Source organism: Antrostomus carolinensis, unplaced genomic scaffold, assembly GCF_000700745.2.
Source record: "Antrostomus carolinensis isolate BGI_N321 unplaced genomic scaffold, ASM70074v2 scaffold3485, whole genome shotgun sequence".
Classification (NCBI taxonomy): domain Eukaryota; kingdom Metazoa; phylum Chordata; class Aves; order Caprimulgiformes; family Caprimulgidae; genus Antrostomus; species Antrostomus carolinensis.
Window position 1 is genome coordinate 13,956 of NW_010315530.1, and position 67,840 is coordinate 81,795.

General features: G+C 38.9%; 1 protein-coding gene across 3 annotated transcripts; it reads right to left on the reverse strand.

Moving 5' to 3' along the window:
• Window positions 1–2,179: 2,179 nt before the first annotated feature.
• Window positions 2,180–59,999, reverse strand: VMP1 (vacuole membrane protein 1). Of its 3 annotated transcripts, XM_010167970.2 has the most exons (11): window positions 59,897–59,999; window positions 57,438–57,573; window positions 55,262–55,352; window positions 52,928–53,038; window positions 39,928–40,095; window positions 35,079–35,210; window positions 21,310–21,390; window positions 17,408–17,524; window positions 14,919–14,980; window positions 3,603–3,705; window positions 2,180–2,323 (listed from the first exon to the last, which is right to left on the reverse strand). In XM_010167970.2, the coding sequence occupies exons 1-11, from the start codon at window positions 59,970–59,972 to the stop codon at window positions 2,180–2,182; spliced, it is 1,221 nt and encodes a 406-aa protein (XP_010166272.1). In that variant the 5' UTR covers window positions 59,973–59,999. The 3 variants fall into 3 exon arrangements, with proteins under 3 accessions (XP_010166272.1, XP_028940789.1, XP_028940788.1); XM_029084956.1 differs by lacking the exon at window positions 39,928–40,095; XM_029084955.1 differs by lacking the exon at window positions 52,928–53,038 and having other exon boundaries at window positions 59,897–59,972.
• Window positions 60,000–67,840: the final 7,841 nt, after the last annotated feature.

The following is a 67,840-nucleotide window of genomic DNA, read 5'->3' on the forward strand; positions in this document are numbered from 1 at the left end:
GATCTCTTACAGAGTGCAAAATTAAAGTTTTAGTAGGCTGAAAAAAGTCAAGTACCAGAGTTATGATTTTTTTGGATGTGCACTGTATGAGAACAGGTTCTTTGCTACATTATTTTCAAAGGCAGTATTTAGGCTAAAAAGTGAAAAAGCCACTAAGGCCAAGATTTAACAAATACTGTTCATCTTCTAAAAATCCACAGGGGCAAATGAATGGCCTTTGTGCTTTTAACTATCTGGTACTGCCTCTCAGCACTCAGACTTTTAGATATTTAAATTTAATCTAGTCAGCAGCATTATTGAGAGACGTCTCTATTAAACCCCCTCCCCATTCCTTCAGTAGCATCATTTAAAGTTCTATATGAAGCACACAAGAGAAACTTCACAAACCTCACACACAACTGAGATGAAACTTTCAAAGATGTTTCTCACATAGGTTGCTGTGCTGCCTGACTTGTGAACTCGTTTCCAGCTCAACCTGAACACATTTATATGCTATTGATGTTCAATGAAAACAGTTGGAGATGGATGAGCGAACGGTCAGATGAAAGATACCAAAATGTCAGACAGCCTACCGACTGTTGTTGCCATGAGATCCAACAGTCAACATCAGTCTGATAAGCTATCCGACAGGATGGTACAGCCATGGAGATGTCACGACGGTTGGCAACACAAGAGGACATTCAGGCAGGATTGAACAGAATACGTATTCTCACACCTCGCTCTGTGTGAGATCTGCCCTAACCTGACACGGGGATAAATCAAACCTAAGCAAGAGCAAGGTCTGACCTACTTTGTGCTCACCTGCCACCTTTCGATAACGCTAACTGAAAGGCAAATTAATTCTTGTTATTTATACCTAGGATAAAAATAAAAAACAATAGTTCAGAAATTACCAAGAGTAGTAACACCTACACAGCAGCAGTGGAACAGGTATCTGCTTACTGAAGAGGGGAAAGAGCCACGTTAATATCGGTTATGTTCATGTACATTGGAACTGGAACACACACTGATTCATGACATTGCTCATAAAGTACCTGACTAAAAGCCTAAGGTTAAATAAAGTTCTCTAAGGTTCTCTGCGTCACTGCTGGGTTTTGACATCAAATCTGTTTTCAGCTGGAATCTTTACTCTTCCCCCCCTCTCTTCTCCTTCTTTGCCCACGGTGCTGTGATCAGTGGCAAAGATCCAAGAAGAATTTCTGATAACAAATATCACTTGCTATTTAACTTGCCTGTTTTAACCAGTGAGCCATGCTTCAGGCAAACGATAGGCTTTGTACTGCCTTCTGCTAAGTAAGAAGTTCTTCAGAAAAAAAGAAGAAAAAAAAATAAAAAGAACAAAGGGCTTCAGCACCATTTGTGCAGGAAGGATGAATAAAGCATGCGATCCATGGGATTAAGGCTTCATAAAGAAACTGAGCATACAAAAGTGGAGAGGAAAAGAAACAGCTTAAAAAGACTGACACAAGAAATTCTGGAATGATCAAAGATGACTTTATAAAGTTTTATCTTAACTTCATTCTAAATATACAGAATAAAAAAAAAAAAAATGTCAGCTTCAGCATTTTTACATCAATTATCTCTGCTAACATCATGAAGTTTAAGAGGGGCGGCTTTTCCAACCGAGAGCACGTGCAATGCGATGGGACACTGGAGAATTCAGATGGAATAGCCTTACCATGAGGGACATGCAACAGTTTGTATCCAATCTGTATTCATCTATATACATTTTGGTGGTCTTGAAAGTTATGGAAAAAGCAAACCAGCCACCCTTCAAAATAAAAAATTACCCTTAGGTCAGTCTGAAGTTAAATCAGGAAATGGAGGGTATTAAATCATCAGTTTTGGAAGTAATTTGGGTGGACAACATTTGTGTTAAACTCCATTTAACATCCCATTGTCCATCCCGTATAATACAACTCGGACACGTAAAGCATGGATACCTTACCTTAACATTTATAAGTTTGTCAGTGAAACATCTGCTCTAATATCCAAATTACTTTCAAAATTAAATAAAAAAATTTTTATAGTTGAAAATTGATGTTAAAAAGTTTTCCCCCATTTTGAATAATGTTGATTTTTAAACATATGGAAAGATGTGTCACTTTTCCCATCTGCCAAAACCCCTTCCAAGGGGTTTTTTGGTTGTTGGTTGTTTGTTTTTTTTTTCTTTCCAAGCTCATTTGGTTTTTTCTTCAGAGTACATCTTCTGTTGCAGTCGTTTGGCATAGCTTTGGGCCATGGAGTTGATTATAGATAAGATAAAATAACAAACCATGACAATCACCAATTTTTCAAACATCCAGGATAGCCAGTTTTCCCCCTGAAGAGATAAAACAGAAGAAGGAGGAAAATGAAGATTAGTGGACAATGGACAGTTCTCCATTTTCTGGGTGAAAGGGAAAAGCCTAACTTTTTTTTTTTTTTAAATTATTATTATGTAATTTATCAAATTAAAAACAGGAACCAAGTGCAAGCTGACAGGATTCCTGCAGGTCCCTCTGCAAAGCTGACTTTAGTCCCTTGAAAGACAATGCAGGAGGGTTTGCCAAACACACCGCGGGGCAGATGCTGAATCCCTGATCACTAGCGCGCTCCTGAAGTGATTTATTATTCCTCCTATTGTTTCGTCCTTGCTAACAATTCATAGAGTTCAGAATTAGAACCCGACTGTCATTCCCTGTCACGTTCATTGCAAAGAAAACAATAAGGTCGTTGGTTAATGATGGGTTTTTTTCCCTAAACTGCATATACTGCGTTATCTTCCAATTACCATCCGATTCTTCTGGTGGCACTAGAAGTGAATGCCACCACCTCGGCCGTCCCACTTCCAGCCTTTTTCCACAGTTACTCTTAACTTGTATTTTTTGTCAAAGGAGGGCAGCAATGCACTGCTCAAAAATGACCTCAATGCGCAGAAAAGGAATCTGCATATTTAGTTATTCCAGCCCGAGCCTCCCTCGTTTAGTCTCTTTTTTGGTAAGAAACAGGCAAAGAAACCTTTAGAAGAGCTACAAGTATTAAATGAAAAGTGTGAGTTAGGTGAATGGATTTTATCTAAAAATGCCCCAGTATCCTCAGGAATTGAATACCAAAGTTGCTCTGTCTCCACTGAACATTCAGGGTACTTTTTTTAAACACTTTGTATGAAAGGACACTCCTGCCCCTTGGTACCGGTGCCAAACACCGTATTTTTCTTTTCCTTTCGAACAGTAAAAGCTTGAGGATTTTGTTTCTTTTATTGGCCAAGAAGCCACAGATCCGACTGGCTTCTGCCGTACTGATGCTGCAGTTTGTTACCATTTCACATGCAAACACAACTTTCTTCTGCTGCAATTTCTCTTTCAAAATAAGCAGCTAATGCAGAGGCAGGTCGTGCCATTGGCCTTTATTGTTTTTCTTTATTCTCCAAGTCAATTACAGTATTATTTTTAACTCCCAGCTTGCTTTTAAAATGAGATTTTTTTTTTTTTAATCTGTTTCCCGGGCCACTGCAAATCTTTGAAAAACAGAATCAAGAGTTGAACTGATAAACCTGACAAGTCAAAAGACAGCCAGAGAAGGGAAAAATTAAGCAGGGAGGGAGGCAGAGAGGTTCTTACCTGTGGCACGCCACTGTCAGATTTGTGGTGAAGTTTTATCCTCTGAGCTTCCAAATATTCTTGAAATGGCTTCTGAAGAGAAGGACCTATACTTGGAATAGCACTGATCCCAGAGAACAAGACAAAATAGGGGAGAAAAAAAAAAACAAAAACAAAAAATAGTTTTTTTTAAACTTACCACTTTGACCCAAACAGAACAAAGTTCAGCCTGAGCTAGAGCTCAGAGGGCACTGCTACTTGAGAAAGCAGATAACCACGAAATAGTCTATTTCATCTTTTGATCTGCTATTTCTGAAAGGGACATATTTCCCCAGATCCTCAAAAAAGTGCTTAAAAAGAAAAATATTTCAGAGGAAACCAGTGACAATACACTGCTGGTCCCACAGAACGAAGCTGTGAGCTGGAGCATTTCCTTAAAGCCAGGGAGAAGCCAGCTGAGGCTGTGCACTGGTGCAGTGCTGAGAATCAAATGAATGACTTCTCAGAAGTCCCACATTTATCACCAGCAGTTCCTGTAAGAACTGGTTTGAACCGATTAATAAGGAAATGACTTGTGCTTGTGTCATCCCTCAGTTAAAAAAGAAACTGCTCGCCCTATGACTTGCCCCTATCTTCTCAAAGAAGACGGCCCCTTTCTCAAACTAAGTCCTTATTAGGACAATCTGTGCGTCATCCTTACCCAAAAAGAATGCATTAGCAAATTCTGCAGGCGCCTCCCACAAGTCAGTGATTAACAAAGGAACAAAGAAGGAACTATGAACCCTGTTCTGAATCATGCCATGGTTTATGGCAGATGACTTGCACAAAAGCTACAACCCATTACTGACCACCTCGCTCTGACATTAACCGTGTAAAGATCACGGGTACGTTTGGGAACAGAGAACCCTCTCCCAGCACAAAGGTGTTAACGCTGGAGGGACTCACAGCAGCCCCCAACTTCCATCCTGCAAATGCCACAGCCAGACTTTAATCCAGAACAACCTAGGTCATTTGTTTTTCAATCTACACACCATGCTGTTTAGCAGGGGGCACAAGGAGCTTTAGTAATTGTCAGGACACTTAAAAAAAAAACTCCTTAAATACTAGGCAGAAGAAATTATCACTAGCAACACCACCAGCTGAGGGTCCCAAGTTTCATCCACATCCATACGCCGGTACTCCTGACTCCAGCCATGGCAGAGCTCCCATTCATTACTGACAAATGCCATTTTAATTTCAAAGAGAACAGAGATTTTTTTTTTAATTTTTAAAAAAATTTTAAATAAACGGAGATGGTATTCTACATTTTAAAAAGTCACCTAAATTTCAACCTGAATGGGTTTTGGTTCTTTACCACTTCAGGGAGGATTTAGTAAAACACACTTCAGACACCAAGATACACACAGACACCTCCACAAACTGATCATCTCCTCTCTGAATGACTGCAATTGCTACGGGAGGGCTTGGTCTCTCAAATTATTTTCCTCAGTCTCCTGATTTGATGTGATATTCCCTTTTCCAGGTTAAAGCCCAATTAAAAAATACCAGCTTTCTCATCTTAGGAATTTATGAAAACGCACTGACCAAAGAAACAATTTCGCTCACTCTCCTCCACTAAATCTATTTCCTTCAGTAGCCAGGGGCAAGTCATTTTTTTGAACATATTTACAAGGAAAAAACTGCTTCCCTCCTGATTCACCATCACGATGATACAAACGGGTGAAAGGCAAATTCTGTGCCTGGACTGGTAAAATTTCAGAAAGGAAAAAAACCAAAACCAAACAAAAGGAGAGACCAGAGCTCGTCTATTACACATTTTACACAAGAGCACGTCAACTTTGACAAACCCTTTCCAGTTTTTCAGAACTTCCAAAGCTGATTTTATTCCTGGTAAAAACCCTCCGAATGACTCGCTGATCAGTACGAGTCACAGGTTTTAAAATGAGTTAGACTTCGAGGTTTCTTTTATTTTTCAAATGACTCTCGGAAGCCCGGAAAAGCTACTGAAAGGTAATAGTTTACTTTTAAACTTCTGCATGATTATGAAATGAGGAATATTTAAATGATGAGAGATGAATGATTAACAGAATGGTTGTTTAAATATTTCCATTTTTTTTCTGAAAACTGAACCAAGTCAGTGCCCAATTAGCATTAAACAACAGAACAAAGACATGAAACCCAGTTTCAGACGGCTTGAAGAGATCCTGGTGCATCAACACAATATTTAAAAATTATTTTCACTAAAAGTAAACTTTTTTTTTTTAATTTTGTGAGCATAACTAAGAATTAAGTGCACAACATTCATTTTATAAAAGCTATTTGGAAGAACTGTAAGATCCTGACTGCAAGGACCTTGCTTTGTAAAAGTTCACAATGTTTTGCACATTTGAAGAGACTTTAATACTGGAAAAAAAGGTGCATAAATTTAAATAAGGAGAAGAATGAAGCAGAGTGACATCTGCAAACTCACGAATCCACAGTGCTAGGAATAAAATTCTTGAAATCCCATTTCAGTGGGACAATATCAGTTACTTGTACTCTTTTGACAAAATTCAGTCATTTAATCAACCAGTTAATAAATATGTCACCTAACACCCAAAGCACAGACATCCTCTTAGAAAATCAGGTTTTCTTTTATTTAATTTCAAACAAATGAGTGGTACCTGCCCCTGCAAACCTAGTGAAGTTCAACTCACTGACCCTGTTCTTACTAAAGGGGGAGAGGGAAGACTTTAGTGTAAATGTTCCAGGATTACACTCCAACCAGAGCAGGTACACACGCCACAGAACAGATCTGCATCATAATTCTGTGCCACTTGGCAATGATTTTAAGACAGACCTTCAAAAGGCTGCTGCACTTTCAGGAGTCTAGATGCAAACCACAGCCCTATTTACACTTCCGACTTACCAAGGGAAGATGCTGAAAGATAAACCCGTTTGTAGAATCATCTAAAACCAATTCCTTGCATTTTCCTTTGAGAATCAAGCCTACTGTCTTTCAAATAAAGAATATGAAAGGGTAAGAAAATAAAAGGACTTTAGTGCTCAACAGAGCTCAGCTCCTCAGCACTTTGTAGTCTCTATCTGCCAAAACAAAACACATACAAAAAGCCCAAACACACAACCTGCTAAAGGCTTAAAATGCAGGTCCTGGTGAGCTGCTTAAGGGCTTCCATTCAAAAAACAACAAAAAGTCATTCACTAGAAGTTGTCTGTCAATTAAATACATTTCACTAGTTGCTGTCATTGTTATTAATGAATTTTGCAGTTAATAGCAACAAGGATGCACCTAGGAAGACAAGTATTGTTGGTGTCTGTTCTGTCCTTTCAACATTTATTTGAAAAACAGACTAGCTACAAAAAACCAAAACAAAACAAAAAAAACCCAACCCAAACCCCTGAAGAAATTTTGATTCAGTAGAAATTTCAGAAGCAGTTAACATTAAACATCGATTTTTGTTTTAACTCATTCTGATTCCCTGCTAAAATTGAATTTTTTGCAAGGAACTGAAATTGAAAACAGACTTCCAAAAAACTGTACTAGCCTTTGGTACAGCTAAATTCATTAAAATAATAACATTTTAGTAAAAAAAAATTACTTGCATTCTGATACCACAACATAAAGACACGTTAAGAATTTTGCTTCACTGAATAAAACACTGTTGAAGCTTGTTTTCAGGAGTATTATCTGGTATTTGTAATTAAACAGATGTTTGTTTTTTTTTTAATTAAGAGCCATGATTTCTATCCAAATAAAAAATTATATAGCTTTCTTCTCAACAAATAAAACTTCACTTCTATTTGAAGCATCACACTACAGAGATTCAGCAAAGTTGTTCTAGGATTAGTTTAAAAATTACACCAACTATGTACAGACACCAACAGTTACAGCAAAACTGTGTTTGTTAAAATACATTGTACAATTTATTCCTTTGCTTTTCAAAGAATGACTGTCAATATTTGAATGCACGTCACTAGTCATGAAGCAGTAGGGAAGGTTTTTGGGAAATTTATCTTTTTTAAATAATCTTTGGAACTACAGGTAGGAGTTATCACAAATACACGTGATGGAGCACCCAAATATGAGGAAAAAAGAAAAAAAAAAGTATTTTCCCTGTGCCAGCTTAACAAACTGTAGGAAATTATTCAGTACTTCAGTCAACTGCACTTTTACTAATATTAAAAACACTTCTTTAAAACTATTTAATCATGATATTTGCACTTTTGAAAGGTATATTTTTAATCTTACAAGCTCTTTAAGAGTACAGGATACTCTCAAGTTATTGAAATGTCATAATTTATGCTTCTAGAGCTTTTGAACACTTAGATAATTACAAGCTGTGCTAAATGCTGAAGTACAGCTCTCTATCAAATGCTGCATCTTAGTATCATTGCACTAACATGTCACAAAAAAATCCATCAGTCCATGATTTAGGATATAAAGTTCCCATCTTATAAACCCACATGTGTATATTCACCTACTTTTCCAGAGAGAAATATTGGAATTTTCAACAAACACCGACACTGCCACTGCAGACTCACGTTTTAGGAAGATGAATATGGTGGGTTTTTTACTGCTAATTAAAGTTTCTCGTTTGTAAGAGGCCTCTAAGAGCAAGTGATGATGAAGCAGCTGCTTAACTCTAAGCAGTTCTTAAACTTCACTTATTCTGATGGCAATTAAAAATGTAAATAAGAACTTCAGCGGCATTCAGCTCTGAATTTTATACCCTATTCAGCAGCTCAGCTGGTAGGAACTATTGGAGTCAGTCCCCCTGTTGCAGTGATGAAGGAACATGAAGCACTCCAGGTTTAAAAGCACATATTACTATTTTATCGTGGAAATAACAATCTGAAGGGAAATTAGAACCACAGTAATTGAAGAGATGGTGCAAAAAACAAGGCTCCCAGGGAACACACGGAAGCCCTGCTTGGAAAGGTGATGCAATATTGAGTCACAACCCCACTCTATGGATGATCTCTCTAATATCCACAGCTGTTAACTGGGGGGAAAAAAAAAACATGTAACAGTTAAGACAGGGACTGATTCAGTCAGAGTCTCTGGCACGCACACTCTGTCCTCGCCCGGACCCTCTCAGGGTCTGGGGACAAACAGCGTTATAGACATTTTTCTCAGATTCAGCTATTTTGGTTAGTCCAGCTATAGGAAAACATCCTTTTAGGAAATGCCAGCACTACAATTCAAAATGAAGACAACAACGAAAGAAATTTTGAAACAACAGAAAACCAAACTAAGGAAGAAAAAAATATCACTGTGGGTTTTGTCAGCACAAACCCTGCTCACATTATCTCACCCTGGAGCAAGCATGGCCCAAGGCCAGGGATTATCTCCTTCTACAAAAAAGGGAGTTAAGTGGCACTGAAGAATGTGACAAAGGAAGGAGGGAGTGTGCTGGGATGGAATCTTCCCCCCCAAGGACCTCCAACTCTTTAAAAAATAATTTATTTAAATCAGAGGAGCTATTGACAGCTAGGCCAGAGGGCCAAAGCAAAGGCTTTCACCTTCCAAACAATTATGCAAAACATCGTTAAATCATCACACCCAACACCCATTCCTCCCACACAGAGTTTCTCTGTACGAGATTCACATTTCTACATTCCCCTGAACCAACACAAGAAAAATCCATCCTGAAGCTCCAAAGCAGCGAGGCATTCAGTGAGGGCCACCATATTTGGGTATTTTAGCCATCTCTCCCTCAAATGAAACTGGAAGTTTTCCTCCAGCACGGTATCAACTTCTTTGAAAGTTTGACATTTTATAAACCATCGATAAATAGATGCCAATGGAAATATTTTTCTGTCACTGGACAATTAGCAAAGGCGATTAATTTGCGTACCGTGTTCACTGTCTACACAGAGCACCTTTCTTCAGTTATCTGAACCTTCAATGGTTAATTTTTTTCCAGACAGTGATCTAAACAGGCTTAACGGTTAGTATTTTAATGAGCTGTCATTTCCTGTGCTGATAAAGATTCTCACAGTATTTAAACCATCCATTTCCCCGAGGCTCCACCAGTACCAGGACCGGGCCCAGTGACTCAGAGGGGACCTCAGACCCTCCCCTGACTCAGCCCTGACAGATGATGCTGCAGCAAACCTGGGCCCTGGCTCAGGGAGAGGATCCGCAGCCAAACCTGGGCTCCCAAAGCTGGGAGGGTTTCACCAACCACAGCCTCCAGCTTCTATCACCACCACTTCGGCCTCACAACGTTCGGTGAAACCTCGATGTTATCAGTGTTTGAAAACTGCAGAAAATAAATCTGGTTTATGGGCAGGATCAACAGAAACATGCTGGGGGTTAAAAGGCTACTTGGCAGATTCACTTGCTTTACCAGATGAAGAAAGAAACTCTCTTATTTGAAGATTCCCAAGCTAAAACTGTTCCACATTTGACATCATTTATACCTGGAGCTACACTCCCAATTCCCACCTTAACCAAGTGCCTGCAAAACACTTTTCCTTTTCTTTTCTTTGGGACATTCTGTGATGTTAAAATCAATGCTTTCAAAAATAGGCATTGCAACATCTCTGAACTGCTAGTTCTTAACTCTGCTCTTTGTAAGAAAATTTCTATTTGTATTTTAAAGATATATCTTGTACACAATTTAGAAAAAAAAAAAAAAGCTTGCTTGTTCAGAGTTAAATCCTACAAGCCTTTTGCAAATAAACTTTTATAGTTCTGTTGTGATCCACTGGAAGGTTTTCAACACCAAAACTACTCAAATTTCATCCACATCTGTGTCCCTTTCAAGACACTAAAGCCTTTTTTGTGCAGAGCTGATCTATTGTGTACAGGGTGTATTATGAGGGCACAGTCCCACAGGTTTCTGATGTACTTGTGGGAGCAGAGCCATTGATTTATTGTACCAAGAAACGTCAGGTGTATTGGTATAACCTTCCAGAAGCATTTATCAGGAGATTTTGAAGTCACTGCTCAGTTATCCACGTTTTCAGCCACTTCAGGTTAATTTTGGTTGAATTTTACTACACAGGTTTTATTTTCAATATTGATCAGAACCTAATTTTCAAAATATCCTTTAATGAAGACGTCAGTTCAACAGGATATGGACTTTCTGGTGTACAGGCAAAACAAAGGTCCACCAAGTCAGAAGGTGTGGTTGGCAGATCGGGGCTGGCTCCTTTGAGGCTGGTCTGCCCAGAGCAGAGCGATAAGATACCGAGCAGCTGAGATGAGCTGGCAGAGGCCACGCTGCAGAGTCAGACCCTGCTGAATGCCCACAAAAACCCAGACAGTCACACGGCACAATGTGAATCAAAAAAAAGGTTCTTCCCACCCCAGAACAACTGATTTCTGGTGCAGCCCTTTCTATCACTATAGCTTCCTAAATTCTAAAGAAATAACCTAAACCTATACTTTAAATTATTATTTTTTAAAAGATATACAATCTTTAAGCAAATTCTCCAGTTACATCAGTCACCACAATCTCATTTGTACTTTTTTTTTTTTTGGTGAAAGGAACATCACGCTCCTTGCAAGAATCAACTGAGATTAAGTTGTGAAGCAAAGAATTATGGCACAATAAATAGCAGCAAACTGGTTTGTCAAGGCAACGGTTCGAGTAGCTGTTACCAAAAACTGTTTTTCCTTTAAGGAGTGCAGTCATTCAGACTGGCCAAGAGATCTGGTAACCCTAAAAATTTGTTCCACAGAAACCACCAGGTGAAGAAGCCCTTCAGAAGCACTGATATTATGGGGTAGATTTTCAGGTCTGAGTTTGTTGAATTACACTTCACACCTCTCACCTACAAAACACGGCACTAACAAATTAACTTCTAAAAAAAAATCTGTGGAAGTATGCATTTTTTTTTGCAAAACACAGCACTAACAAATTAACTTCTAAAAAAATCTGTGGAAGTATGCATTTTTTTTTTCTTTAACATTCATTTTACTGTCTTCTATTTAAACTTTAAATTTGTCCAAAAGGGATGTGGCCACCACTTGCTACTGAAGTTCAGATGCTTTTGAGGTGAAGGCTACCACAAGCTGTCTAATGCTATATAAAACATGTTCAGGAATTTTTTAGATGTCTATTGAAATTCTAAAGTTGTTAGCTCATTTTCACCAAAATATGAACGTAGCACGCTGAATTAAAACAAACCCATTTTTTCTTTCTGAACATTTATCCAAAATTTATGGCAGACAGTTTTGTGGATGGTGGGTGCTTTGAGAACTATTTATTTAGTAGTTTTCTGGGAATTCTTAATGCACATTTGAAACTGCCACTTCAAAGAAAATACGGTCATGCTTAAAAGCAGTGTGCTTAGTGTGACTGCATAAACAATCCCGCAGCTGTAGGTTAAAAAAAAATAAACGGAAAGATTTAAGAGCCAAAAGAAAACCCACAACACACATGATAATTGAATATTTTAAATGGGCTAGGTTTGGCCTAAAACCAGCATCAAAGTATTAAACATGGATGATCAGTAAATTAAACTCTTCTTTAAGTGACAGAATCCAAGACAAAACTCTTGCACGCCATCCTTCCTCACAAAAGCTGATGAATGTAATACAACCTGAGAGAAAACATTATCCTCTTCTAGCATTTTAGACAGCAACAATACAACTTCAAACTATTAACTGGTAGAACAGGTTGATAATTACCAGCCCCATTTGAGCTACCAGTATCTTTGTAATCCTCTTCAGCTTTGATTTCAAGACTCATGCCTGCTTCAGTTCCCTAAACCCATCCCTGTCCCATGGCTTGCTGCATTGCCTTCCTGCGCCACCACCATCCTTCCTACCTCTTTATTTTTGTACAGCAGTTACCACCAATGTTTTCAAAAAATTTTATTGTAAACAGCTTCTTAATTTCCTGCCACGTTTTCTTTCTCTATTTAATTAATATAAGGAGTATTTTATGATCCTTTTGTAATGGAGACCTAGACAAAATTGTAAAATCCAATTAGCCTAAATTATATTAAACCAGGCTGGTTATGGCAGGCTTAGCATGCAACGCCAGCAGCATCCAGTAACAGACATCAACAACTCCAGCTATGGGCAAGGTCTGCAGGTGAATCATTTTTGCTTTTTGACTAAGACACATGTAGCTATCGAGAAATTCTCTGTGGCTTATAAAATCAAATATTCTCAGACTTTATCTCATAATCTTCTGTCTCGATTTTAGTTATCCTGTATATTAGTATGTTCATTATTTTAAAGTATTGTGCTTAGACATTTCCTATTGTGTAAGAGCAATATCCCAGACAAAAAAAAAAAAGTCTTAAGTCATTGTGTCAGATAGAATTTGGTTAAAATAAAGTTACTGACTATTAAACAGAACTATATTTTAATTTAATAATAAGGAATTTAATGCAAGCTATTGTTTAACATGTTTTATACTCCACTCTAAAAGAAATTGATGAGGTAATGCTAGCAGACAGCTTGAGAAAAGTCAAGGATACCGGGACATTCCAAAAATCTTACTGTCTCCCAAGAACATTTTTTAACTCTGACATCAACCATCTAATAAAATGTGAATCCAGCAGAGGTCTTGTGAATACATTCAAAGTAATTCGATGCAAAATTATCTCTAAGACAGATGAAGTAGGAAAAAACTACTAGTTTTGGCTCAAAGATTTGCAGGAGAGTAAATCCTTGGAAAAATACCTGACCTAGCAGCAGTGCAGATCAAAAGTTAGTAGAATATTGTCTAGTGTGATTGATACTAAGAAGACCAACCTAATGATGGTTTAAAGTAGCCACTTTTTTTTTTTTAAATAATGTTCAAAGCAAGAAATTAATTTTGAAGTTTGTTACAAACCAGACAGCCTATCAGAAGATCACAAAGTAATAAAGTCAGGATTTGTTTCATTAGTGAAATGCCCTAGAATGTTTCTTCTGACACTCCTTTTTCTTTGTATAACATTACTACTTTGAGTTTACATATTTTAAAAGGAATTATTTCCAGATATTCCTCCCCTGAAACTGTTCTTGAGGAGTGTGGCTTTTTGGATTTTATGTGAAAATAGTTATTACAGTTTGGATAGCAAAATGTCTATCAATTTGTCCTGTATAACAAAGTGAAAAACCTTTGAAAAGTAGAAACACCTTAGAATTTATTTTATGGATCCATATTAGGTATCTAGCTTAAAAAAAACCCAAACACACCAACCAAAAAAAACCCCAAACCCCACAACATTAAGGCTTTCTACTTAAATGTTAGAGACTCACATTTAAAACTTCAAACCCACATCCCTGACATTAACCTCATCAGTGCACTGAAGCAGCCTTCCCCCCCCAAGAACAATTATTCTTTTGAACAATTAAGCATGAATTTTTGATGAAATGAATATGATTTGATTTAGTTGTCTACATTTCAGTGAATTAAGTTGCACACTTTGTTTGCATTCAAGTAATTTATGAAACTTCTGCATGGTTAGAGAGGCACTGTTGCGATGTTATTTGCTGGATTACCAGGCAGGAAACGTTAACATCAACAATGGATTTTAAAATTACCCAGAATTTCATGACTGAACAGGTAGATATGAGGCAAAAATTTAACACTTCATCATCAGTGTCCAATCTTTATTCAAACCCACTGAGGCAACATGTAAGTATGTTGTTTTAATTGTCTTTTTTTTTTTCTTCTAACTGTTGTTAGCTGGGTTTGTGCTTAGTTTTCTTGTTTTAAACCAAGATTTTCACATTAAAAATAAAATGGTAATGAATTGCTAAAGAACTCTGTCTAAAAGAAGAAACAAACAACAAAAAAAAGACAAAACTTTCTCAAAACCATAACAGTTTATCCATGAAAACTCATTTCTCCTATGAAAAACTAAGTTTAACAGAACTGAGATATAACTCTACACACCAAATTTCTCATTCTGATACTTCATGAGAAATTTAATTTAATAATTTAAATATATAAGGTAGTTCAAATTATGGAAGATGTTTATTGTCATCTTGGGACACTACATAAATCACAACAGTTCTTTCCTTTTTTTGTCATAGGATTACACTGCAACATTGAAGAAAGTCCATAAAAAACACCCAACAGTCTATTTGAGCTAAAAGTGTAGCAATCTATAATTGGAAGAGCTGTATCATATTTCTGGGTGAAAGTTAACTGTCAGGACTATGTATTCAGGCCATCTGACCTTCAGTGCTATTATGTTTCTTGAAGTACTTGAAGCCCTTGAGGTGAGGAATGAAGTTGCAAATAAGACCTAAATTATGTGTTGGCCAAAGTTTTGCACGTTGAAGCAAAGCACAATTTTCAGCACATCTAATTTGACTCCTCCAGTATTTTTCCACTTAATGAGTTGAAGGTATTACTGTGTTAAAGAATTACTCACCCGATTAGGGACACCATCTGCTCCACTATATGTTTGCTGAATGTTATAATAACGAAAAGTTTCTGTAGGAAGGAAAACATGAGTTAGAGAAACATTTGATCAAAAGGGAAGCAGAGACAATGGGGTACGACAATTTATGTTCCTTTCCAACCAGGCAGCTTCTCCAGCACTCTCACATAGTTTTCGCTTCTCTTTTCTTTAAAGATCTTAATTTTTCAACACTCTCTTCAAAAAGAGGCAGGAGAGAGAAAAGCTGTTTCCTTTATTATTTTGTTTCCTCATAGATTTCATTTTTTGCAATGTTTCTGTAGCCTGTGTTAACTAACCATTCGCATCCTCCCCAAACTTTAATTCCCAGAAGCTCAAGGTCATTTTACTCTGTCAACAATGTTTTAATAGAAAACCAGTCATCACTGCGCAGAAAAATTCACATCCCCTTCCACAAACACATGTACTTAAAGATCACAGAAGTGAAAAAATAATGTCTCTTTTAGTCCCCTAGTTCATGTGCTTCAGAGAGCAACGTAACAAAAAATACTTAGTGAAGAACAAAGAGCCATTGGGTGTCTATCTGTTAAAAAAAAAACCCAAAAAAACAATTTAACACTGTCACTGTTTCTAATGCAACAGACTATCTGGAACAGAGTAATTTCAATAAAAGAAACTTCTGTAACTCATAGCTTATTTTGCAGAAAATCCCAATGTCCCTACTTTTACCACTCCCTCCTTTTCTAACACAAGTTCAAATTTTGTTAAAACACACGTCGCTAGTTCCACTTCTGTCACATTTGACAGCTTGTTCATTTGCAAGACTGTGTGTAGACACATATACACACACAAACAGTTCCCACAGTCTCCTTAAATCAATTTAAACACAATCTAACAAGAACTGCATTCCCTAGTCTGGAAATAAAGGATGTGACTAGAACTACACAAAATATTTTGTGGTCCGGAAGAAAAGGCCAGTTAAAAGCAGCTCCAGGATGGCCACTGCACCAGAGTCACTTGCTTCCTGTCTAAAGAGAGATTTCATTAAAAGCCTTTTTTCATGATCTTACATTTTCTAAATTCCAAATTGCAGCAAGATCACTACAAAAATCAAGGCTGTTGCACAAGAAAATGTTTGAAATCGAGCACTGCAGTAAAGAGACTTCTAATAGCTAAATGTATTACAAAATAAGATGATTTACCAAGTGTACAAGACACTGGGAAATATTTTTTCACTTACATTTGATCTGAGTGTGGAGCACTATAAATTACATAGCAAACACTCTGCTAAAGAAGGCAAATAAAATAATCAAAGGAGTATTACACAAATACTATTTCCCTTTTCTATGTTGCCAGAACAAATTCTAACAGTACACAGAGTTAAAAGCAGAAAGATACATGTAATACAAAAATAAGTGTGGAGAAAAAGTTGTTCTAGCACAGTAAATGAAAGCATTTTCTGTTTAATATTTTCTGTTTAAGGACTGTGCAAAGTAAAACAACCATTTACAAAAAGATGAGGAAAAAAAGGGGGGTTGAAGATTGAAATCTTCTGGTCAGGGCAAAAGATTTTTAAGCAGCTTGATGAGGGTACTAGACAAGTAATTTTATACTACTAATAGCTTCTGCTATTCTACTGTAGTGACAAAAGATTTCCAAGCCAGACAGCTATAGGCACTGCACCAGTCTTATGGAGATGCTTAAAAAAAACGAAGCCCCAGCTGCAAACACTGGTTCTAATAATTACAAATAGAGTGATGTAACCACTCTGCCACCAGTAAAGAATCGCCAGGGAATCAGTCCTTCCTCTTTCATTGGCCCAAACGGTGATGCATTTTAAAAGCCAGACTCCAAATTTTTGAAAGTAACTGGAGATTCTGATTGCCAAATTCAGAACATGGGGTAAGGCTCCGAGTTCTCAGGAAAAGCTGGACACACTCTGAAACCAGACTCTTTCCAAATAAGACTGAGGACACCAAAAATGTTTAAAACCATGCTTGAAAGCTCCGGATGATACGCCCAGAGACATACCCTCAGATGTTTTCTGCAGGGCCTGAAAGGAGTGGGGTTTACTCTACATACTCAACTAAGATAAAAAGGAGCATTTAAAAGTGCCGCTTAACCGGTAAAGGCCAGTTGCAGTGCTCTTTGAAATGAGCATTTGTTACCAAAAAGGCAAGTTCATTATGAGTACGAAGTCCTTTCAGTCTGGTAAAAACCGTAGGTAAATAACTTGGCTAACCACCAATTTCCTGAGTGGTGTAGGCAGCGAGCTCATTAGTTTGTAGCTATAAATTATTCAGTTGCCCAACTATTGAGCCCTAGCAGATCCTTTATTGTAAATCCTTTGCACCAAATTAATTTCCATTACTTCAGGTCAGGAAGGGAGACTCCAGAATTCATTATGAAGCAACACAGCATATCATTCAGTTAAAAATAAATAAAATCAAGTCTTCAAGTCTTCACCCCAGAGCCCTAAGGGAAGTGTAGCATCTACTTGCCTGGATGTGCATTTTAATTACTGCTTTCCCAATCAAGGTTGCACCAAAGAAGGTCCAGAAGGGAACCAGAAAGTGTCCACATGTTATCCCAGCCAGGTCAAACAGAGGGTTTGGGATCTATGAAGTGCAAGGGAAAGAAGTTCATGAATTGCAGCACTTAGATGAAGAGTAACACGACAGACTTTGAAACTTTGAAAAATGAACATTTTCCTCCTATTCAACTTGATCCAAAACTCTTGTGTCTTAATACTTACAGAAATGTTAATGTTGCACCACATAACTTAAAGTCTCTGGGATTCAGCTAGACAATGTCCCAGACAATTCCATTCTCATGGTCCCTCCTTACCCCTGGATTTTTAAAAAAAGCTAACAAAAAGTTTTCCATGTGAAATGCACAGAAACCACAGCAAAGCCGTTTTGAGTGATTTATCAAATTTTCTCACTGACAACCACATCACTCTTGGAAGCCAGTGTTCAAAATGATCCCCAGTGATTTCCATCTGAGAAAGTACATTAAAACCTGGCATTTATAGTCATATGTATCCAGTTTAAAAGCACTGATTAGATTTTATTAAGCATATGCATTTCATTTAAAATTAAATATTTTTTTTTTATTGTTAAAACTGTTGGCTTGACATTTGGTATTGTGATACTATCTGTAAAATATTTTTGAAATTAAACCAAGAAAGTATCCAAATTCTGACCTTTCACACTTAGCAGGCAGGACAAGGGCAGACTGTCTGAGTGAACGCACGGGGTATGTGTCATTCACAGTAGCAGCATTTCTGGGCTAATATCCCGCAGTATTTGTCTTTTTTTTTTGTTGTTGTTACACAAACAAATAAATAAAGAGATTGTTAAAGACCATAAACAGATAGTAAGTTTGCAACTGACTGAATGGAAATCTGTGAGAAAGCTTATGAGGGTTATACTTAGCTGCTATAGACTAGCAATTCAAATTTATGAGCACCCACAACACCACCTGCATAGGAAGAAATCTGAAACGGTCTCTAATCACGCCCCGAAACGGTCTCTAAACACGCTCCGCTTCAGCTACAATGATTCTTACCTCTGACAGCTGTCTCAGGCATAGGAGGCTAGTAAATTATTTACTTACACCACAGCCAGATAACTTTGCTCTTCTGAGCCAAGTCTGCTCTAGGTCTCAAGTATGTTCTTTGTTAGTTGGTTGGGGGTTTTCTCTAAGTTCACAGTGTTTAATTACTGTGTTACTATCACCATAGAGGGAGCAACACGCTGCAGGTATGGGTACCTGTGATATCACCAGCACATCACACACATCACAGCAAAAAGTTACTTAAGTCCACATCAGGTTATATTATTAGCAGGGCAGTGAGGTTTTCTCTTTGTTTTTGAAAAAACACACAGAGGCAGTACTGAGAGTTGCCAAAAAAGCCCACAAAGACAGGAGGGCAAATTCTCACAAGTCACAGCAAGGATCTTCCAGGGCTAATTCTTGTTCTGTTCCTTCCCCAGAGCTGCCTTTACATAGGAATTAAGCTGCAGACAATAATATGGCTTTCTTACTGCCACTAAACAACATTGCATTCAGTTGACTTCACTGGATAAACTTGCAAAGTTTGAAAATTAATTTGACTGTGGTTTTATTATGTAGCATTTAGAGACCACTGCTTGACAGACAACAACCTGCAGCTAGGCCAGTCATTACCACTTCACAAGGAAGTTCTCTAATCATAAAAAATACACCCAACTAAAATACTTTTTAAAATCCCAAAGTAATAATGCAATTATAAGGGGGGCAAGTCAAGGAGATGCCTTCTAGCACATGGAGAAGCCCTGAAGCTGATGGGGGAGCACACGTGGGGGGTTGTCTTCCTCACCTACAGATGCAATAAAAACGTATGGCTTTGAATCCCTGTGCTTTTTTCAATGCCTCTGCCACACTTAAGCTCACCCTGTTTAATGCCACTCTGCAGTTATTCTGTAAACACATTTACAAATCCTCCATGTACTGTGGTGGATTCATGATTCCTCATCCCTCCCCCAACCCAGGGCAGCCTATATAAGCAAAAGGAAGTCGGAGCACAGAGCACGTTGGAGAACAGCTCAGCAAGTAGGTAAGAAGTTAAGCAAATGTTTAAGTATTACTAAGCAGGAACTACAAAGAGTTTACACATCATCTCTCCTGTTTACCAACTCCTTCCTCATGTTCTCCATTTATCCACATTTCACCTTGTGCAGCCACTCCAGTAACTCATCCCTGCCCTCTCCAAGCTGCTGTTCTGATTACACAGGACAGACAGAACAGCCCAGGCAGGGATGTCTCACAAGACGGTGACTCGAGAGTAGTGAGTCAGAGGCAGTGCAGGAGCAGTTGAAGAGCTTACTGGATGGAAAGACTTAAAGAACAGCCTGTAACCTACATCTCCACTCTAAACATTAAGAGAGTTCAAAAGATCAGTAAACAAACGTGTATGCCAGCAACTAGAAGATTCATTCTTTCCAGCTAACACAGGTTACCTATACTTGAGCAAATAGTTAGCATTGTCATCTCTACAGTTTAGGAAATTAAGAGAGATGCTAGATAAGTGTGGAATTAATACCTCATCAGCTAAGCAGCTGGCTAATGGCTGTGGCTGTTCCGGAAGAATGGGATCATAAGGGACCTACACTTCCCCTCTTCACTGTAATCACATTTCTGTGTATCACATCCCACTTTTTGTGTGTGGGATGGAAGAAGAAGGCACACCATTCCTACCAGTTTTCATTAAGCTTCCAGAGAGAGATTTAAACTTCAAATGGTTCAAGATTTTTCTACTCCAAAAGAACTGTATTATCCTACTTAAAACACTAAAGCAGCATCAGTGGAGAAGCTCGTTTCACCTCGTGCTTAGAGAGAAAATAAAGCTACTAGCTGTTTGTAGTTCATACAGCTGTGACTCTGAAACTGTCTTCTGATTCCCAGTGTCTTAAGGATATCTCCAGAGCAGACTTAGGAGAATTACTATGGATGTATATCCTAATCAGGATTTATACAGGTAGTTTTCCATTCTTCATTCTGTGTGTAACTTTGGATTTGAAGATGTCAAGCACTGTAAACTATAGGATATAAACACCTAAAAAATATATATAATATGGTTCCAACAGAATCTATAGGTAATAATACAGCTCTTGCTGTATCTTGCCAGCTCATAATCCAGGCTAGGAAAGTCCCAACAGGATAACTGTCATGATTGGGTGCATGACCTGATCTGCCAAATATCTGCTAACCCAGAGCAGTGAGCAGCAGTGAGCACATGTCTCCGTTAGAGAAGACATGGCCTCAAAACCAAATGCAGGGAACATCCCTGGACTGAAACAGAAACTTCTTGAATTTAAAGAATGTCTTAGTTCAGTCTCTTGTAAGTCTTCCTACTGCGACAAGCCTTTTGCATCTTCAGTGAACTGACCTGTTGTTATCAGGCTTCACCACACCATGCTGAACTATACAGTGAATTACTTTATTTTTTGGAAAAAAAAAATAAAATCCCTTGCCACACCATTCTTTTCTGATGGATTAAAAAGGAAATAGAACAATTCCATCATCTTCCAAACTCATTATCTTCCAAGGAAAACTAGTGTCAAGAAGCCCAATGGTGAAGTTGAAGGAAGGGCTCACAACAGTTAGCTGTGCTTTTCTGCAGAATTCACTGTGTTTGGTACTAATCTAGGACTGGAGTTTCTCCATGCTATTGTACTTGCCAGTACCACAACCATCCCATTTCTCCAAGCACCACAGAGAACACAGAGACAGCAAAGAAGGAATGAGGATCCACATGGCCTCAAATAAAACCAAGGGACAGTTCACATCATTAATTTCATTGCAATACATTAAATCTGCAATTTGTGATTATAAAACTCTGTTATTGAAATGAACTTACTGAAGCACAGGCCAAAATGCCAAAGAACCCAACCTTCTGCACCAGGTTCTGGACAGCCAGCTTAGCCCGGGAAGCAAAATCCTGCAAACAAGAAAAGAAAGTATTAATGAGGCAAAACCCAAAACCAACATACCTCGAAACGTATGGATTGCAATATCCCCCAGGCTTTGGGAGAATTTTTAAAACAAAAAGGCCCATTTGAAACTCTGGGATGAGAGAGAAGAGGGAGAAATTCACAATGCCCGGTGTGAAAATCTAAAATCTGACCACCCACATGTATTGAGTTTTGTTTTTCAGAACTCTGCAAGTGGCACCAAGTTCACACTACCATGGAAACAGGTTTTCTAGTATTTATCTCCCCGTATCTTTGAATTGCCAACACTGCTTATACTTTATTCCTTAAACAAGGAAAGGGAAATAATTCTTTCCATACCACTTAAATGTTAAAAAGGTACTTTCTCAAAACACAAAGACAGAATAAAATAATCCCATGATATCCTTAGATCTTTTCTCTCAAACCCATGATCTTAATCAAAATAGCTAATTCCAAGTACTCTCTAAAACACACTTTAAATCCAGAGCTGAATCTAAAATAATTTAAAAGCACCAAAGGTGGCAGACCACGTAACATTTGAGCTGCTCTTTACAAAGCCATGCTAAGAATATGCTTTTACTTTGTGATGGTAACTTTCAAACATACTCATGACAAACTTGTGAGTCTCAAAGTTTACCAAATACACAGTAAACATATTAAAAAGTAAAAATAAAGATTCTCACAAGCAGTTTATTTAAATGTGAGAAGTGAATTTACAGGAGAATAAAATTATTTTGAAGCAAAACTGTCCAAAAAGTTAAAACCAGGGTCAGTATAATCTATTTAGGCTTGGCAACAGTAGTTAGAGAAAGCTCAGTATCTCTGGTAATAGCAACCTTTACAAAGTCATCATTAATTCTCTTTTAAAAACCTACAAATAAGCAATAGAAAGCTGATTTTCCAGCAGCAACACAATATTTAACTATTTACATTTTGTAGAAAACTATCAGATAAATTCTTTAATCATTATTCATTAAAGCAACTACAAGATAATCCAGAAAAATTAATTTTATGCAATTTTAACTTTGTTACAATTCTGTTGAAACCTTCAATACTGTACACCAATGCAGGTAAATTTCAGTTATTTGACAATGTCCTTGCATACTATTTAAATTCTGAACTACAGAACTGACATAACTTTTTATGCCAGATTACAAAATAAAATCTGTGATAAGGCCAGACCATTTGCTCTCTTTTTATACCCTTTTTTCAAGTAGGAACTTTTCTCCATTGCAGTGCTGTAGAAATAGTTAAATTCTCAAATAATAATAAAAAAAATCTTATTGAAATCTGAATAATTCTATTTATTGTACTTCATGTTTGCAAAAAATAACACAAATTAAAACAAATAATTCAATTTAAAGAAAAATACCACATAAATGAGATTTCCTTCATCTTCCAGTGGGACATTTTTAACCACAGGAGAATATAAAAACCCTTTAGAATATTCTATTAGGGCAGAATATGCTAACTTTAACCAGGAGTAACACCTTGGGATCGTGAATGCAAAATGGAATAGATGAAATATTCACTCTTTGTTTAAAACTTGTTTCTGATATTTTTCTATTGAACTTTTAGGATACATACAGTATGGACGAGTGGTTAAAACCTACTCCCAGTGAGGCTGATACCAAATAATTGAATTTATGTTAGCAGGAACAGGTCTAGAATGTGCCTACATGATAAATAAAGTAAATTTTTTGATGTTTTTTCCATGAAGAGAGTGAATTTTGACACAAATTGTTAGAAATAACATAACATGATAATTTACCAGCAAACCAAGTCCAAAAATCTTGCAACACAGGGCAGTTCCTTATCAGACTAAAATTCCCTCATCATTATTTCCAAGTTAGTAAACAAAATGCAAACAAGGTAAAACATGATCACTAATTGGGTCAGCACTAATCTTACATGTTCAGTCCCACTGAGGATTTAGAACACGAACTGAAAAGGATGCAAAACACTTCTGCAGAGTGTGATCCCACAACTAGCACCAAAGGGAATAAAAAGCTGCACACTAAGGAGACAACAGGTATTCTAATTCCTTAACCAAAAGTAGAAATGTGTCTTCAGGATCTCTCTACAAACTACTTCAAAATGAAAAAGGGTGCTAAAGCGTCACTGTAATCTTGTCCTTTCAACACCAAGAGATGTTGTTCTTTGAAAAGGTGAACTGAAAAGCAAAGCCTTAGGTAGGAATTTCATCAGCAGTCTCCCCCTGTACTCTGCAACCAAGCTGGATGTGACCATGATCTTTTCAGTTCCTATTTTGTTCACCATTTCACAATGCTCAGGGGGTTAGAACAATATTTTCACTTTTATAAGCCAATAAAGATTTTTTTTTCACAGCTCCATAAATCTCACTGTAAAGTATCGTTAAAATAAAACACTACAATCTAATTATTCAAATAGGTCCATGATATATTTCAATGGAAAGTGTTTCTATTCTAATTTTAACATATTTACCCATTATCTCAGACTGCATTGCTAAGACACTATTGTATTAATTTTCACAATCTGGAATTAGAAACAAACTCTCCAGCAAGTGACCTATAAACTAATGCCTGCAGCACAGCTCAGTTATTAAAATATATTATTATAATTATATATAGATTGACTGTATTAACTCAGTGTAAGCACAGTACACCATTTTCCAGCAAATTTCTTAAAAATAAACAGCTTCCCTCACCCACATTTTTAGACTGCTGCAAAATCCAAGGCTGCCCTAAAACTACTTTTTTGCCCTTCACTTAAAAACATATTTTTTTTTATAAAACCAACGATGAAAATGTTGCAAAAAGTGTAAGTTTGTCTCTCAAAAAAACCCCCCAAAATTCCAAATAAACCCAAACCAACACTGGGGCAATTTTTCTCACCTTATTAATTAATAACTTTTTTTTTTTTTTTAAAAGTTAATACTCAGATTGTTTCTTCTTTAAGATTTTTTACATTCATTGTCAATTACAAAGTACTCCATGGAAAGCACAGCTATAGTTCTAAAAATTTCAGTCAAGAGCTTCTAATTTGTCTTCTTTTTTCAAACTAAGTAAGTCAAAAAATATAAATTAAGGATTTTTTTTTTCCTATTTTCTATGATCTAATGTAATCATAGCTACAAATAATTTGCACAGTAAGGTTTCAAAAAACCCTATGTATTTGCAGTCCCGACATTTACTTTAATGAAAACAAGTTCAGAAACTTCTCTTTGGTTGCTTCCTTAAATTTCATTTGTCAGATCTTTGCGACATCTACAATAATGATAATAATAAAAAAAAAAAAAAATCTGAAAAGTTTCATTTCTCAGAGAATACAATCATCAGTTTCACAACTTTTACCTATTTCACAATATAATTTTTCTGTTACGAAGCCTGCACAGGGAACAATCTTTTCTCGAGGTTTTTTTTAAGCATTTGAAATAAAAGCAAAACAATTTTCACAGTTTACTGCTTTAAAAAAAAATACAATAAAAAAAAAAAAAGACATAAAAGTTCAGCTACTTACAGGCAAAACATTTTCCCCCAAAATTAAAGTATCTAGAGTGGACTGGACTCTCAGCTAATATGATTCATTCCCTGTAACATTTCAGGATACTTTAGCTCACTATGTCCCTTTCAAAGATGATTTGGTTTTTTGGTTTGGAAATAGATTTCCTGTGAGTGCTACAATACAGGCGAAGGAAGGTTAAATGATTAAACATTACTTCATTGGGTTAATCATCAGATCTCAAGAACTGGAATGGAAATAAGAGGCATAAAAAGGTCAGGACTGAAATACTGATTCACGAGTCTCAGCTGGCGGCTTGAGGAAGTTTGCTTCATATCTGCCTTCAGTAAAATGGCACATTTTATTGATACCAGCGTTTCATTACTACATGTTGCAAAAGCAAAAAACCCCTCCCAATCCTCCAAACCTAAAGGGATAGTAAAGAGAAATTACACGGCTTGCTGCTGAGTAAGATTTAACACAGTGTTCCTCTTTTAAATCTGCTTTCCAGCGCAGCTTCGAGTGTAACTTCACAAGGACCATTTATCCCTATAAAAAAGCCCTTCTTGAAAGGGTGAATGGACAATCTCGCCTGAACTACAAAGCTTCATCCCATCCCTCTGGTTTATTTTTGTCTCCATTTATCATTTAAATCTCTTCTTCTTTCTCCCTTCATTGTAAAGTAAGTTGCACAAGCTCTTTGGTATTTTAAGTAAAGAACATTTCAGTGGATTTAGCTAACAAGCTCAAGAAAAAAAAAATTAAAAATCAATTTTTACTCTTTTCCTTCTCTAGTACTGATTTATTAACAGAAAACAGAATAGTCACAATTTATTGTTCATCTTGAAAGTGTAAAGCCTCTTTTTTTCTTAATCTCCAAGAACAGAGGTTGTTGATGGATCCATAGCAAGCGTCGAGTTGATGGTTTCCAAGAAGCTCTGGATTGAATCCCACAGCCCTTACAGAAACAACCCAGAAGACTTTGACAGAAGATATTTTCTTGAAAGACAGCACAGATGGGCCTCAATGGTTGTGTAATCTAAAAGTTTAGTTTCTAACATGAAGTTGCAATCAGTTTTTAGGAACATCAAGAAAGCTATGGCTCCCTGTCACAAACCAGCTCTTCCTCGCAGGCAGCAGTGATGACAGCTGTCAGTCTGTGAAAGATTCGATCCAGAGTTCAAATGATTTGAGGCCCAGAAAAACCTTTCTTCTATCATAATTTTTTTCTGCTGTAAATACACCATGTGCTTTAGAAATATATCATTAAAATTGGTATATAGGTGGATCTAGCACAAAGAGGAAGGCCAATAAAGAAGGGAAGGAATATATAAATATGAGACTAAATTAAATCAGAAATTCATAGTGCAGGTCTTTACTTGTAAGAAAGGACAGGGTCTTAATGCAGGAACAGGGGCAAGCCAGTGATACCAGTATTAATGTTATTGATCAAGCAGGATATTAATTACCAAGGAGATGGTGGCCTTAAGATGTTCAAAATAGATTTTTGGAAGAGAGGGGTTATGCAGCATTTGTTACTCTAATAAAAAAAACCCAAACAGAATAATGAATAAACATTAAAGACATAATCAGAGATCTGAAGTGAATGAGTTGCATCTTGATGGTCCTCTACAAACAAGGAAGATACCACAGTTTCTGTAGAGACAGGTATTCATCCCAGTGCCAGCGTTCCCCTGATGCTAATGTGTAACTTGCATGTGATGAAGAAGTGGACAATTCTTCAAGATTTGAGTATAATTTATATTATTGTTATAATATCTTCTTACTAGAAACAAAGTTTAATTATAAAAAAAATAATCTACAGAGAACATACTTTTTTTTCCAAAGACTGAAGATGATGTATGAAGCTACTGTCTCAGATTATTAAAATTATAAATTCCTTAACATTTAAAAAGCTGCCTACAAAGACAGTGCTCCTTTTTATGTAAAAATCTGAGTTATGTTAAAAATGAGCTGCACAATATTTTGTTTCTTCTGGCTTTCTATTACAACACAATGGAATCAAACACAACTTATGGGAGAATGACCATTTGTGGTTAGCCAATGAATTCTAGAATTTCAGAGGACTGGGAAGAATTATTAACTCATTGAAATAACATATTAACTGCAGAAGAGCAGTTTTAACAAGTTGGATAGCTACCTACAGGCTGCAAGGTTACAACATACATCCATGCTAAGAAAGCAATAGATCAGCAACGATGTTTAATGATCAACACAGTAACCTGGAGTTAAGATGAGGAGAACAGAGATCAAGATATAGTTGATCGTCATTGTCTATCACTGCAAATAGTTCATTACTCAGTGACCAAAGAAACCATTTCATACTTCTCCTTCAAGACATCAAAGGTAACAGATCTCATCAGTAAGGTTCCAGTAAGTTGCAAACAAGGATATTTTGATAGTGGTTCATGGTGGCATTGACCTCCCACTCCGTCAGCTGCAATGACTCTGAACATCTAAACATCCATGAAAAGGGCTGTAGCTTTGAATCTCTGTTCTAGCTTTCTTAAAAATACTTCCAGTTTAATGCAGATATGGGGCAAATTAAAGGGGTTATGTCCATCTTGATGCCTGTAGAGAAGAAGGTGTGAAAGGGAAGGTTTAAACTGAAATATCACTCAAGACTCTGGGAAAGAAAGGCTCTGTCTTGGAAACTGGGCGGTCAAAAGACAAAGTTAAAGGTTTTCAAGGATTACTGAAAGCAGCTAAGGGAAGGTGGTGGATCTAAGCAAGCACTCAAATTTGATAAGAGAGGGGTGTTTACATATGATAGGCATGGTCATTTAATTTTAACCTGTCTTGGAGTAAAAGTGAAAATTCTGAGTATTGGATCCATGATCTGGTAAATAAGACCTTCCAGGAAGGTGACCAGCTCTGGATTAAACAGACTATTAGCACTAGGAACTTCTAGCTATTTTCTTTATTTATTAACCAACTGTATCACAGTAAGAACATCCTATTTCCCTCACTGCTCCCTCTCCCCAAGACCTTGTGGGAAGAAGCAGGAAATGCTTCTTCATAATAAACTCCATCTCAGGAGCTTTATTTTCAAGATTTTTAGACTGTTAGATTCCAACACCATGCTCAAGTTTGGAAGCAATATACCAAAACGAGCACATATTATAGAGCTCAAGAAGTCAGTAGGCACTCTCAAACTTCATGCCAGCATTTTCCACAACTAGAACTGAAGCTTTCAGACTTCCACATAAAAAGTCTTTTTGCTTCATACTGCAAGAATACAGAAATTTTGTAAAGAATAAGACACAATTAAAGGAAACAGTCTGAAGGAAGAGGAAAGAGCATGGCCTTTCAGTCTTATCAGATCTGTCCTACAGAGCAGTAGCCCTTTTATCCATGTCCCCTGCCACCTCTATGCTCTACCCCTCAATTCAGGTCTCTGCAGTAGCATGAAGAAGTTTATTATTTCTTTGCTTGCTAAAGATCTACTTCCTATTCACATCTTGTAGGAGATCTGGCATTGAGCAGATCCTGCAATCTATTTCATGGAAAAGAGTTGTCAGTTTGGCATGTCAGGGAAGCAGCAAGGCCGTTAGGACAGTCCAGCTCTGGAAGAGATTACCCAGAGAGGTTGTGCAGCCTCCAGTCTTGGAGGGTTTCAAGATCAGACTTGACAATGCCCTATGGCACCTGAGCTGATTTTGTAGATGACACTACTCTTGAGTAAAAAGCTGGACTAGAAACTGCTTCAGGTCCCTTTCAAGATGAATTTTTCTGCGATTCCATAACGAGATACTAGCAGCCACCTACAGAAAGAAGAATGAAGTAAAAGAACATCCTATCACTCTGGTTCCCACACATCAGCCATTGACCTCTGCAGCCTTTGCTTCTACAGTTGAAAGTGTATGCTGGCATTATCTCCACCAACGTGCTGGCTGTCTAAAATACCATTGCAGCTGCACAGTTAGTGCTCATTTATCTCAAAGGTACAACTGCAATTAGTTACTGTGGCCACAGGTCTGCCCATGTAGTGGTGTGACGAGCAATTCCAGAATGCCATTATTTTTTTTTAATCCATTAGAGTTCATCAATTCCTATTTCTGGGGGGTTTAAGATTCGGGTATTGTGAAGAAGGGCACATGATTGCTGGAATGAAGCAAGTTATTGCTTTGCTTTAGCCATCATCATCAAGAAAGGAAGCAATTTTTGATAACCAAATAGATTGGCCTTTTCAATCCCTGACAAAGGATAGCCAAAGTCACCAGCACTGAAAAAAATACACTGTTCCTCCACAGAGAAATAAGAAAACCCACACACAGAAAAAACACTTGTAGAATACAAGTGAGCAATTTCTGACAGAGCTGACAAATCCTTTTGCACACACAAGTCTTCCTACTCAGCTTAGCCAGCAGATGTGCGCAACACTAAGCATACCTCTTGCTTGTTCTCCCTGGGAAGGAGCAGAAGTTCCCAGACAGCTCAGAGAAGTGGTCTGCATACCAGACTCTTGTATAACACAGATATTTAAACAGTGTCTGGAGCAGAGGAAAAAAATAGTAGCCATTTTCTTGATTATGATACAGTAATGAATTGCTATCGCTTATTGAAGGCTCTTCCTGACAAAAATATTTTTGAAGCAGCTTATCTGACCCAAACTTTTGATTATTTACTGGTCTTTCTCAGAATACTGGGGAGTGAAATATCAAATATTTAGGACCAAATTGTTCCCTTGGAAACTTGCATTTGAGCATCCCTGATGCACGCAGAACAGAGCATGCAAATTCAATGGTGGGGTTCAACTAACCGCTTCTCTACAACTACAGCACAAAGGTAGCTGGCAAGATTGCCAGTAAAAAAGGTTCATTTCTTTTGTAAAGTGAGAGATGTTACTGAAAAATATCCTCTGAGCTAGTACCTTAATATTGAATTGAAAATATTGCAAAGTAATCCAGATTTCTTCAGTGACTTGGTAATTTCTTATTTATGTATTTACACACTAAATATTAAAGTGACAGAGGGTCAAGTAAACGAGTTTTAGGGCACAGATATTATCACAAAGAGCTGTTGAAAGAAGAATGTGAAAAAGTCATCTCCAGACTACCATTAGCAAACCTAATGTAATGCACATTGCTGTTTTTTCCTTATCTGTAAGCAGGTGTGCAAATGAATAGAACAATGCAGGCACAAGACTGCCCTATTCTCTTGCCAGTGTCCAAAGAAATCCTGCAAGGAGGTGGCTTACACATTTGTTACTCATAGCTCCTATTGTCTACCCTCTGTCTATATTAACTCTTTGCTAGCTCTTTTCTCAGGAAGTCCTCTATAACTAGTTCCCTTATTTAAAGCTTTCATTGACTCATTCCAAACCTTATTTCAGCTCAGTAATTTTGGAGAACAATTTAAGCTGTTACTCAGTACATTCACTGCTGTGAAACGTAAAATTCACTGAATACTGCCTGTGAAAAAAACCCACCAAAAAACAACCCACCACACTTTACTATTAGTTCACTGTCAGTTTGCCATCACGCACTCAAGCTACAGCATTCAGAGGAAGTTTCTAAAGTGAAGCTTCAAGGTTTGATTGCTTTTAAATTTCCATTTAATGAGGGGCCAAGATAAAAGAGGTAAGATACCTGCCCTACACAGACTAACTTCAGGAATGCAGTGTGTGAAGACAAGCCTCCTGGTGGTGGCCACCCATCAGGCAGCCTAGACCAAACACAAGCAATCTCTTTCTTGTACGGCACAATTAATAAAGAGAGGAAGCTGATGAGGAAAGGGGGTGACTGGAAGACCGAGGACGAGAAATTACAAACAGGATTTGATGTTGAGTTTAAACGAGTTATTTCTGGGAAAGAAAAAAAAAAAAAGTCAAGGTTTTCCACTTATTGTATGTGACTCTACCACTTCCATTTTTTATGATAACTGCTTTATCAAAACCTGCTTGTGGTCTGCTTTAACTTCTTTTTTCTTGCACCAAATACTCTTAAAACCTTTTGATTAAAGAAGCCAGCAGCCAGCGAATCCTTTTCAAGCAGGAACATATCAGATACTAGCTGTTAGCTTAATCACGGGAGAGATCCATTTAATTTGGCCACCTTATTTTACACTGTTAATTAAGTAACATTTCACTTATTAGTTAAACCTAATCATTCCATTTGAATTAAGTCACAGTGTCCTGTCAGAACACAGTGCTGGATTCTCCCAGTAACCATGGCTGGGTGTGGTAGCGTACTTTGTTCTGCTTCTGCAAAGAGAAACCCCACATGAAGCTGTGGAAAAGCAATCCAGCTCAAGGCACCAGACCTTTCAGAAAGGTTGGAAAGATAAGTTCAACATGTGCCTAACTGTCACTATCGCAAAAGTTCATCAGTTTAACTCCTTGCAGACAAGAAACCGGCTCTCCGAGCAGGAAGCTGTTCGCTGGAACTCCTGACGCAATGCAAACCGAAGCAGTTGCAGCTCAGTTTAATACAAACCCTCTTGAGTCCACGTTGACAAATTCTTTAACAAGCCCTGTGGTTACAGGGAAGCTGGTTTCAGTCTGAGTCACTCCTGTTCAAACAGTTTACTGGAAATGGAGGGGAGGGGGAATTTTCAGAGAAGTCATGTGATGGCCAGACAAACCACAACCAGTAAAGGTTCAGTGGAGTCAAAAACAGGTCCCAGCAACAACTGACAGTCAGTGTGCAGATGGCACTCAATCATTTACAAACCAGTCCTGCTGCATCTCAGCATTTCTATGGATTTAACCCTTTTTTCCAAGTCTGTATTCTTTTCAGAGGCAGGACCCAGTTTGGAAAGTAAACAAACAGCAGTGGCTGATAGTAACATAGGCAACTAGAAAATATTTTTACATGGAAATTTGGCTGCAGCAACACTGCACAGAAGCAAAGCCCGATGTGTAAATCATTAGTTCTTAAGAATAGGCCACTTAATGAATCCAAACACTCACAGTCATCAAGGATTAGATATACAGCAAAGATATTGGTACTTTCTCATCTTAGCAAGGAGTACCATGATACAGCAAGGGCTCACACAACATTACATGTTATCACGAAGTACCTCGAGGGACGCTGGCATTAAAAGCTTCATTTTCACCAGAAACCTCCATCAGCTGTAAGTGTTTCAGCATGACAGAGAAAAGATGAGAACACTAAACAATCAGCAACTGTTAAAAGTGGTGAAAGAGAGTCCTTACACATGTGTGTGTAGACACGAAACTACAAAACTATGCTTGCACTGTATTATTACCAATGTGCTGCCCCAGCACTAAGTAGTAGATTCACTTCCCCTAATTGAGAGGTTGGTTTGAACGGCTGCACTCGAGATACTCGCCGTGGCTAAAAGGGGAGCTCTGATAAAAAACTCCTTTGCTCTGGAATTCGACTGGGAGAGAGTTAACAGCAACTGAGATAGTTTCAAACATTCGTAATTTTTAAATACTGCCTTAAGTATTAACAAATCAGAGTTGCTCTGTTCCTATAGCATGCTGGGCTCTGCATTGTGTGGAGCTCTGTGAAAAAAAAAGCCCAGCTTGTAAATCACACTCCTTCTGCAGGGCAAAGCTGCTCCATTTTAACAGGAGCAGCCACCAGGCAAGAGAAGCTCTGATGCTCCCTTTATGTAACTGGGACTAACTGGTGTGCACACACAGGGAGGCACAGAAAGGAGAAGTGAGTGTTCCTTTAAAATGAGGGGCTTTTTCTGAAGTATGCTAATAGAAAGTACAAGGCAGACATCCACATCATCCACAGGCTAATGAGTTTTCTCAAAACCTAGCTCAAGGAGACAGGTCACTTAGATCTGTGAGTTATGACAGAAAATCCATCAATAGACTCTTTAAAGTCAATAGTATTTTACTCTATGTTACTTTGAATGGGGCACTAAACCTTTACACTGTTTAATCCTGTTAGGTTCCTTTTTTTGTTGTTTTTTTTTAAAAGTGCCAAGCTGGCAAGCACGTTCCCCCTCACAGATCCTTCAGGCTGGATGTTATATTCATGGTCTATTCTCACCATAGAAGATCCTCATCTGTTTCTCCAAATTACCATTGTTTTTGAGAAACAGCAGTGACAAGCTCTCTAAACAAAACACACGCAGGCAAACACGTCAAGCCATTTGGCTTTGCCTTGTAGGCATGTAGCAGCTCAGCAGAAGTAGAGGGGGAAGCTATTCTTCAAAATCTCACACACCCATTTGCAAGAAGGCAAGATGAAGCGGGACCTTTACACTGAAAGAAGGCTCCTGTCATTTGAGTCAGATATTTGTAGCAGCCTCCATGGCATAAGACACTTGTCACATCTCCTGTGTTTTCTTAAGCAATAAGGCTTCAGCTTGGGAGAGTGGAAGAAACTGATGCAGGTAATAAAACCTGTTATTGAGCAATTTAAAAATAGACATCATAACTGCTCATGAATAGCAATTACAGAACAAATAGTGATAAGCTATGCTGAAGACTGGTATTTACTCAAGGTCATAGGAAAAGGCAAGCCTGTCTCCCACAGACATCTAGCAAAAACATGATTGAAGCCAAAAGCAAAAAGGAAGTCGTATTAGCAAATGGAAAAAACTGAACTGTCAGTTTTATGAGTGCAATACAATTTAATCGGATTGTCAAAGCCCCATGTTAAAAAGAGTTTTATAGAAACCAAACCACAAGTGGAGTTGAAAAAAAATTTTTTTTTTTTTTTTCCTGGCCATCCATCCACAAAACAACACGCTTCAATCCAAATTCAACTGCCAAGAAAACAAAATCAAAAGTACTGGTAAATAACACCATCATTTCTCTTAATTAATTACACAACAGCATTCATTTACTAAGAGCAGTCAATACAGCTAGCTATATTTTGGCCTGTCCTGACAAAATGCTCTCTAGCAAAAAATTTTCTTCCCAAGAATCTTACTGTGCGTTCTGGAAACCAACTCTGGCTGCTCCCACAACTGTACACGCATATAATTTGCTGGGAGAGTTTCAGTAAACACAGATAGCGTGTCAGCTCTCCAGTCAGTTATTCGACTGGTTTCGGTTTTTTCTTTTTACCACGACTTGATTTTTATACAGTTAGGGATTACTTTGCAAAGCAAAGACTGATGATAAAGAACAAAGCAGATTGAATTTTTCCCCCCCCACTGCATCTTCAAAGAAATAGAAGAATTTACAATTGCAGAAAAACCCTCTGGAACTTTCTAGTGGGGGGGGTTCTCAGGAAACACAGGGGTTACTGTTAGAATTACTAGATTGCACTCAGTATTTCCAGACAAACCACTTACTTTCATGGAAAAGCTTCATCCATTTTTTGAAGAGAAGGAGGAAAAAAAAAAATAAAGTAAAAGTATATATTTATGTCAAGAAAATACCCTGGCAGAACAGATTAAAGACAGCAATGCATGGTGAATAGCATCTGCTGGTTTTTTAATAGCAGTCTCATGACCTGTTTCAACTTAGTGGCAGACAAAGTAGGATAAGAAGGAAAAATACAGAAGAGAAATTGAATGGCAAGTAGTTTGAGGAAAAAAATATATTAATTTATTCTACAAAACTATCGATAACTTGTCAACAGGATGCAAACTCCTGACCTGAATTAAAAATTATCTACAATAATATCTGACTGACGTAGAGCATCAGTTGCTAACTATGCTGTAACACAAGCAGTATTTAATCCATCAAGAAAATTAATCACAAGAGCAACAAAAAGGGATTCAGAGCAGTTTGGTTGCATTTTCACATCAGGAAAAATATGTTTCCTCAGGCTGATGAATGGGTCATGCACTGGCCCCTGAGGGTGTTAGTGGCAAGGCAGTCAAATGTCATCTGAAGGGGATGAGCTGACTGAAAATCATCTCCTGGCCTAGGGAGGCTTTAAATGCAGCTCTAACAACCATGATTATGGAATAGCACCTCCTCTATCACCAGTTTGTTAGCCCACTCTCTCCTTACCTTTATTGTGCTGTTCTTGGAAGTCTAATTAAACGCAGTATTTGTAGCAAATACTTTGGCTGCCCTATTGTATGTGCTTCAACAAGCTGCATTCTTGCCCTCCCATCACCAGAGGTATCTCTACTCAGTGGAGGATCTTTTTCTATCCCTGGGAAGTCCCTTGTGAATTCACATCAACTGATTTTTGGCCCATTCCCATTTCATTGGGATGGTTATTTACTCCATGTAGTTGTTCTGTGTTTTATTAATTCTGTTGTTTCACACTGTTCTTACTTGTGCAGTCTCTGCATGTTCCAGCATCTCCTCAAATTCCTGGTATTCTTCATCATCAGGTTCAGCACCAGAGAGTCGGGCCGCCCTCGCCATAAAATATGGAGGCAGCTCTCCGATGGCTGTGCCAGCACCCTGGGAAAAGAATAATTCTGATTTATTTTTGTGTTTATTCTTAGATAGGAAACATGTGATATGCAGAGTCCCATGGACATTTCAAATTATTCAAACTGATGAGATCAGCTGCTTTGAGAAATCTGCTTTAATGCACCAGGTCAAATTTATCCCCATTTCAAACATAATGCAGGTTCTTTTGAAACCCCACTTTCCCTCTTCCCTAGTTTAGCAAAATTCAGCTTCTCTCAGCGCAGACTATCACGTTGTAAGTCAGTGGCTCACAAGCTGTGGTCTGCAAGGTCAAATCGATGTGCTCTGTGCATCTCTGGGGCCCTGCAGAGTGGAACGTTGCCCAGCTCCGGCTGAGCTCCGCAGCCGGTGGCCAGCTGCGTCTGGTGCAGTGGGGAAGCCGGAGCTTGTCGCTGCGCTGCAGCCGGAGAGCTGGCCAGGCTGGGGGCCCGGCCATCCAACAGGATCCCTGAGTCAGCACAGCGCTGCCATCTCACCCTGCCGCATGATGCCAGACACATTTGTCGGCATGTGACAGTCCTTGCTCCTGAGCGGCCTTCGGAATAATCTGGGAACTCCTCCCCGGTGCCGTCACGTAGTTTACTTGTTCAGTCATGAGACTTTGTGCAAGTGTTTGTTAGAAAACAGGCTTGAGTTTTCCTCCAGCTATGAGCAAGGAAAATAAGGTTAAGCAAAGCTTGATCTCGAGTTTTCTCTCTCTACTTAAGATGGAATGAAAAAAGCCAAGAGAACTTGAGATGAAAGCCTGGTTCCCTTCTCACCACAGGAAAATTATATTTGTTTTCTCAGGACATCAAATGACTCATTTCAGTCTTGTGGGTAAATGCAACTTTAGCTTAACCAAAGAGAGAGAAAAAAAAGAAAAGAGAGGCAGCTAAGATTGAACATATGGATAAACAGAAGAGAATGAAACAGGAACTCGGATCAAACTCAATGGTTTAAATATAGGACAGGTAACAGCACAATAGTTGGGCACTACACTGGAAAAATGCTAAACCTTAGCTACATGCAGATGGCTTTTCTTTCTTAGGGTCAGTTGTAACAAATACTTTTCTATTCCTTTGAAGCAACGTGAAAGCTTTTCAATTTCCTTTGTTCCTGCTCTATATGCAGCTGCAAGCAAGGGAGAATTCCAGCTGCTGTGGATATTCCAAATCAACAGGTTGTGGTTTTAAATACCACTGCTCTCTGCAGTTACCCAAACTGTTAAACTCTCAGTTTCAACATCTAAAGTACACGGCCTCGTATGTTTATGCCCTTGTTTTCCACAGAAGAAAAATTTAAATGAGTGCAACAAGCTGAACTTTATTAATCTGCCTATTTCTGGCAGAAGGGAAGATAAGCCTGAAAACAGTAGCAACAACGTTTCAGAAAAATTAACTTGAGGTTATGTTCTCAGGGTGATGCAAGAACAAAAAGTCACATTGCTGCTCCAGGCTCTGCCAATTTGCTTTGGCTTCATTTTGTTAACTGAGGAAGAGGTTCGCATGCGTGTACTGGACATGAACTTTCTTTAAATTGGATAAGTCACATGCTCATTATTACAAAACATTTCAGAAGTGCAGTAAAAAAAAAAATCATATGATTTCATGTCTGCTGCAGATAGGTTCCTTAAGTGCATTAAAAAATTAAAAAGAAGTAATTAAGGGACCCAAACCAGTAACTATTTAACTGCCTTTTGTAACGTTAGCTGCCCATTTTCACTGTTTAACTTTGAATGCCAGTTTTACATGGAGATTCCTTGGACTAACAACAAATTGGAAAGGCAAATGCTAATCAAAATTCTTTTACACAAATACATTCAGAAAAGGAAACTGGGAAATTACTCCACTAGAAAGAGTCTTTTAAACAGATTTTATCCTGGTCAGGACACAGGCCGCCTGTTCTGCTAATCCTAAACAATTAAACATTTTTATTCTTTCCCCTTATTTCTTGTAAAAAAACAAAAAAAAGCTGTAACACATTAAAAATGTAGGGCACTATTGAATTCCTTGTCCCTGTGGGATGGAAGGCTGTGAAAACTGGCATACACCTAGCAGATTGTTTTTGAGAGTCCTGCTGCTGAGCCAGGTCTGGTGGAGCCAACTTTTATAGTGACTGAAAAAAAAGCATCATTTTAATTTCACCTAATAATTCCTTAGATACAGTGATACTTAATCCTCGTAACACTCATTATCAGCAAAAATGGCTATCACTGACATGTGGGGGACTAGTAATGATTTTCATCTCTGGAAGAAAACTGTACCTGGTTTAAGTTGGCTGAAACAGCCGCTGATGTTTTTGTGATCTGAATCAAATCCCTTGTGCAGATAAATCCCCACATTCAAACCTTGCAGGATACTCAGTCTGAGTAGCTTTATAGTCAGAGGTCTGCAAAGTCCCCACTGGGACCGTCCTGCTTTCAACATTTCACATGAAAACTTATATTGCTACCACCCTCCTGTCTCCCTCCAAACAATCAAGGAGATGGGCCAGATTTCACTTTGTAGCCTTTCAACATAATTTCACTTTACAAGTCTAAAGGAAACAGGCTGTTGGTGCTGTTGTACCTATTCCTCACAGGGCTGCATTAGGAACACATCTGCATACATCTGTTAATTCCCTTTCTTTTGCATTTATTCAGGGTTTATCATGATAAGTTCAGATTTTAGATCCAATTAGAAGTTGATGGTTCCATAAAAAATAAATAAATTTGTGAGCTCAATCGTACTTAGAATTAGGAATTAAACTTCATATTCCTGATTTCAGTTAAAAACCAGAAAATTAATTAAATTCTGGGGGGTTTTTTTTAAACTAAGGTTTTGATTTGCAAAAATCAGACTTCTCACTTTCTGAAAGTCCTGTTAAATTGGACATTTGGTTTAAGAGTGACAGAATTGAAAATAAGTTTCTTCAACAGCTTCCATAAAAAAGTGTACTGGAATTAAGACAAAAGAAACATACTGGAAGAAGCAGCAGCAATTGCCAACTTGATTTGGCTTACAGGAAATTAGCAAGCAATGTTTATGTACTCATGAAACATTCCAAGAAAGCATAACATTACACTAGACACCACTGGTAGACAGAGGATGCTCCCAAGGGAAAAGTTAGTGGAGACAGAGTTCAGTGAAAAGGTAGCTGACAGTGAATATGAAGGCGAGAAGAAAGAAAGGGGGGGGGAGAAAAAGAGTGGGATATAAATGTTCTGGCTTGGTCCTATTCCCAAGAAACGCGGCTCAAAAGAGAGACTGAAGGTACCATTTGTTCTCCCGCACGGCTGCTCAGAAGGACACAAGCTTTCAATGCTCACAGTTCCATTAACTCATTTCTAAACTGCTTAATTCTCATCATAGTTCAGTTATTTTGCATGCCGAAGATTAAGCAATGGATGTTTACCCCCAGCTACATTTTTATTTTGCAACCCTAGAAACGTAATTGCAAATGCCATTTTTATTACTCTAGTCTCCATTAAACAAACTTGAGCAGAAGGAGACGAGGAGGAAAATAAAGAGAAATCTTATATTTATGGTCTTATAAGTACTTGTATGTTTAGTTATTTGTCAAGCATTCAGGCAATTCTCTCCTCTCATTAGAAAGGGTGAAATTTAAGATGTATTTTGCTTCTTGAGAGGGCTGTAAGTCCACTTTCTCTATTATTATTTTGACTTGGGACTCCTACACATTACTTTAGTCTGTAATGTGTACAACCTAAATGGAATTTTTTTAAGTAACACAGCTGCTGATCATTTTAAAAGTTCCAGTGACCAAACTTGCCTTAATAATTATCTTTTCATATCATTAGAAGGAATACAAGGGCAGATATCAGATAATATGTATTTTCAGAATTTCCTCTCTCTACATTTGAATCGGACAACCAAGAATTTAATAACTAAATCATCAGCTAGAACAGGAAGTCAGAAATAAAATAAAGTTAATTTGGCATGCAGTTCGCAGCAGATGCATCTGTGTAAACTGCAATTCAGAATAATCCACACGTAATGCAAAAAAACAACTTAGCTGACCAAAATTCTCCAAAAATCAAATGTCTATAAAAAGCTGCAAAAGGAGGGGAGGAAAAAAAAAAAAGGAAAACAGAAAGGAAGTTCCAATGACAGCATTTCCCAAGACCCTGATTCACTTAAAAGCTAACTGGCTTTTTCTGTTTTAAGTGAAAAGTTTGCCATGATGGAAACAGGCAGAGAAATAGGAATAAAATACATTAAAATGTGCAATATAACACGCTCTATTTAATCCAATCTATTGATGCTACTCAGAAAAACATTTTAGCCATGATAATAGGGCCCAGGTCCTTCGGATGAGTAACTGCAACTTCAAGCTCACTTTACAGGCTGAAAATTTTTTGAATTCTATATGGTGTAACTGCATGCAATGTAAGACCTGACAGCTACAAGATCAATTGGGATGCAGATACCCTTTCTGAAACTTACCTTTTACATCAACAGCTTGGAAGTACAGGAGTGTTTTCTGTTAGCATTTAGAAAAGTAGTCAACACTGCACTTGATTAAAGCCCAGTAATATCCTATCACTTCTCTTTAAAGGATGTTAAAATTACCCCAGCTGATCAGGAAGGCATCTGTTCACACTGCAGATACACACGTTACTGTTGGCAGTGTGAGCCGTCATTGTTTTGCTAATTCAGGAATTTTTATGTGTATTGCTGAACGCAGAAATGAAATTGTTTAAGTTTTATAAACCAAACCTTACCCACATGCAGGCCTCCAGCCTGACTTTTGAGATGATAGCCCATAAAGAGATGGATCCTTCAGTTGTCTCCTCATCGGGGCAGATAATCTGATCCGGGTAAGGAGGCTCAGGAAAATTAACTGAATTACATTCATATGCAGCAAGAGTAACTGATGCTATGTGTGGACCCTGGAAAAAAAAAACCACAAGTAATTTCAAATGCATTTTATGTTAGTTACAATCAAAGATAAAATTAAACCCCCACATTTCTCCCTGATGCAAGGAGCCTAGGCTAAAAATATAGTGTTTCTCACTTTGGCCATTAATAAAGTTGTATATCTATAAAATGCTGGAGGTTTTTTAGAGGGTTTTTTTGAAGTGCAATGTTGAGTTATTAATGCTCTTATAGGAAAAAACAAAATCCACACAATCCTTTCAGCTTTTGCTGTGCCATTGTACAGTAGTATGAGGCTGCCAAGGAGAAATAAGAATCCTTACTTCTTAAAAATCAGGAAAATTTTCAAAACTTTATAATGTTCTCCTTCAGGTATTTATGGCCCACAGCTTTGTTACAGCAGGTGTTTTCCCTACTGTTGCTTTTAGAGGATGGAGACATTTAAATCTATGTTAATTTTTTTTAAATCACTGGGACTTCACATCTTACAGTGGACCTTCTTAACTTGGATCTTTCTTCAAAACTCATTCACTTAATTTGTGCTCGTTTTTCTCTGTATACAAGAAAGTGACCTTACTGCTGTTTGCTAAAAATGGTTTGAAATGTAATTTAAAACTTAAATGTAATTTAAATGCCATATAGTTGAATTACTTCTAGTCTCCATCTTACATTAAAAGATTTTTTTTTTTTGGACAGGCCTCAAAATTAGCATAAAAATCTGTTCAAGAATTTAACTGCTACATACTTAAAAAACCTGAAAGAATTGCCATTATTTTCATACTAAAGAAGTGAGAAGCAATTCAAACAGTCTATGGCCTGAACACTAGAGGTTGTAGCTAAAAAAGAAATCATTTAGCAAGAGGTCAGGGAAACTTTGGCTGGGGAAGATAGGAAAAAAAAAAAGTTAAACTAAGGTCTTTTCATAAAATCACAGATTTATATACATTTTAAAGTTTTCTTACACAAACCTTAACTTCTGCTATTAATTATTTGATGGGTTTTGACATCATGTTGTGAAACATTGTCAACCATTTTCTTCTACATTTTTTCCTTTAAATGAGTCATGTTTTATTAGACCAATAAGGGAGCCTGATACCCCCCACCCAAATCAAAGCTAAATTTCTCACAGAATAATGAGGGAAAGTGTGATAGACCTCAGCACTGCCCTTCCCCAGCACAAGGCTTCCACAGCTCACTTTGAAATGCCCGAGCCAGAGATATATTCAAAGGATCCTGCAGACTTAATTTGCACATTAAAGGATGAAATTCCACAGCAGGTCTCACATAAAAGGTGAAGCTCCATTGCTTCTCCTAGACTTGCAGGAAAGAAGATTTTAGTTGGGTTCACTCAGGTCAACATTTCAGGTCCCACTGAAGAGACCAGAGCACTGGACTTACACAATTCCATTGACACTGTAATTTTTTGATGGCAGTGAAATAAGAATATTGAAAAAATCAGTGATATTTTTCAGCATTACAGCTGTGACTACTGTTGTCATATGTAAACAACTCAAAATAAACCCATTCTTCTGCCATGCAACTGGTAAAAGACAAGCTGCTCTGATACCAAGGAAATTCTTTTATTTATTCCTTTTACTTTTACAGGAGACTAATTCAAAGTGCTTTGGCATACTTTGGATTATATAAATAGATATATACAGCCTCCTGAGATGATCAATGAGGCACAGACTCTCTCTCTCAAAAAAAAAAAAAGGAGAGAGAAAAGGTTCACTGAAGTAAAACTGAAACAGAGGAGATCCAGAAGCTGACACACAAGAGTGATTTTGATATGGCAGAGAGAACAAAGAACGGATGAATGAACAAATGACTAAGAACACATACTATCAACATTTCTATAGGCCCTAAAGGCAATGGACAACTTTTTGGTACTTGGAGCAAGATCAGCCCTGTCCCCAGCAGCTTCCTATCTAAATAAATAACATATCTCCATTTTACTCATCGAGAACTGATGCAAAGAGAGAGCTGAAACTTTCCTAAAGTTGTAGAGTACATTTACAGCAAACCTGGGAATCTCTTTCTCCACTGTACTCTGAAATTTAGGGAACTTAATCCCATCCCCTGCCTGCCCCTTCCCAGTCTGACAGCTACCTTGAGACAAAACTGGTCTCAAGCCATCTTCCTTAAATTAATGCTTTTCACCTGCAGAAATTTGCAATAAAATTCTCTTGACTAGCAAATTTGCATGGAAGAAATCCCCACGTACTTGAGTTGTAAATGACCATTTCCTGCATTCCCTTGAGAGGAAGGGGAAGGTTGTTGCCAAGGCAGTGAGATATGGTGCGTGAATCAAGAAGTATGATTTTTCAGTTCCACAAAATTTGGAAGACGTGCCACACTACAGTGTAACTACAGCCAGCTGTGGATGGGAGACTGTTAGTTTCAGTTTTAGAATAGTAAAAGACAAATTTAATCGCTAGTATAGTGAGGCCCCCAACCCCCTGCAAGGTTTCAGTGATAGCATTAGCAGCATTTCTTCTCAAACTGTGTAAATGTGTGTAAAGGAGACTGTACGATCTCAGGAGAGCAAGCAGTGACACAGTGCCAAGAGGAGGCTGCTGCAGGAGCTTCTTGCCATGAGCAGCTTCTCTCAACAGCATTGCCATCCTTGAAATGGCTTCATGGTCTCAAAACATTGTCTCCTGTTCAGAGAGCTCTCCCAGTCTCAACAAATGTCTGCAAAAAGGAAACATTCTACAAGAAGTAGCCAATGGAAAAAAAAAAAAGGCATTTTACAAAGCTGCTGTAAATGGCCAACGAGCCACCTGAAGACTACGCCGATTGAACATAATTCTTCCACTGTAATGTAAACAATTCTATAATGGAAAAAAGTTGGAGTTATGGAACCCACAGAAGCCACATTTTAACTGGAATGAGAAATAAAGCATAAACGGTTCATTTAGAGTGATGAAGTGTGGAGTATTGGAACTCAGAGAGAGCCAAAGGGAAGCAGCACAATCCCGTGTCCTCCCCTGGCAGAGGAGCCCAGCTGTCCTGCTGGTCAAACGGACAACATCTCACGGCTTGGCAGGCTGCGAGCAACATCTCCGACATCTGCTTTTGTTCTAGCTCAGCTCTGAAAGCTTGCACAGAGCATTAGACTTCTGACAAAGACGTGGTTACCAAGCACCTCAAAACAACAGTTGGCTACACAGGACCATGGTTGCAATGAGGGTGGAGGGGAGGAAGAGTGGGAGGGTCGCTGGATGTTTCATAAGAGAGGTGCCATTTTGGTTTATATTTAGCAACAGTGATAGTTCAACTCTGAACGGAACAGGGAACCAACTTCAAATGAGCTTTAGGTGCCACGTTTGGAAAATCCCACTCAATATACACTCAGATGTTTTATTTCTAACTCCTCCCTGTGCCAGAAGGATTAATTCTCATACAATTTTTTAATCCTCTTTGCAAATAATACCTCCTCCACCCTCTCCTCCTCCTTCTCCGCGTGGGGCCGCAGTAAACACTCCAGAGTGTTTTGCCTCTCTGCAATAGCTCAGTTTATTTCACCATTTTAGGAAAACCTCTAAGATACCTCCTCTTTGACTCTAACTGCAGCTCTACCTTTGAACAGGGCATTTGCAAAACTACTTCAAACCTTGTCACACCAGACAACAAATACTAAAAGCAGGAGATTTAGTAGACATGCTGCTTGCCAAACCAGGAAGAGTCGATGAAATTCAAGGCATGTAAGATCCTGAACACCAACTGTCTTTCCCTCACCCTCTTCCAGTGACTTTTTTTTTCTTTTAAATTGCAGGAGGCACTAAAAAGGGCTAACAGAGAAGAAATTGAGAAAGATTCTGCTGACTCGGGTGAGAAACATTTGCTTGCCCCTACTAACGACCAGAAGGAGCCTGTGGTTAGGCTGGAATGCGATTTTGTTAGAAATATCTGTACAATTTACAAATCAAACGAGACAAGATCTGGTCATCAAGATCAACTCAACATAAATCTATTTTTTTAGCAATAGGGAGTTTGGAAATCCCTATCTACACAACCCTGATGTCTCATAGAAGGTAACCTCGAACTCTTGAACTCACAGGCCTTCAGAGAAGTTTTAATTCAGTGATTGAAGGCACCCAAGCTAGAATAGACACTGCTAATCCTTAAAAGTTACTTCAAATGCTGTATTATGAAGTTTCTAGAAAGCATGATCTTTTTATCTATAAATTATGCTTGGAAATACATCAGTGCAAGTAGAAAAAGATGGCAGGCACATGTAAAAAAAATCAAGAAGTTAAAATCCTTAAAAACATGCTGATATGTATAATAGTTACAACAGAAAAGCCTTTACCATAAGGAAAAAGGACTGAATATCCAATTAAAAATGAATCATATTTTCACATTATTAATCATTCTGTGCACCTACACTGTGAACATGATTCAAGCTATAAACAAACTCCATATCGAGCGCTGGTTTCTCACATGCCCCTTCACAGAACAGCCACTCAGCTGAAGTGACATGAACACAAGAACAACTACATCTAATTTTAACCTTTAATATTTGGGGAAGATATAATTTTAGACTGTCTCTAAATTAGAAACATTTCACAAAGAAAAGTGATATGTCTGCCAGCAAGAGAAATATTACACTGAACTCATTGCTGAACTTAATGCACTAAAAATCTGTTTTCTTCCATGGATACGTTGCTTTTCACGCTGGGTTCAAGACTCAGCCCTTCCACAGGGGGGAAACATGTCATGCTATATTTGATTAAGATAAATTGGAAAAACAAAAGCTTGCTTCTCATGGGAAAAATCCTGCGAGCATTGCCCCAGGCTGCGACTCATCTCATACTTATCTATTAAGTCATTACACCTCTCAAGAAAGTAACACCAAGTTACAGCATCCTTTTTATCTTCAAGAGCAGTGGACAACTACCCACAAAGAAAACGACTCTGTGATTAAGAGGAAAAAGCTTGATCTGGAGGTGGCTAGTAAATATGTCAATCTAGTCTGCCTGTCTGTGTTACAAGATTAAAACGTCTCGTGATTTTATATAATGTCTGGTATGCAGGGCTGGCTGTAAAACAGGGCTCAGAATGAAGAAGGATCCTGTACCTAGAGCATCCTCAAGTGACACAAACATCCATCAAGTGGTCAAGGCTAGTTTTAGCAGACTGCCACAGCATTTCAAGCGACGTATTAATTTTACAATCATGTGTCTGTTAGCAAGTTTCTATTCCCACTTCAGTCAAGCTTTTGCCCCACAGCGCAGAGCTGATGGAAATTCCAAACGATGAGCCACAAGCTCTGAATATGACTGAACAAGAACCACCGAGGGAGCAGACACGTGGTACCACCACACGCATAACGGGGCCACGTTGCTACTTTGGGGAGTAACATGAAAAGCAGACGTTTTGTAAGGCTGCGCCCACGCTGCTTTCTATAGGAGCAAACAGACTCGTGTCAGGGAAAGGCACAATTGGAAGAATCCAAGTTTATACTCTGGTGCTGACAGAAAACAAAAATAATCTGTCAGCATTCTCTCCTTGCTCTTCCCTAGCCACCCACTTCTTATTTCTGAAGAATAAATCACAGCATCCATCCAAATTGACACTAGTAGCAACGATTGGCTTCAACGTCTCCAACGTCTCCAATTAGAGATCGTCTTGCACTGTTATCGTTATTTCCAGCCTGTTCAAGGAAGCAGTGACATGAAAAGTCTAAAGTTCAGGCTGTGCATTTAAAAAAGAAAAAAGAGCAGAGACTCCAAGGGAGCAAATGAGGAGGAAGCATTAACGTGACCTCCCAGCACAGTTACGAGACACAGAACCAGCGACGAGGAAGTCATGAGCAGATAATGAAAACAGGGTGTCAGCATCTACGAGGTAAAGTCCATCAACCTTCCAAAGGAAGAAAAAGGTGTAACCATCATCTTCCTAACTCCTCAGCTCGGTGCAAGTTCAAATCACTACAGCTGGCCAAGATGCTCAATATAGTTTAAATATTAATACAACATCAATATTTTGTGAACTTCTGAAAAGTCCAAGTAAGGTAGCTAATCCTGCACAGATGGACGTGCTTCACATTGGCTGTTTATTGCCACAGCTCCAGCTTTAGATAAACGGCCCAGACACTGACGTACACTGCACACCGCTTTCAGCGGCGCTGGAGGCCGTCTATGGAACTCACAGTCACACCATTCGGGCTCTGACTCATGAGGTCCAGCAACTCATGGTGGGGCAATACGGGAGGTTATTGCTTCCAGCTGTTCCACCAGCCCCTACGCTAGAGGTTACCACCCTCGGAGCAGGACAGTGGGACCAGCAGCGTCTGCTCAGTAGTTGCCAGGCTTGCACCCAGCAGAACTTCAAGTACCATCAATTTCACGTTAACACACCAGACTGGGGGCTCGGGGTTTAGCTCACAATCTCCCAGACTGAGCTGCAGCAGTTGAAGGGACTGTTCTTCCACAGCACAATCTAAACCAGCGGTGCTGGTTTTATTCTCTGCAGATACCTACTGGTATCTGACACACACAACACCACCGGGTGTGCTTAGAGGGACTAAGACTCCAAATGAACATGATTCTCCTTGAAAAAAAACATTTTTAATCTCAGATTTTTTTAAATGCAAGCAAGCCACCAGAAGATTTAAGGAACACCCAGGTTACACAATGAATTTGGCAGCAGCATCCAGTTTAATTCATTGGACACTTCCAGACCGTCAGTGCATTATTAATATCAATGCTGCAGTTTCAAGCATAACTGAGACCACCTGGACCATAAGCAGGAGTTCATGTCAAAAGATGGTTAGCAAAAGGTTTGTTGGTTTGGGGTTTTTTGTTTTGGTTTGGTTTTTTTAAGTTTTATGTCGATTCAAGTATTCCAGGATGTTTCAGTTCATTGTAAAAAGCTTAGGACAGCTGGAGGAAGTAGGTTTAAAGGCATGAAGGAAACAAATGAGAGGGTAAGAGTCACAAACAACCCTCACACAAACAGGATCCATTTCAACCTACTTTAGAATTAATTTCTTGTCTTCTGCACCCACCATGTATTATTCTTTCAACTACCTTAACAAGTCAATAGCAGTAATCTGAGCACAGATATTAGACAGGACCATTTTTTATTTAATTTGTTTTAGGCTTGCAAGTTGACATGTGAATTGAAGAATAATATGGACTGAAAGTGAACACCTCACTTCACAAAAATAATTCAGTGCTGGGAAGGGGAGCACAGCTACGCCCTCCCACCTGGCTGAGGCAGCTCAGCTTTTGTTTCTCACTTTTTCCCTTACACACAGAACCCAGAGATTTCTGGGTTACTCACGCTAGTTCTGAATGATCCATATGGAAAGAGCAAAACTTCTCCTGAAACTGACAATCACTATGAAAAGATTCCTGTATTAAAATCACAAGTAAATAAATGGAGAAAAAAAAAATTACAGTAAGTTCTGTGGATTTCAAAACTATTTTGTCTACTTCAGAAAAGTGAGTAAGCCCTGTTCTGTGAGCTTTTCTTTTTTAGAAGCACTTTAGTAATTTTATCATGAGTCTCCTTATGAGCTCAGCTCCTGGAATCAGATAACTAAAAGGAATTAAGTTTGATTTTAAAGTTTTCAGCAGTCCTGGCAGGAAAAGGGTTGTTTTGGGTTTTTTCTTTTTATTTACATTAACAACTTTTTTTTCTTTCTTTTTTTTTTTTAAAGCTAATGGGATCATTATTGCACAAGGTGTCTGGATTTTTTATCTTCACATTCTAAACCTAAACTAGTTCAGATAAGGCCAAAACACAGTTCACTTCAGCTGCAAACTACCACACTTACAGGAGGCCAGAATGTGACCGACCCCTTGCCAATACCAAACCCTGGAACCAATTCAGAACAAAAGCGAGACACTGAACTCTGCAGCCCAGATAAACCCAAACTGGCTCTCTAAAGCCAGCACTGTCACTAAGGACACTGTCTTTTCAGCTCACTTCTCTTTAAAGGCAGTTTTCTGTTCTTTTTCATAGCCTAAAATTATTGCCATGCTCTCTTCCACTGGGCTACAGAACACCCCAGTAAGAATCAAGTGACAAACCCACATATTAGAGTTCTGAAAAAAAATTCAAACTCTTGTGTGACCTCCGCACACAAAACATTCCTCTGGTACCTCATGTTTCCTGTTTGTGCTAGTCCACAGCCCGGCCACCACTGAAAACCTTTTCAGCAGTTGCTCCACTTGGCTCTATCAGCAAGTGAGCAGAGATTCATATTTAAGAAACAAAAACACAAACAAATGCAATCAGCCAAAGCTTGCTCTGCACTTTTGACCTGTAAGGAATTCGCTTCCATTCATCTCCCACTGCTGCAGGCTATAACAGACCATGCACAGAGGGGACATTTATCACCCGCTCCTCGCGCGAGGTTTTTTGATAGGCATTAATTCTACATCAATTCCAAGCTGATTTCGTTTGCCTCGGCCGCATCTTTTGCAATCCATTTGCCAGAGCTGAACTGAAACCAAATCACGAGGCAGAGCGCTGTGTGACGATGGCAGTGGTGGTGTGGTCCCAACCAAGGACTCCATCTAGCGTCCCTTGCTCCGCCGGAGCCTGTGCCCTCCGGCTGCTCATTCATTTCATTTTGCAGCAGCAGACAGACCTCTCCAAGATGTACAAATGCAAGAAATTCCTGACGAGTTACCCTCGGTCATCTTCTCTTGGTAATCAGGTGATTCATGCCATTTATATTTTAATATACCACCAATAGAAGAGAAAACATCTCAGGACTAAGAAAAAAAAGCCGTGCGCTGCTAAAACCGGTCTTTAGAGTCATTAATCATAACAGTTTTATTTCCTACAGATCACATCGTGATTACTATTTTTAAAGTGTTGTTTTTAAAGAATTGTGAAAAACCTTTAATGGGCTTTGGGAAAATAAGCCAGCAGACTTGTTTTGAAAGTGTCAGAATAAAAAGGATTCTTGGAAGAGTGGCCTGCTTCCCTGTTTCTGTGTTGAAGATCTGCTCTGTGCCAGCCCTTCACTCGGTGCCAATTTGCAGCACAAGAATAGTTTCCCAAAAAGCCGTGTCAAATTTTACCTTTAGTGCTGGCTACAACCAAGGAAGCAGGAACCAAGACAGCAGACAATGTTCAGATGCTTTGTAATATATAGGAAGTTCATGAATCACAGAAATAGCAATGAAAAGCCTATTATCAGACTATCTAAATTGACCTCTCCCTCCTAGACTGAGATGTACGCAGCAAGAATGTGCTGCTGACCAGCAAGATCCAAATCAGATGTGAACTGATATTAACCAGGGGCAGAAACATCCCCCCAAACCAAGACTGCATTAGATTGTAAAATCTACTTTAAGCAAACTGTTTCCAAGTAATCTCTTCTCATCTAACTCCAGGATCGCTCCTGGCACTTGAATTCATGCTGCTCCAAAAAAGCAGCTGGTGAGAGATGCTCTGAAGAATCCAGACAAATGACAGTTTTCAACACTGGAAAAAACAGCAAACCAGGCCAGGGAAAGCAAACATCCCGAGTCAGGCATGTACTGTATCTATTGCATAACTACATCTATGGTTTGCCCAGCTCACAGGCTGTGCTCATGACCAGTCTGACAGGAAAATAGCTGTCTGCAGTAAATGGAGGAGCTAGGTTTAAAAAAGATGCACCTGTGTCACAGCTGAGGAAGTTCAGGCACACTGTCTGAACAGGTGCCTACATGCCATCAATTCCTACCCCTTCACGGCAGAGACAATGCTGCAAGCATCAACAAGAGCTCAGCAGCGCATGGGTGGGCCCAAGAGCATTGTTCTCTGAGCATGTAATTGCATTCCCAACAATCTCACTGTACATACAGATTTTAAATGAGCAATTAATTAAAAGCAATTTTAAAACATTTACTGAGTCTATTCTCTATTGTCAGCAAATCCAGGCACTAAAGCAGAAGAGGATTTGTTGTTTGGTAACTTTTCATTTCTTTTAATCAATAGAAGAATAAGTTTTACCATAATGAAGAAACAAAATCAAAGTATATGGAACTTGGAAAGCAGATATACATTAATGTAAAAGTTTATATAGTGAGTTCCTTGCTTCATCTATCGTATTTCTACTTTTCTATCCTATTTCTACTTTTAGAGGCAACTGCTGTACAACTAGCAAAGCAAAAATAGTTTAAAACTCCTTCTTTTGAAAGCTGCAGCTCCTAATTGTGTTGTTTCTGGCTGGGTTAAATCTAGAATACTATTCTGAAATAATTCACCCTTTAAAAGTGGCACCAACAGTCTTAAGTTAGTACTCCACATTTTCTTTCTCACAAGGTGTAGGCTCACACAGAGGAGATATCAAGGGGTGTATTACTCCACTGATAGTATACTGCATACAGATATTGCTGATATAGCTGTACTGACAAGAATATTAACCGTTTAGGTACTTAAAATGGCAACAGGCTGTTAGGACAACGAGCTTGTGTTTTTACACTCCCACTGCCATCTAGTGGCATCAAAGCCAGATTCCTTCCACCAAATTCTGACCCACTCAGGGTCAGACAAGCCTTCAGTGCCCAGTACGTGCAATTCTCCTACATTTACAGTCCATGTTAATCACTAAATCTTGCACAGGAGAAAAGAAAATGACTCTTTGCTTCTTTTTCTTCCCACACTGACTGCCTTTACAGAATTCCCTCAGTGTAATAGAAACATGCTTATCTGTCTCACATATTTAAAGCAATCAAGTATTCCTCCTGTAGCCTTACACATTAATGTTAACAGTACAGGTTTATTACATTTTATTCTGTAACCACCTTCTAATTATTCAGTGTCATCTATTTTGTCTGTTTTCTTCCCCTAACAAAGTTATGTGAAACCTTGCCCCTTACATTCCAAATAAATATATTCACTAATAATATTAAACTAAATTTCTTTTCCTAGGTGATGCACCTCCCTGTAATCTTTGGAAGGCTGTTCATCTCCTATACATACACCATAAATATACTGATAAGCCACTAAGTTTGCATAGTCCAATGGAAAACTTCAGTGATATGTTAGGAAATTTAATTTATTTTCTATTAAAGTAATTTAGAACTATTTAAACATCTGAATTTTTAAATTTCAGAGTAAAAGAAAGGTCAATTCATCCCACCTTCTTTTGGAAAAAAAGTGGTGCTGTCTCATGAAGACTTCTTTAAGTGACAAAATCATCTTGGAGTGGCTTAGGGTATAAAATGACAACACTCTTGCTACCCTGTGTCAGATCAATGTACTGGAAAGAAACCTTACCCACTGTCAAATACAGTTCAGAAATGGTGCGTGACTTTTCTTATCTGCTAGATTTTTGACACAATATATGTAAAAATTAAGAATAGGAACTGAATGATAAGCTCTCCAAACTGCTTCGAAGAGAATGTCTAAATATGTGAAAACTTTGGTTAGAGGAAATCTTACGTTGACTCTCACTGGTTGACAGCCTAACAAAATATATAAACAGCAGAACGAGATTAAAATCTGTAATTTAAACTGTTTCTCACTTGCTGATTTAATTCATAACCAACTGATCTCTGCAGCAAACCTGGAGTTGCTTTCCTTTCCCTTCCTCTCTGTCCTGCTGAACAGCTGGTGATCCCACCCTGCTGCATTGTCATTCCCACCTTAGGCTGGGAGAGAACCCAACGTGAGCTGAGCTTCTGAGCTTGACTCCACTCCACACATCCCTCAGAGCTGGTTTGCCTCTCCAACGAGGCAGAGCACCTTGGTTCAGGACTGATCCTCCCTCTGTCCAGCCCATATCTCTTACTGTCCCTAATCTATTAACAGCATCACCTCTGCAAGTGAGGAAGATCTGTATGTTGTCAATTCACTGCTGTCTAAGCACTAGTCAGTGTCACCTAAAAATGTTCAGACACTATGTTCATCAGCTTTACTGAATTTCCATTTCCAGTCATTTAGACTGACAGCAAGATTTTTGCCTAGAAGGCTACACATGCATAAACTTGTTTCTGTTTAGCAACACCTTCCCTTCTCCTGTACTTTCTGCCTCCACAGTCTTTAGGAAAGAAGCTACACTAAGAGTAAGTCTGAGACTATTGCAAATGCAGCCCGTACAGATGCCACTCGATCCAACAGGCATTGCCCTGCTGTGTGGAAAAGCATGAGTTTCTTGTTTCTTGTCGTGTTTTCTGTGTTATTGTTAATGATTAAAGCAGTTCTGAAAGTAAACATCTGTAACTGTTCCAAATACAAGATGACATTTGTTGCATAAACTGGTTTTAATTATTTTGTGGCCATGAATCCTTTTCTTAAATCCAGGACAGTGGTTTCATAAACAAGGAACTAATCCAATGGCCAAAAGCAAAACACACCCAAACATTTCCCTAACTTTCCTAGCTAAGTTGAGATAAACAACACCATGCAAATTTTCAGAACAGATACTATTTTATCTCTGTAGACAAATATTTTTCTTGCTATTATTTTCAAAGCAAAATTAATACAGATGGAGCTTTAAAACAGCTGTCTACTTCAGCAATTTCAGCTAGAAAAATGATCATTTTAAGCTACTAAAAGAAAAATTGTAAATGGAAACATTTGAGCTGTACGCACTAGAAAATGTCTCATTTAAACCAGGAAATTAGAGGATAGAGCTTGCAGATTTTGACTCACTGTTTCAAAGTGAGGATCTACAATTCAACAAACATAAAGCATACAAACTCTAAAACAAGTATAGAATATGAATAACATTCACTAGAGCCCAGAAGAATTATGCTAAGTATTTATTTTCTTTCAGAAGTACTTAAGGTTTAGCACTTAGGGAATATTCTTTATTCCAAGATTTAAAAATATGCAACAATTAAAATACTTGATTCAGAAATAATATCGTATTGGAAATATCCTTACCAAATAGAGCAGAAAGGTGTGGAGACCTGTTCCAAGTCCAACAGAGGACAGAATGCCTAATCCTACCCAGTAGGCACACCAGAAGAACTTTTTCTCCATATACCGCACATACTGAAAAAGAAAAGTCACAAAAGAGAAAAAAAAAACCAAACATGAATGGTGATATCTCTTAGGGGAAAGTTAAAGCTACAACCTAATGCAGAGAGTTACCTGGATTATGATAAATGAAATAGATTCCTAGATATTTCTGTTTGCAATTTATTACACTTACAGCACAGACACATACAGAAAATCACACACTTCCAGAAGAAAAGCCCACGCTTGTTAGAATCAGCAAGTTTCCAAGGAGGCAGATGAAAAATTCAGGTTAAATAGTAAGGGGTTGAAATGCAGAACAGGCACACCAGGTGTGAGCACTGGGCAGTGAGCCCCAGACAGTGTCTACTGGAGCCCAAGTAAGACTCCCCTGGAGCAGACAGATGAGGGAACTGCCTGAGGAGGTTAAACAAAGGAACAGAATTAGCTGAGCTCCCAGTTCCTCAGTTGAGTGTTTTATCTCAGACCAGTGAATAACCAGGTTTGTTACTTTTAAGAAAAGATTAAAATATTGGTTGTGTGCTGCCCATGTAAGTCAGGGGGTATGAGAAAGTTACAGCAAATTCTGGCCATAAAAAGGTCCAGCTGAGGAAACAGGAAGCAGTATGTCCCTCTCACTGCTATGACAGCAATACTAAGAGGATGAGCCAGGCCATCAACTTGTCTGTCCCACAGCCCCAAGAAGAGGTGTCATTTATACCATCCATGAACCAACAGCTCTAGGATGAAGTTTACCAGTCTTAACCAGACTTCAGCCTGTCAGGGTGTAAAAAGTCCTGAAAACAGCAAGTGAAACCCCAAAATATACTTCACTATTCTGAGTATGCTTTTGGGAGGAAGTGGCTCATGTTCAGGTGGACATTGATGGTACAGAGACAGACAGAGGCACTGGCAGCACACGGACTTCAGGGAAGCAGCTCTGGAGGAAGCAGGATGGACAAAAACCTCCTGGCACACAACTGAGACCCCCCCCAGAACAGAAAGCTCCAAGCACTGGCTGGACCCTGCAGGTCACGCTCCCCTTGCCAGTCCCAGAGCCACAGGTTTGTTCCCAGCAGGCTGAAGGAAACCTTGAGCAGCACTGCTGGGCCAAGCCCTGGCAGCCAGCTCAGGGGCCATGTGCCTCAACACCAGCTTGTAAGAGCCATCTAGTGACAAGTGTTGACTGCATCAAGCTCCGGCCTTCTCACTGACACGGCCACCAACCAGGGCGGTTTTTAATGAAGCAGAAAGCTATTAATCCATCAGGAACAGGCCACTGATTTACCATCTACCAACTTGCTCTGCATGTAAGTGCTTAGGTCTCAAGCATGGGATGGACTAAGCAAGAATGTGATGAGCTGAAGCAACTCCTTTCATTGTTTTCATCCTGGGAAGCCAGGGTTCCTGTTCTAGACCTGCATGTCCCTCAGGCAGCCAGTGACACACCACAGCAGGATAGATGTAAGCAAGTTCTCTGAAACTGGGAACCTGCTGATTTTGGAGTCAGAGCAGTAAAACGATTCAACTGCACAAGAAAATGCTCTGCAAGGTTTAAAAGGGCTGTCTGCCCTCAGGGAAAACCTGAAACTCAAGGAGAAATGGGGAGAGGAAAGGTGTAGACAACACCATCACCTTATGCTTACACAATGGCTTACACTTCAAGTGAATGCAAAAGCATCAATCTTCATGTACTCCAAAGCACAAAAAATGTTTTAAAACAATCTTTTTAAAACAATGGGAGCACGAGAAACATCACAGAACCAGATTTGAACCATGAAACCATTTTACATCTAGATATATGCCTATCTAGCACGGGATAGGTTTCACAAGACCCCTCCATAGCAGCAGGAGAAACATTTCTTGGGAACCACGAAGTTCTATCACGATTCAGTTCACCATTACATCTCACGAGCTCACACCACTATTAAAAGCTTGTTAACAGCAGATGTGAGGGAGCACTGTGGTATTGGTGGTGTGCTCATCGAGAAAAGGATGGGAAGTGGCACACCTGCACCTACAGATGCAACAGAACAGATCAAATGATACAGCTGATCGTTCTGCATCTCTAAAATGCAACTCAGCCACACACAACGGAGAGGAACCATGACATGAGAAACAGATATCCTTAGTGAGTGGAGTTCTAAAGAAACATTACCAATTCATGAAGATCCCATTCAATTCCCAGCACATTTATTTACCTTAGCACAGGGACAGGAAGTATTAGTCACTAAGGAAAGTAACTTGAAAACCTCGTACCTGTTGATGTGTTCCTTCAATGTAATACGTAGCTGTAAGCACTGCAAGCGTCAGTAAAAAAGACACCAAGATACTTCGCCGATGCCACAATCTTAAAAGACAAATGGCAATTAGGGTTTTTCATAATTTAGCACGCATTTCAAAGTAACTTAGTTATGCCTGTAGACTGGGTCTGCGTGGATGCAGTCAGCAGGGACAATGGCAGCTGAAAAGTTTGCTATTATAAAAGAATAAACCTCCCAAGAAAATATCTGGGGAATCTTTATAAAATTCTTTATGGAAAAAGCTCTACTTCACTGTCAAGTGAGATCAAAGCTCAGTCATGCATTTATTTTATTTTTTTTTTTAAATAAAGAAAAACAAAGTAACTGTCTGAAAACAAACACAATCTGAAAACAATATTCAGCTCCTGCAGCCAAGACAGTCTCAGTCGCGGGGCCATCAACAACATCCATGGTTAAGCAAAGTGCAGAGCAGGCACTGGCCCTGGGCAAGGGACGAGCTGTGGGTGGAATACAGAAGTGCTAATTTCAAACTGCCTGCTGGTGGGTAGAACCACAGTGACAGTAAGAACAAATCTTTACACTATTTTGGTCCCCCTGATCTATTGAAATTAATATCTCTCCTAACAGCTCAAAGTCTAATAAATACATTTTAGCTAATTATGAAGTGCTAGGAAACTACTCCAGTAAGGAGAGAAAAGTGTTTTGCTTTTGTGCCTGTTTAGTTTTACATACACATTCTGCTTGATGTGCATGTGGCCACACACAGATTAGCAAATACATTTATTATTTTCTGGGAAGCACTATTATACTGTCACCTAATGATATAAAAAGCAAGTGCTAGCATCACCTACAACTCTCAGACATGAAATAGCAAACTACGAACTTCTCTGTTTAAACAGATCAAAAGAGATAGAAATAGAAGGTGTATAATACAGGAAAACAGTCACAAATGTTTCCTATTAAGCAAGTTGAAAAAAAAGTCACTAACTTTCCTTTAATTTAAAAATAATTTGTGCTGCTTATATTAGTATGAGAATTGGATCTTCAATTGATTGTCATAACTTAAATCATTATTTACTCGAGTGGAACACAGGATATCATTAAGAATCAATCTGAGGTCTCAATAGCTTATAATAGTCCATGTTATTTTCTGCAAAGACATTGTTGTGCCAGCGCTAGACAACAGATCTGCTGCACAACAGAGGATGCAAGTGCTACCTGTAACAGAATCTGATGTCTAGAAAGCAGGGTGATAGTCAGCTTAAAATAAGACCTCAAATGTTATTTCTGCTGGGCTTAAATAAACACTTGGAGGTTGTCAGAAATGGCTAACCTAAGACCTGATAAAACACTTCTCAAATAAACAATTCCAATGACAGCTGAAAGAATGCACATAGCAAAATAAGTAGGTTTTGGGGTTATTTTGGGGGGCTTCCAGTTACCAACACAAGCACTACGGTGGCTGCTACTCTTGTCTTTTTCAGTTGCCAACTTGACTCATGTTTGCCTTTTGGCACTCTAAACCCTCTCAAGCCCAGTGCACTAAGAAGTAACTGTGCATTTCAGCATTGGTCAGGGATGTTAGGACTGCTACACGCAAATTTTCTAACCAGAATAAAAGCCCATTTTATCCAGTGTGTAAATAACACTTAGGGAAAAGTGCTTTAATAAATAATTAAACCTGCTGCAAAAGGGACCACACAGCTTACAAGCAAAGTCCTCTCTGCAGCGTCATAAACATCACTGCAAGTTCCACGTAAGCCTGAACCCTGCCCTAGCTGACCATGTGAAGATCACTCAGCGATACCAACACACAGGTTAACGCATCAGTACTGAACACTGCAGCATCTCTTGCCTCAAGGATCCCTAAACATTGTCCCACTCCTTCAAATTGGAACGTTCAACTCTTCAGAAAGGAAGTCTGCAATTTTCTTCCACTGACCCCTGACTGTATTTACACTCCTGTACTTTAGACAGAAGGTCTGGGCACACAGCTAGACGTGTGGTATATTCCAGTAGCCACCTTTCAAGTACAAAAACAAATATGTTTTCTGAAAGAAGAATTTTCAAGTTGTGAATCACCAGGGAAAGCGAGATGTCAGAATGACCTACTGAATCAGAGCATGGGTTTCCCCAGAATGCTTAGTAGAAGTTAAAGAAATGATCTTTACTTTATGGTCCATTCCTTCAAGTTTATTAGAGTTTCCAGGAAAAAATACTGCAAGGTAACAAGCGGTTGTCTCCACAGTACAATATTCAACCTCTCTTGTCGTTCCCTTCGCTTCCGTTCACTCAACAAAGAGGAATCTGCAAATGAAAAGCAACAGAAATGTAAAAGCACAGGCTGACAGTTCAGATTCTATCCCACTCAAAAATATACCAACTTTTTTTTTTTGGTGCTTTGTGAGGAAGTTAATGTGAGCTCCCAGCCACCTTTTCTACTCATCACAAAGCATTTGCTCTGAGGGCATCAGAAATCATGTAACCTCCAGCAAAGGAACTAAGGTGGCTTTTTTTCCTCTCCATTTATCTGACAACCATTCAGGAATCTAACTGGCCCAGGGTGCAAAAAGCCTGGCATATCTCTCAGCCTTTATGCAAGGTACCGCACTACTAGTTAAAAATCAGCTAATGTATTAGGTCAAATGCAACTGTCTGACCCACTAGAGAGACCACATTTCACTTTGAACTTTTGAATTTGGTTCTCTTCCAAAGCTATTCTCAGACTTCTCCAATCAAACCAGATTGAATTACACGTGCTCTTTGTACACTTCAGTCACCGTGTAACCGGATAACAGCATCTCTCCTCCCAGTCAGGATCCTCTGGCTATGGTTAAGCCTTGCCACGCTCTTCAGCTTCTCCAGAATGAGCCCAGCAGACAGGAAGTGCTCCCAGGAAAAGGATCTGCTTTTATCCCACAGTCCTTCACTGGACTGATGTACACTGGGTTGCTTTTAACTGCAGTGATTTGGTTCTAATGCAGAGCTCAACGCTACGGTAACACCAGTCACTCTACATACCATAGAAAGGTTCTTCTAATAAAGGTGTTATTTTGCACTTACTATACAGTCAAGGTTCATAAAAACCTCAGCTATTTTTTGGATGAGAATGTCTTGTTCAAAGGTTGTCAAGCTAATGGGTGGTAATAATTTTTAAGCTTTTAAAGAAAATTAATTCTGAAATAAGAGGAAAAAAATAGTATCACAAAACAACAACAAAAAAAATAAACAAAAATAACTTCTATCCAAACAGACACTGTACTTGTTTAAACATCACTTACTACACAAAGTCAAAACACATGTATTCTGGTTTGCATACATTTAAAACACTGCAATAATAGTCATAAATTTTAAATTTGTGAAAAACTGTTGCATTTAAAATATTAATCTAATCTGAAACTCCAGCATATTGTAACTCAAGATGTATTATTTCAGTCTTATTCCAGTAATTGAAACATGCTGCCTTATCAGATGCCTGTATTTACACAGAAATTGCATACCTCGTTAGTCACACAGCCCACTCAATTTCATATTCATTAGCTGTAATCATCAGTTGCTTTAGATGAACTAAGAGAAATCCTCCAATGGCAAATACTGGATAACATCCACATTCCCTCAGAGTTACAGAATGGTTTCAGCCTTCAAGTAAAAGGCTTTGATTTGTTCCATATATACACATACAGCTCCTCATTAAATCTTGCCACATTCATTGCATCAAGAATTTTTATTCTTCTTTTTTTTTTACTTAATGTGTCTAATAAAACTGCTTCAACCTTGGTTTTTATTACTTTGTTTTTAGTGAAGGTCATACAAGACAATGCTGTAAGACTGCATACAACTTGAGAAATCACTTGGTTGCAAAACTTAATTAAATATGAAACTGGCACATTCCAAGCTGACAGGAAACAAACGAGGATGATCATCATTTCTATGCTATACTACACAGCACACATAATTCAGTCATACAAGGGTCTTCATCAAACATTCTCAGATTATTTTTCATGAGTCCTAAACATCAACCCAAGTCTATTTCAGACAGACCAGTAGGAAAAGAGAGGTAAGACAGGAGATGAAGTAGTTAACTGTTTTGCTAGTAATTTATCATTGAAACTGATATATGATAGTGAAGCCAAATGTCAACAGAAAAGCTAGAAACTGGGAGACTAATAACTGGATTTCTCCCAGAGTAAAGCAGATTTTTATTACCAAGTACTGGCTTTTCAGTGCCAAAGGGTGGGGCTGTGCAGCCTCATTTCTACAGCCATGAATTTGCCAACATGGTTTAGTTTTTCAGCTCAGTCCTGTTGCAGCCCCTGTTGGTACCCAGGTCACCTTTACAGGGCTCACAGGGATAGGAACCACAGAACAAGAACTTTGATGGGAGAAAAGAGTGTAAGAGAAAACTGAATGGAAATATACAGCATAAAACCATTCTGTGGCTTTACAACACATAAATCCTCTAGACTTCTGATTTAGAGAGGACTGAAATTTCCAAGACTGATTCAGACATTGAGGCCCTTTGTATTATCTGGGCACAAAATGCACCAAGGTAAATCCCTTTTGTGCATTGTGGTGGCCGTTTCACACACCGAGCTGAGCAGCTGAGAACATCCAGTCATTTTCCACCTACCTGTAAAGTTTCCATTGTGCTGTTCTTTGATCATTCCTATGCGTCTCTGGTCACAGTCTGTTCCATTCTCTGCCATTTCATAGATCAGTCACGTATGGGGATCTAACAGCAGAACAAAACCAAAAAAACATCATATTATTCCACTTCTGGTTATGGAGAGTCCATTTACTCCATAGTCACAGGATACAGGCAAACATCCAGCACGTCTCCAAATCCAAATCACGTTTACCCTGCATTGCACCATTAAATAGCAGCAAGTGATTCAATTCCCACAATGACAAAGATTAAAACATTTCCACCTCCATAAATCTAAATTTTTCACTTAAGTGACAAAACTCCTCCCGTTCTAACAACTGAACAAAAGCTTGTTAAACAATCCCTTCTACAAATCAGCCTACTGTCTGGGCTCCAGAAACAGCAGAGCTTCATACAAACCTCAGTCCAATCCTGAGAGAGACACACTTAAGATTTTATTCTCATATTAGAAATCATCTACTCTGGCACTAAGCTTCCAGGTAGTTAATAGCAAGTAGACCTCAAAAACCTCACAGTCTAAAAAAAAAACTAGCCCTCATTATGGTAACTAAGATACAGAATTGCACCTTATGTTTTGCACAGTGTAATATCTCTAAATGAGAAAAGGTGAACTCTTCAATGGAAGAGAGCTCTCTGATGAAAAGCTTCTTTGCAAAGTGTACATTCAGCCTGCTGGTTTAGCCTCTCTCTAGCAACATCAGCCTTAAAAAGTGCAGAACGGCTGTGGTTTTCCTTATCCAGGAGGGTAAATAGTGCAATAATTGGAAGCCAGCATAAATCACAATGTTGCAAGAGCTTCTTCCCCCCCTCCCTTTTAAAACAAACCCCAGAACTGAACAGCTGACAGTACTTATGCAATCAAACACAAAGAAAGTGGCCAGTCAGACTCCTCACTTTAAAAATCCTCTCTTGAATCTTAAAACAGTTTTTGGAATTTTATTTCAGAGTGTCCCACAAAGCTAAAGCATCTTATTTGCATTGCACTTCTCCCTGTAAGCAAACATGATTTACAGTTTTTGATATGCTGCTTTTGTTGGAAAGAAAAGTAGTGCAATATTAAAATGACAGGTTATATAAAACTGTCTAGTGGAGGAAATTAAAGCTTTACAGAAAAAATACTGCCCCTTTGATTTACGTTAGGCTTAAGAGTCAAGCAGCAAGTAAACAAGAGTGAGATCGTCCCTTTGATTCAGACTGCAATAATCTTGTCAATTTTTAAAATAAAATGTTAAAAGATTTCAGATACTATATTTGTTTAATATTTCCAGGGTTTCAAAAGTCAGTTTTAGACAGATGTTCTTCTGAAAAGGTACCAACCTTGTGCATTACTTGTAATACAGATAAAATTGCTAGCTAGAATGTGATTATTAAAGGTTGTCACTTAAAACCCAATAGTTAAAAGCCTCAAGGTCTCGGGACAGAGTCCTCCTTCCAACATCTCCTCCCTGAAATGAAAGGCAGAGAAACAGAAATCTGTCTAGTTAAATAAGCTTCTAGAAACTGATCTCTTGCACGTTACAGTTTTGATTCATTGAAACTTGGGCCCCAAGAATACCCAAACCACCGAGAAAATGAACAAACCAGCCTTGCCAAAGTTTGCTGCTGCAAAATGCTGAAGGGCTCCACAGTCAGTCAAGGACAACAGAGGACTGACCTGCTGCAGCATCATCCTGCAGTCACTTGCAATCCAAGGTTTGCTGTGAACTGCTAGTCAAACACCAGAGAAATGCGAACCTCTTTCTCTCCTCAGATCAGCTTTATGGCAGCCTGACACTCTGGAAGTCAGGGGAGTTACACCAGTTCTTAATTGAGGATAACTGGCCAGTTGCTACGGTGACACAGGGATCAAATGTTTAACCATCTCCTAATTTCATTAGGACAGTAAGTCCCTGCAGGTGGTGGAGTGTTTTGTTTCTGCTGACTGCACTTGCTCCTGGTGCTCTTATTTATATACATATATAAATATGTATTTATATACATGCACAATATAAGTTTATATACACAGATATATAGGTATATCAATGCAGGGGTTATGCACACACACACACACAGAGCTCAAATTGCAGAGGGGAATATTTAAATTGGGCATCCACAATTAGAAAGCCTGATGTTCACAGAAAGTTGCTTAGGAAGCAAAAGCCATCAGAGCTGTTCTGCACTCAGTCACACTAAAAAAAACCCAATAAACATTGGGGTTTAGGGAACTTCAGTCACATTTTGTTGGCTTAAATAAAACAAACATTAAAAAAAAAAGAAACAACTTAAGTGGAAGCCACATGTTCCTCATTTCAAAGTTCAGCTTTTTTTCTTGTGCAAATCTAGCCTTCAAAATTGAAGTCTCAATTGGTTTGGTCTCTAAGCTTAATTACATTTCAGGAAAATTAATTTACTGTGATACATGTTTGATGCTAAAAATCTAGACAGGGCACAACACTCCCTCTCCATGAATTAAATTCCACTGCCATCCATTAAACATCTTACTGGCACACAAAAATCATCAGTCTCCAGGGATCTCAGGTGTGTTGTTAAGTTCATATTACAACTTTCGCAAGCTCAACTACCAGAGCCAGTTTTACCCCACCTGCTTGGAAAGGCACTAATCTGGGATGAGCTTTGCATACCACTACCTCAAGTACACAAGTCAATGTTCACAGCAAAGCAGATAAATAATCCCCTTGCACACTTCTGTAGGGTGAATACTTGTTAAGAAGCTCTTAAAGTTCAACCATTCTTCAGAAAAGCTCTAAAAACTTGTATTTAAGGACACAGTTGACCAGAAGATTTGATATCTATTACATGGCAAGTCTGAATTGAATGCAAGTGAGGAACTGAACCCTTACTGTTTCAGAAAAAAACTCCTTGGTTTACCAAAGTCTAATTATACTTAAAGCATCTTAGCAGAAGGAACTGGAAGATCTGCATCCAGAAAGCTCAGCCCTCTGATCTGTTGCTCTGTTTGATGCCTGTTAGAATCACTAGTCCTGCACTAACATCGCCCCACAGAGATTAATTGGAGTGGGAGACTTACCCAAAATTGAGTTACCCTTCATTAACTGAGTCCACATTCTCAAGTCTATACTAAATCCATGATAGCTCACCACAGGAAATTAAATCCCACTTCCTAAACAGAAGTTCACTTCTTATGAATGCTGAAAAAGACACAGAGTCCATATCTATAAATAAATTTGCCTAATATATTGAGCAGTTACCAGCAAACATAAAAACAAACTATTTAAAAGGGTGAGAAAAACAACTTTGAACAGTTTTTGTATCAGAGTCGCTTAGATCATTTGTTAGAGCTGTGCTCACACAAGAACTTCTTTGTGGGGCTGAACAAATAGCCCACAATACACTATTCAGCTTTAGTGCAATCCATATAAAAAGTATAAAAAGACAATTATTGCTACTCAAAATGGAAATCAGTCAACAAAAAGGGCTTAGGGTCACTGTGACTGGCACTTCACAGCCTAAGTGAGACAAAGCACAACGAGCTACTAGAGCACGAGAACATAACAAAGTCAGGCACTGCAATCTCTGCGCTCTGTAACTGGAGAAAAGGACACAAGTATCTTCTTTCTGAAGCTCTGGGGAGGCTGCAGAAGCACCCAAGTGGTGGGTGTGCTTACGTGAAAGGAAACAGTTTGAGACAAGGCACTCGTGTGCTTGCACTCTCACTTGGAGGAGCACAATGTGGACCCATGGTCTGTACTAAGGATTTTTTTGAGGACTCCTTTCTAACGTGCTGGAACAACAAGGAAGCTGTTAAACTATTTTAATGATCTCACTGCTTTCCCAGACATTGTTTGAATCACTAATTCTTACCACTTCTTATTTAACGAGACCCTGGAACCCTGACCCTCATCTCCAAAGTCACTTGTCACACAGCTGCTGGAACAGGACTTATAGCTCAGTCCATTTTGCTGATGTTTTCTCCCAGCACACAGGATTTTCAGTCTTTTGTCATTTCTTGCATTTTAACCCATATGCTCCAACCCTGTCATTATCCCGCTGCTTCCTTCTCCTCAGCTTTTCTGTTAGCCATTCCTTCTTCTTTATCTACATCACTGCTCTTCAGTTACAATAAAGGGAAGAAAAGATTAAAACCCAGACTTCCACAGGTGGATAAGTAATTGCACTGAACTAGAGAGCGTTACACATCTGTCATAAGGTTTTGTTTCGGCCATCAAATGCTCTACATAGGCAACAATTTACACAGGAGAATAAGTTAACAGTTTCTTGGCAAAGTAAGGGTTTGAAGAGCACTTTCCCTCAAAAGTCAAAGGCTGCCTGGCACATAAACACATTTAGGTAATGGATGAGATCAGTCCTAAAGTGAAACATTACATACCCTTTCAGCTCCGTACAACTATGTCACTCTTCACTACTTCTTCTGTGTTTGCAGCCAGTGGAACAGACAATTACGTCCTCAGCTCTGTAGACATTCAAGACCAAAGCAACTGCTCTTCCAAACCTCCTGTCCCTACAGAGTAAGACAATATTGTTCATCATGTGATACAAAACTGACACAGTCCCTAAGCTGAAGGTTAATAACTTTCCTAAAGACTACAGAACACAGAAAAAGTAACTGCTTGATTTTTTTTCCAGTCCTTTAACACTCCTGGGAAGCATTCAATTAAAATAAATTAGGACACATCTGAAAGACATTCGAAATCTCCACAGATTCGGCTATAATGGGTTACTTTTATATGAGTGCATTTATTTCCATACTAAAAATGTTTTTCTAACTAAAATAGTTTTAATCCCTCAAAGGAAAAGTAATTCAGTTAAAGACCACAGGTTTCCATTTGTGGGTTATGCCTCTGTGCACCAGACCTATTTTCCAATTCCTAGCCAAATACCATTTCAAAAAAGTCATTTTACAATTTAGAGTTAAAATTGCCATTTTTCCAAAAAGACTTCAGGACACCCTTTAGGAAAGAATGATTTAATCTTGTTGTAACATGAGTTTCAGGGATGCCATGCATTTTCTTTGGAGGTTACCAAAAGTTCTATCCCTGCCATTAAGACCACATATATTAAACTTCTCTTTGGTGGATTTTCTCAGGTGAAACATGAATATTGATGGTTGTTTGTGTAGATTCAGCATAGAATCAGGCACTATAATGATACATAATTATTAGAGTATAATAATACTCTACTATAATAATACAGTAGAGTCATAACACAATATAGATTAAAAGGCATAGAAGATAGTAGGAAAGAGAAAATTCATGTTGTTTGGGTCTTTGCAGTGATCTCTTGCTGAGACTTTGGAAAAGAAAAGATTTAAATAAAAGAAAGGAAATTGAAATAACTGGGAATGTGAACATTATCAGCATCTCACGCTACAGTGCAGATCACTGACCAGTTTTGAGCTCCTTACACAGGCAGGAGGTAGCAAGTCTGTGGTGCAAATCATCTTTTACAAAAAAAAGACCATAACTTAATATTCAGGTGACTAAACAGACACAGAATCTTTCAGATCCACAGTTCCAGAGGGCTATGCAGAACTCCATGCACATACTATCTGCCAAGGTGTTTGTCTGACAGCCCTCAGACAGCGTTCTGCCTTCAGAAGGCATCAGTCCAGCTCTCTGCTCTCAGCCTCCCTACGCTTCCAAAGGGCACACAGGAAAGAAAGGTCACAGGAATTGTCCCAAGATGTAAACACCCCCTGCACAAAAAGGCCTGCTAAAACTTGACTAGGGAAGAATGAAGAGTTAGAAAAATAAGGGTATAAATGCAGCCTTAAGAATCACCACCTCCAACTCCTCCAGCAGCTGGTGGAGAGTGCAGATTTGGTCAGAATTTTGCTTTTATCCCATTGGGGAAGTGCTGGGAGAACACTTTCCCCACAAGAAGATGCGTGCAGTTGCCCAGCTGTTCTATCCAGAGCGCTTCTTCTGTAAGAGGAGGTACAGCAGAGATGAAAGGGAATGAACAGAAGTACCTAACAAACCCCATAAAGAAAAGGAGCTGAAACATGTTCCTCAGATGACAACTTCCACTTTTCCTAGAGGTCAGCAGTCTCTAACTGCAACCAATTCAGGTTACGCTACGGCGGCCTTGGACTCTCAGTGTGAATTCACTGCCCATAGAGATGAATTCTGAGCCTTGTATGAGAGAATAAAATTCTTTTACCAAGTCTGAAATACACTGAACAACTGCCTGCCTCACTAATAACACCTTAACTGTCTCCCGGGTCCACCTGGTCAGTGCAGCACCAAAAGCAGCAAGGTGCTGCCCCAGGACAACAGTCTCAGCCTGCTAGAGGAATACAAAAAGCTCCCTGTTGCAACAGCACCAAGGCTCTGCTCTTTGTTCTCATGGAATGGCAAAGTCCATCCAACTCACACTTCTCCACAAGTAACAGAAGTTAAAGTTCTAACCTGCAGATAAAATGTTTCCCACCACCATTATACCAGGAAAACTGCCCTACTCTTCCTCTACAACAGGAGCAATAGTTTGGTGTTTTGTTTGTAAAAAAACAAAGCTCGTTAAGAAATAAAAGGAGATGTCAAAATGTGCACTAATTACACAGAACAGTCTGAGGAAAAGTACTCACACAGAAACAGCTTTGACATTCAAAAGATATTCAAAGACAACCACAGGAGCACAGACATTCCAGCTAAGAGGTTTGCTTCCATCATACTCACCTTCCTCATTGCTACTACCCACTTAAAAGCTCCTAAGTCTCCTCCTATCCTTTCCCACAGAAATTACCAGCACCATTGATTTCAGCTGTTAAACAGGACAAGAAGCTGAGCTCAAATTAATAAGTAGTGCTCACCTCCCATTGCACAAGTGCAAACATGGCTGTTTTTTTTTCAAACTGTTATCTGAAACTATAGGATGAAGCAATCATTACAACTGCCACTTACTGCTCCAAAGGAATAAAGAAAAGTCCATCCCATGCTGCAGAAATAATGGATTGAAAGGAAGATTGACTGACCTAATGAAGCCCATTTCTATAGGTAAATTAATGCATTAAGGAAAGCTTATATACCTGTCAAAAGGTAAGATGGTATAAAGCACGAGGACCCCCAGTTGGCCTATCTGGCAGGAACTGGGGTGAAACAACCTTAGAAAAGCAGAAGTTCTAACAGTAAGACAGTACCAAAAGCCACTGCTCAAACAAAATTCACATGCTCCAGGGCATAAAAGAGCAATATCACACTCTCTCCACCTCAGAGCGCTCAACCCATATTATCAACATTAACTAAACCAGGATACCCACTTGTTGGTAAGCACACAGCAGAGAAAACAAGGGCAGGAGAGAACCCTGAGGAAATTTTATACGTGCGGTTCAAAGGGGATAACCTGAATTCACAGAACTTCATAGAGAACCAGCCACTAGCAAACAAACTTACTCCCCCTTCCCACAGGTCACCTAAATGACTTGTCAAACACCTGAGAGGCAAAACCGGAGCAAAATGGGAACCTTGCTGCTTTATTAACGTCTGTAATCACCCGATGACATTGGTCAGAGAACCAAAAACCAGAGAAACACACCCCGGTGCCTGACTTCAGTCACCAGAGACGAGACGTTAAGAGTCCCCGGGGATTTGGGCCGCAATGCCCAGGTGAGTATCACCAGGCCCAGTCTCCAGGTGCTGTGTGAGGCAGCGGACGCGTCTCACACCCCGGCTGGGAACACACAAGGCATTTACTACGGTAGAAGCAGACCGAGGCCGTCGCTGTCCGGCCCGTCAAGCCGGGAAGGATGAATTTCTCCCGGTGTCATCAGTCATCGTCCCTTGGGCCAGAGCTGGGCGACTCCCCCAGCCCGCTGCCGGGGCTTGTCCAGCCTGAGGGGAAACGTCCCGGCAGAGGCAGAGCGGGTCTCGGGCGCGGGATGAACCAGCACCAGCAGCGCTGTCACCCTCAACGACGGCGACGAGCGTCCTC

Coding starts and splice junctions, on each gene's coding strand:
- VMP1 (XM_010167970.2), bottom strand. CDS start 59,972: ATGGCAGAGAATGGAACAGACTGTGACCAGAGACGCATAGGAATGATC. Junction 21,391..35,078: donor AACATGCAGAGACTGCACAA/GTAAGAACAGTG, acceptor TCTTGTTTGCAG/GATTTTGCTTCCCGGGCTAA. Junction 14,981..17,407: donor TAATTAAAATGCACATCCAG/GCAAGTAGATGC, acceptor TCCTTCCTACAG/AAACTTTTCGTTATTATAAC.